At 43.6% G+C, this 71,562-nt stretch overlaps 4 protein-coding genes and 1 pseudogene across 5 annotated transcripts; all 5 read right to left on the bottom strand.

The window, feature by feature from the left end:
• Positions 1-31,329: 31,329 nt before the first annotated feature.
• LOC117837009 (uncharacterized) lies at positions 31,330-35,419 on the bottom strand. Its single transcript, XM_072291209.1, has one exon. It carries the CDS (start codon positions 33,529-33,531, stop codon positions 31,741-31,743), a length of 1,791 nt encoding a protein of 596 aa, XP_072147310.1. The 5' UTR covers positions 33,532-35,419; the 3' UTR covers positions 31,330-31,740.
• Positions 35,420-44,252: 8,833 nt separating this feature from the next.
• On the bottom strand, positions 44,253-45,320 carry LOC117836383 (uncharacterized). The gene is made up of 2 exons (XM_034715792.1): positions 45,027-45,320; positions 44,253-44,900 (listed from the first exon to the last, which is right to left on the bottom strand). Exons 1-2 carry the CDS (start codon positions 45,235-45,237, stop codon positions 44,473-44,475), a joined length of 639 nt encoding a protein of 212 aa, XP_034571683.1. The 5' UTR covers positions 45,238-45,320; the 3' UTR covers positions 44,253-44,472.
• A 1,309-nt stretch (positions 45,321-46,629) lies between these two features.
• On the bottom strand, positions 46,630-47,792 carry LOC117836429 (small heat shock protein, chloroplastic). Its single transcript, XM_034715852.2, has 2 exons — positions 47,488-47,792; positions 46,630-47,218 (listed from the first exon to the last, which is right to left on the bottom strand). The coding sequence occupies exons 1-2, from the start codon at positions 47,702-47,704 to the stop codon at positions 46,809-46,811; spliced, it is 627 nt and encodes a 208-aa protein (XP_034571743.1). The 5' UTR covers positions 47,705-47,792; the 3' UTR covers positions 46,630-46,808.
• Positions 47,793-54,880: 7,088 nt separating this feature from the next.
• LOC117835986 (alcohol dehydrogenase-like 4) lies at positions 54,881-62,916 on the bottom strand. 2 transcript variants are annotated; one of them, XM_034715330.2, is made up of 10 exons: positions 62,757-62,916; positions 62,501-62,637; positions 62,258-62,307; positions 61,207-61,550; positions 58,665-58,768; positions 58,497-58,572; positions 55,827-55,888; positions 55,593-55,688; positions 55,326-55,487; positions 54,881-55,212 (listed from the first exon to the last, which is right to left on the bottom strand). In XM_034715330.2, the coding sequence occupies exons 1-10, from the start codon at positions 62,848-62,850 to the stop codon at positions 55,096-55,098; spliced, it is 1,242 nt and encodes a 413-aa protein (XP_034571221.1). In that variant the 5' UTR covers positions 62,851-62,916; the 3' UTR covers positions 54,881-55,095. The 2 variants fall into 2 exon arrangements, with proteins under 2 accessions (XP_034571221.1, XP_034571222.1); XM_034715331.2 differs by having other exon boundaries at positions 58,665-58,747; positions 62,757-62,915.
• A 769-nt stretch (positions 62,917-63,685) lies between these two features.
• Positions 63,686-69,202, bottom strand: LOC117835519 (alcohol dehydrogenase-like 4; annotated as a pseudogene).
• Between the last annotated feature and the right edge of the window lie 2,360 nt (positions 69,203-71,562).

The following is a 71,562-nucleotide window of genomic DNA, read 5'->3' as shown; positions in this document are numbered from 1 at the left end:
GGCGGCATCTGCAGCGGACGGGAGCGGCGGCGGTTGCGGGAGGCGCGGGGGCGGATGGCTGGCGGCGTCGGTGGGGGCTAAGCCCGGCAAAGGTAGGGAGGCGGGCCGGGTGACCCGAGCGGCGGCGGCGGGATCTGGAGTGGACAGGAGCGGCGGCGGTTGCGGGAGGCGCGGGGTCGGACGCCTGGAGGCGTTGGTGGCCAAGGGTAGCTGGGGAAAAATGGTCCGCTTGCCCCAGAAGCAACTCTGGACCCACGTACTGGATAAGCTGGGCGCTAGTTCTATTCCAGATTATCAACTAAGCGGCTTACGTGACAAGCGGGAAATAAGCAAGGCGTTTGGGTGGGTTATTGCTTATTTCCACCAATAAGCGGGAAATAAGCGGATACAAACAAGGCCTATGTATCTAGTAGGCACATATCAAAAGTTATGTATATAGAAAAACCAAAACAAATAGTAATTTGGGATGAAGGAAGTAGAAGTAAGCTCGCATTATTTTTTACTAGCAAATATGCAACGGGAGAAATCTATGCCAATAAACATGACAAAAAAAAAATCCAAGTGATTAAAATTGCACAGCCAATGCAATGGCCTTCTCTATCTCCAAAGAAGGAAGGCCTTCTCTATCTCCAAAGAAGGAAGGCTAGAGCATGGCACGTGTTGGGGTTGGGCACAGGACCAGCTCGTAGCACGGTCCCAGCCCTCGTCCTCTAACAGGGTTGTGGTCGGCGCATGAAGCCCGACGCCTCCATTATGGATGAGCCTCATGTTTATCCTCCAACGGTGATGGAGTCGGCTCATAGCGCTCGCATGCTCCAATGAGGTCGACATGCCTCCATCATCCATCAGCGTTAAGTCACCTCTTTTGCCTCGAGGGCAACTGGGCAAGTGAGCCAACTTTTTCCTAATCCCTACCTAAAAAAAACTTTTCCCTAATCCCTAATCTAATCTAGTGAAGAATTGTTTGAAATTGAATTGGATTTTTGCCCAGATTGCTGCGATTACCATTGAATCTGGCTGGGTTATCGTGCATCATGTATTGGATTTTTCTTGTTTCGTCCATCCGGTGGCACTTGTTGGTCTTCTTCTCGTTCTTTTTCTTCGATTCGTAAGGTGTAGCCAAATTCGAGAATTTATGGTTGAAGTTCGTATCTGTGCATTTATTTAGCACTAACCCTCACTATTCTAGGATTTTGGGTGTTTCTGCTTGTTTCTTTTTTCAAAAATATGCTAGAAATACATGAGCAATCATGTAAATGGAGCTTATGTGATTATGTTGAAAAAAGACCATAATGTAGGGCCAAAGTAGGCAATATTGGAGATGATTTCAAATAAGAAATTGGACTACACCATGTCGAAGATCTCATCGGGGCAATTAAAATAAATATAAAGTTCATTTACTTTGGAGATCAGAGGAGAAAAAATAGCCTCAGAAGGATTTGTGGAATGACGATGTTATCGTATCACCTTTTTTTTTTCTTTTTGATGGTGTCGTCTTATCACCTGCTGTGGTGCGTACTTAGCACCGGCATGGCACAAATGCGCGGATGGGGGGCATTGCATTGTTTGTGTGTGTGTGTGTGTGTGGGGTGGGGGGGGGGGGGTTGCATTGCATTGCTGGCTGATTGTGCATAGCAAGCTCGGCCCAGGAGGTGGATGCAGCAGCCAGGCCGAAGAGCGGGGTTTTTCTGTTTTTTTTCATCAGAAAACGTCGGTTCACCGTTTTTTTTCCAACGATGTACGTGACACCGGGTTTTGACGGATCCATATTGGGATCGGAGAACAAACTACGAAAATCAGTGTGGGTTGATTAACGTACGAAAACCAATACGGGTTGATTAAAAAAATAGGGACTTTTATGCAAAACAACCCGATGGTTAGAATAAATTATCACACTTTAATATTATATATACTAGCAAATTTGCCCGGGACACAGGAGTGGCAAATTAAACAACCACAATGGTGACATGCGTGGTATAGCTAGAGGTCCAAACTTAGTATTGAATATGCCTATGCGTTGCAATACAGGAGTAAAATAAATCATGGCACAATTCCATCCTAATAAAATAGCAAAATCTCAAATGTAGTTTTGATACAAATTGACACGTGATATTATTTAAGATAATTTTGAAAGAGCTCGTCATTTGTCAATATATTGAAGATCTCTCTGGGTCAATTATTACGTGTATTTCACTTTTTCATAGTCCCGTGAAAAAATAAAAGAAAACAATGTTTCATACGCCATGCAGCAAGCAACTGACTGCGTTGATGCATGCATGCTGGACCATGTACGCATGGTGCATGGCCATGTCCCATGTCAAGCGGGCCTCGCATTGCTCATGTGCCGTTGAGCCCAGCAGTGGGACACGCTCACCGCACCGGCTGAACATTACCGAAGGAACCACCAGCAGCGACAGGTGGAGGACGTGGGCCCAGCGGCTGTAGCGCTGCTCGTTCCACTGCCCTTATTTTTTTTCCTCACCGCTCGTTCCTTTGCTCGCATGTGGCTCGTCTTGATCCGCGCTGATCTCGCCCCATCCTCCCGAGCTCCACTTCCTCCCCTACTTTCATCAAGAATTTGCTGCTGGCGCGCCGGACGTCAAGATCGTCTGCCGTCTTGGCCTGACAGTCGGCACTGCGAGGCTAAGTGCGCGCTCGGATCGACGGCAGTAGCTGCTTTAGGTTATGGCAGTGATTGCTAAAGCACGACCGTACGTACCAGGAGCCGTGGACTCGGCTTTATAGTTTATAGTCGAGCCGGTGATGAAGATCCTTGACGTGCACGTCGATAGCTCAATCGTGCGTCGACTTCTAAGTCCGGCTCGGTAAATCCTTATGCTAGCAGGTTGAGGCAGGGTAGAAAACGGGATTAGTAAGGTGCCGAGGGATAAAAAATAGAGAAGGCAGGTCCGTGAAGGATTAGTTCTATATTAGGATTGAGGGTTAATTATGAAAAAAGTGAGGGATCCTTTTGCAAAACAACCACAACAGTCGGAAGAAACTACTGCACTTTAATATTAGTTATAGATATAATATATATATATATTAATTAACTTTCCATCGTTTCATTTTCAACTCTGATTACAATTAATGAGTGGTTTTAGACTGTTCATAGGAATTTAAAATGGTAAGATTACCTTGTTCAATTTGCAATTATTTGACATTGGAAAATTTGATACCTCATTTGGTAGTATTTAATTAACAAGGGCATAAGAGTGAGTGTGTCGATGTCTATGGATAAAAGAGTTACATTTGGAACGGGAATATGAAGGTCTAGAGATAAAGAGTTGAAGGTGAACCTTTTGAAAATAATAACTTTAAATTGGTAGGGAGATGTTTTGGCTACCCAAAGTTTCTCATTACCTCCAATCTCTTTAAACTATCACTAGAAAATTGCAGTGGCTAATTGGATTGGTCTAATGGTTTAAAAAAGTAGCTTTGATAAAATTTTAAATAATAATTGCTATTTTTTGCTTGATCCAATAATTACTTAAAAAACAAAATATTATTGTACTGTAGCCCGGGATTTGTGTATTCTGACTCTTCAAAGGCTGATTATTGGAAACCCTAGTTTTGGTTGTTTTTCATCCTAGATTTTTGATGCGGTGGAAATTTCTACTTTTTGTAATAGAGCCTCATAACAGTATCGTCCACAGCATCGGAATCAATAGAAACATCCCCAAACCAAATAATTGATTCTAGTAATAAAGGTGGATTTGGGTTCTGTATATCAATTGCTAGAAATTTTGAATGTTTATTTTGTCTTGGCCTCGCAGGGCTAGAATAACAGAATCAGTAGCAAAAACAAAATGTTCAAATGTCAAACGAGACTGCAGTGACATGGACATGCTTGTAGTGTAGAGCGATAATACGTAAGCCTTCTACAAGACTACAACGTACTTCAAAACGTCTAGCAGCTAATCATGAAGTCGACTACTCGAGCGATCGCATTCCTCGACCTTGCATTTCACATCATAATGTTTAATTTGTATGGCCTGTTTGTGAAGGCGTGGACATTACGTATGAACTATCCAACATCTCCGGCAGTTGACCTCACACGTACTTGGGTGATCTCAAAAAGGTTGTCCAATAATCAAAGATCAACCAATGGATGCATATCTTTGACTTGAGCATCGAGGAGAATCAACCAAGAGAAATAAGATTCTGTTGATTATATTGGCTTGCACGAAATGGTCATCCTAAGCGTGCTAATGACCGCAAAACCATATCGTACTCATATAGTCATATGTGGGCGACACAGCACCGTGTGTTCACTTATAAAAGTAAGCTTGCAGTTGCAGTTCAGTCTACTATGTGTCAACTTGCTACTCTTTCATTTTCAGAATAATATGTGTATTTCTCTTTCAAGTATTAACTCGTCTCCGCACAAAAAGTACACTACTCATACTTTTAGAGGAAGTACACGCACAGTTATTTGGAAAATCTTCAATGACGACATATCTGATTTGCAACCTATTATTCACACTATAAGCAAAAGGAGACTTTGTCCTGTACTACAAAGTTCACACAAGCTTGAAAATCTCCACATCTGATTTTACTAGAAAATATACCCATGCTTGCAACGTGAGAAAAAAAAATCCTTGTACACCCCTAACCTAATAAGTATGAATCAAAACATTTGAATCCCGCACAACATCTATTTTCAGAGTTAGGGATTGAACCTTACATAGGAATCAGGGTACTAATTATGCAACTCCTTTATCTTGCTGATCCCATTTCCCGTTCTAGATGTCAACAGGGGTTTCCCCCTACTGGATATTAAATGTTAAAAAGAAAGAAAGAGTTTTACATTCAAACCAAATCAAGAAACAAAGAAAGAAATGAAGAAAATGAGCACAATTACAGAAGGTTCTGCAGCCATTTGACATGTGCTGTGTTTGGTTTGGCTTTGCTCTAAGAATAACCAGAGCAATTTTTTTTGAAGCGGCTTCGATTGGCTTGTAAAGAGGCCTGAATGGCTTTGAAGATGAAGTCATTCCGGGACATCAATATACACCAGCACATAATATTATAATCTCCATGAAGACAGGTACCCAGCATGTTCTATCTGAAAAAGAGCGTATTCTCAAAAGGTCCAGCGGAGAGCATGTTTGGATGTTTAGGACTTGCCAGCAATCCCGAGCAAATGGGCAACTGAGGAACAGATGTTCCATGGTCTCTTCACTTTTATGTACACAAAGCATGCAATTATATGATTGGAACTCCATATTTCTGCGCCTAAGAATAGGTAATTACCCTGTAAGGTGACGAGGGCAGAACCCGTTTAGGGCCCCTTTGGCAGCCCAATTCCCCGCCGGGTTCACGGCCATTTCTGCGCGCCGGTGGCCCACGCGGAAAGTTCCCATGGGCCAGTTCACCGGCGCATTTGGAAGCCTGCTATGTGGGGGAATCTAGCCCGTCTTGGCTCGATCTTCTGCGCGGAATGACTCCCGGCCTCCAAGCATCGGGCGCCCGTCCCCATCCTAGTCTCGCCCATCTCTCCCTCTGCCAAAAAGCCGCCGCCACCACCGCGCGTCTCCTCTGCCGCCGCCACCTCCTATCTCCTCCTCCTCCTCCTCCACCCCTGTCTCCTCCATCGCCGCCGACTCGTCTATCTCCCACGTCGAACACCGTCACCGACTCATCCGTCTCCCCCGTCGAACGCCGCCGCTGCAGTCGCCCGCTCCTCCGCCATCGCCCTCCCGCCTGCTCGGCGCTGACGACCTGCCGTTCCTCCGCACTCCCAGCAAAGTAGCAGCGAGACAAGCGAGGTCGCCGCCGCCGCAGAGCTCAAGTCAAAGCCTAGCTTGTCAACATGGTGGCTGCGGTTGCGCGACTGCTGCTTCCGAGGGTGGCCAGGACCGCGGCCACCACCACCACCACCACCACCACCACCGCTATAGCCCACGGCCCCCTCAATTCCTTCTCCAGACACTTTCAAACGCTCGTGCCGCTGCTCCTGCGGCGGCCGGCGGCGGCGGCTGGGTTCTTGCGGGGCCTCTCCGATGCGGCCTTAGGCACTGGATACCCGCATCCCCGCCACCATCATCACCGGCTTCCTCGGCTCCAGCAGTGCCGTCTCACCCTCCCACCCGCCCTTCCCTTCTCGTACAGTGCTTACGGATTGGTGTCGATGTCTAGTATAGTCTGTAGCTGCTGCCCGCTGCAAGTTCCTTCTATTCTGTTCTGTTCTGCTGCTGCTCTATTCTGCTGCCAAATTCCCCAGCGGCAATTTCCAAATAGCACAGGGGATTTCTTCCCTAGCAGGCAAATTCCCCAGTGGGATTCACATGTACTAGGAAATTTCCCTACGGGGCTTTCTTCCCTGGAGTTAATTTATTCCTGCTGCCAAACTAGCCCTTAATCTAGTTTGGATAACATGTGAGGTGGCTAGTATTTGGCCATGCTGCCGTGCACTGCGACTATGGAAAAGAGGAAGAGGCGGTGCCGATGAGGTGTGGCCAGTCACTTGGGCATGCCGCTATCTGAGGTGATTGTATCAAGGGGGACACCGAGTTGCTGAAATCTGTTGTGCTAGTCATAGACCATGAAGAATTCCGGCAGCCAGCCATCTCCTCCTCCCTCCTTTCCACCCTCCTCACCTTCTCCACAATTCTCCTCCCCTGTTGCGGACACCACCAGTGGTGGCACCATGATTACCACCGCATCCTCCATCGCCCATCGGTGTGTCCGATCACCAAACGCACACCGTGTGTCAGGCTCTTTGGCCACACTGCCACGGCAGCTGCAGGCCCATGCTACAGCTTTGGCACCACCTTCGCCAACCTCCATCCCCCAGCCCTGAATGAGTCCAAGGAGGTGCTGGACACTAGGCGGATGACGTCAGGGGTAGGCCTTTGCAATAATGGGTGGAGGGCAGCAGAACCTTGGGTTGACACAAGGATGAGGTAGGGTAGTTTTTTAGAAAACGGAGATGGACGAGTGTGACAGGACTACGGGTTGATTTGAGGAAAAGTGAAACTTTTTTTATAAATTAATGCGATAGATTAATTTAAGGAAAAGTGGAACTTCTTTTTACAAATTGACGCAGCAGACGGAAAAACATTCCTATGTTTAATATTAGGTTGATATTGTATAAGAAACCATTGTAATTCCATGAACTTCCTTATATACTGATTACTAATATGTGTCATAGGAAATTATTAACATAAACATGCACAATACACTGATACGTTCAATATGTTGCAAACACGCACCTCACCACGAGGTCTGCAAAAATCAAAGAACCATATTTTAGAAACTGAACTATTTATTTTCCATGAGCTCATTGAAAAACCAACTAACGCCTTCACGTATGGAAGGGATCCCATTAGGGATGGTGCAACTTGAGTTGAACTATAGTGTTGGAATGTCATGTGGAGAGAGGGGCCGACAGGTTGGGCTGGTATTGGGACTGTTTTGAGTAATGTAAACGAGAGAGAGACAATGAATGAGAGGAATGGATCGGTAGTTTCATTGATTCAATCTTTTGGTATATAGACACATAGAGGGGGTGCGACGTATGGACATGGTGGAAATCGCCACGTCCGTACGCTGGATGGTGATGTTGGTTCCTTGAACCGATACACCGATGGATGGATGGATGAGATCATCGAATATCATATTTTATAACACTCCCCTTGATCGAATCCAGCTTTGATCATCCTCCAATTTGAATGATTATTCTTTTAAGATATCTGTAAATGATGACGTGCTTGATCAATATCCAGTTTATTGCCAATGATATTAAGATCATCAACATAGACCGAGATAATGCAAAATTCTGTGGGGATTTTTTAATGAAGACGTACAGGCAATCATCATTTGTAGTGTATCCCTTCTGCAGGAGGAATTCACTTAATCGGTTTTACCACAACCTGCCCGATTGTTGTAAGCCTTAAACTGACTTCTGCTATTTGACGCAATACATGTTGTGATTAGCCTTAAGATTCGGTACATCGATTCCGTTGGGAACCTTCATGTATATATCAAAATCCAGTGACCCATAGAGGTATGCAGTCACTACGTCCATCATCTGCATAGATAGATGATTTTGTACTGCCAATGATATTAAATATCAGAAAGTTATTGCACTCATGACTGGAGAGTAGGTCTCGTTGAAATCAGCACCGGGTCTTTGCCTAAAACCCTATGCTACAAGCCTTGCTTTATATCTCACCACATGATTATTTTCTTTCCATTTTCGGATGAAAACCCACTTGTATCCCATAAGAAAGATACCATGAGGGGTAGGCATTACAACTAAGAATACTTCTCTTTTGTAAAGCGAGGCTAACTTCGCTGCAATTGCATCCTTCCATTTGTTCTAGTCCGAGTGCTTTTGGCACTCTACCATGGATTTAAGATCTAGATCAGGTTGAAGGCATTCAACAATTTTCTTGGAGAAATATAAGTTGACAATTGTAGCTTTTCTATCAAAAGTCTCCCCAGTCTTAGCATAGTTGATGGCAATTTCATCTACCCTTATAGACTCATCGTGACTTCCTGAAACGATATGTCTTAGGCCTTCCGATGTCCCAGTCTCATCAATGTGCACCACCGAGCTAGGCCACGGACCATCACAATCCACTTGATACGAAGTATCCATTTGGTGTCAGTCAACTGAAGGTTGACTTGCATTCACCATCTTTCTTTGATTGCTAGCCTTAGGATCTCGCTTGGTAGCCATACTTCTCCCTCTCTTATTGTTAAGTGGGAGATGAGTGGTTTTATTTGGTACCTCCACTCTTTCTGGCACATTCCGAGCGGGAATGAAAGATTTCGTGACACCTTTGTAATTGGTGAATGCATTTGGTAGTTGATTTGCAAGTTTTTGCAAATGTATGATCTTCTAAACCTGTAGTTCATTTTCTTTAGTACATGGATTAGAGGCTGGATTACCTTGAGGATTCCAATCAATTTCCTGGCATTCTTTTTGGTACTTGAAGCCTTCCCCTAATGCTAGGTAATGTTCCTCATCAAAGATAGAATCATTATACCGGGCAGTAAATAGATCTCCTGTTAGGGGTTCTAAATACTTAATGATTGACGGAGATTGAAATCCCACGTAGATGTAACAACCAGGTTGTTAAAGGCTTAAGAATGATTCATAAAGAGTTAATGGTGAAATTTGGATGAAAAGAAGGTATTATGGACAAAGTCAAATTTGAGTCAAATTTGACCAAAAATTCAAATTCAAGATTCAAATTTGGAGAAATTTCACAAAAATTTGAATTCAAGCCTTGAAGGTATTTAGAATTCAAAGGAATCAAGTTTGAAGACAAATTCAAGTCATAGACACCTCAAATGCATAGTCAAAAATAGATTGGCTTGGGCTACTATTCCGTGTCTGAAAATACTCAAGTCTGAAAACAGTGTTAATCCGTCAACTTTGAAATTAATTTCTGAAGGATTTTTCATTTGAGCTGGGAGATGTTTTGGAACACAAATGGACTCTGATATCCAATAAGGAAAGAAACTGAATTCAATTTTTTCTAAGCTGCACTATTTTATATTAACTATCGAAACTGAATGGCAGTAACCAATTCAGTTCCAAGGACAGTGAGGAACGGTCATCTTTAGCTTGAGATTTTGGAAGATTTTATATAAAAGAGTTGGGCTCTATGCAAAATGGAATCTCTGTCATATGGTTAACAAGTTCCTATAGTTGTTGGGCAAAATAAACTGAGTTTGAGCAATTGAATTGGAGCTCAAAGATTCAGCCATGAACTGTTAATCACTTGAAAAAACTGAATGGCAGTGGCTGTTTCAGTTCCAAGAATAGTGAGAAATGATCAACTTGGCTCATAAATTTTGGGATATTCTATATGTAGAAGTTGGTTGTTAGCATGCAAAATGGAATCACTAGTAAGTGGTTTAAAATTGGCAGTAGTCATTGGACAAGGAAAGGTAAATTTACATACTTGAAATTGAATTCAAAGTTGGGATAGAGGTTGTGTTAAAGTGTTCTGATGAAACTGAATGAGGTCCTCGTTTGAACACTGAACTGACCGAACTCCACTTGACTTTGGAGCTAAAATTCACAGTGATAGAGTGGTCCTTGGTCTTCGATGCAAATCAATCAAATGTAGATCCAAGGATCCTTTGTAAGTTTGCTTAAAGAAGCTAGTTAAGTTTGGATTGGGAAATCAGAGAAAAACTGGTTGGAAATCAGGAGAAAAAGGAAGAAGAAAGATGAAAGAGCAGAGCACGACCAGATGTGTGCTCGCCTGCTTGGTGGCGTACTTGCTGGGGTACGCCGCCGCTCTAGCTCGCTTGGCCGCCACGTCTCCGCCGCTTAACCCCATGACCCCTCCGCGTGCTCCCATGTCATCGGGTCACTGCTAGCACCGTTGCCGCCTGTCCTTGCTTTGCCACGCAACCAGAGAATGCTCTAGCATAACATGTGCAAGCAGCTGGTGGCACTGGCCACCGACGTCGCGCTCACCTATATGTGCCTAAGACTGCTGGCCCTATTTTTCTTTGTTTCTCAGTGCATCTTTGAGCATAGCTCACCGATAGCAGCACATCAGTTTCCCCAACTCATCGTTGCTCTGTGCCGCTAGCCAGTCTCTCTCTTTCACTTGCACGTCTTCCTTTGTCAAGCACGCCACTCTGGCCATGTACTTGAGCTTTGCTGCATCCCTACCTTTTCTTGCTGTCCATGGCCTCGCCACCACCTCGTAAGGAGCCCTAACACGAACAGCTTAGGCACACTGTTGGCACCATCGTCTATGCCCTGGCACAAGTTTTGAGCTGAGTCACAGCTCTACCTTGCTTCCTTTTGCCCGTGCAAGAACAGAGCCTCTAGTCGCCCATGAAATTCATGAGCTGAGGTCCATCGCCAGCCAGTCCACTCTGCTAGAACGACCGCCTTGAGCTCTTGAACCCATCCTGACAATCACCATCCAGCCCCAGTCACTACAGCCTCGGTTCACCACCGTCTTTTTCCTCAGTTCCGGCCACAACCAGTCTACTTCGCCAGAACAACCACCTTGAGCTCCTGAACCCATCCCAATAGTCACCGTCCAGCTCCAGCCAGCACAGTCTTGGTTCATCGCTGTCTTCTTCCTCAGTTCCGGCCGTCGCTTGGGTCTGGTAAGGGCGCCACTATGGAGAGTTTTGTGCTGGAGTTCTGGTCGTTGTCCAAGGGTTTGGGTAGTCCACGCGTGAGGTCGGGATGGTGTTAGCCTCGCTTGTTGGCTTGGGGCACGGTCAGGTTGGTCGGAACGCCTGCGCCGCCGTGTGCCATGCCTCGGTCATGGCCGCTGCTGTGGAGCCCCCTGCTCTAGCTATGGTGTGCTTCGAATTGAGAGCACGCTGTGGTACTTAGGTCATAGTAGAGCCTCCAGTGTTGCTTGTTGCTTGTTGCTGTAGGGTTGCCACCGACAAGGTTTGCGCCGCCAGCCAGTCTAGCACCGCCGTCTGTCTTGTGCAGTTTGCCGTCGTCGTCCAGCCAACCACCTCTAGAGTACCATCAGGGGGTGCGGAAGTGGTGCCGCGAGTCAAGCAGGGATGTCCCTGCCACCGGGAACCTCGCCGGCGACGAGCTGCCACGCTTGCCCTCAGCCGGTCCTCGATCAAGGCCGGGCTTGGGTCTGTTGACCTAGGGCCCAATTGTTAGTGTGTGTGTGTGTGGGGGGGGGGGTTAGGTTAGGGGCGCGTAGGAGATGTCTGGAAAGGGGATTTTCAGGATAATGTTGGTTTTTAGATTTAGAAAATAGATTTAAATTCCTATTTTCGTATTTAATTCATTATAATTTATAGAATTGTCCAAATTTAGTGAAACAAATTTTATTAGGTGTATTTTATTTTCCTTTATGCATTAAAAATTCTTAAATCCTAGGATAAAATAATTAAATTTAAGTGTTTATTAATACCTTTGATTAAGGTATTTAAATAAATACTTAATCTTTATAAAATGAATAAAATTCTAAATAATTATTTATTAGTTACAAATAATTGTTAATCCATAGGAATTAAGTTTTTCATATTAGAAATGAACTATAATCCTTTTCTAAATAAAGAAAATTCTTAAGTTAGGTTAGTTAAAGAAATTAAAATTGTGGGTTAATCTTTATGGGTAGATTAATGTTGGCTTGCAACTTTATCATGAAGATAAGTTGTATAGTATTTTGTTTCAAAAAATTTGCTTCTCTAACTAATGGATGCATCCTATCGTAGACCCAGAAACCCCAGAAGTGGATTTCTTGGAAATCTTTGAAGAGCCTCAGGAATTCGAAGAGGTTGTTGAATTGATCCCTTGTGTGGAAGGATTTTCCAAGGATACTAAATTTTTTAATCAAGGTAAGCCCCGGTGCATCTAAGCCTATCTACTTTTAGAAATTATTATTAATTATTATTCATGAGTCAAATTATTGGTTATTTTTCTTATGAATGCATTAAGTTTAGGAGTTGATTGCAACCCATTCTTGTGCATGATCCCACCTTGTTTATAGGACATCTTTGCCACCTACTCATTTAATTAGTAAACATCCTATGCTTAGCAATGCTTAGATACCCTTAAAGTAACTTTGTTACTCAACTTTTAAGGTAAATTTTGGTCATACATGTTAATCAAGGAAAATAGCTTGAAATTTTGGAAAGGTGGATAGAAGTTAGAGATGGTAGTTCTGTCTACTAAGTTAATTTGGTTAAGGCCCGTTCGTTGTCTTAACCTTTGATCAAGTGATTTTACCTGGTTGCATAGTGCCATTAGGAACCAGCAAGCCCGGTAGGTTAGTTGGCTCTTTGAGTGGAAATATCCTTACCCGTGCTTGGCATGCTGTGGAAGGACAGGAGCATAGCCTGAAACTCACATGGAGATCAGGCCAGACATGGGGTCCCATGTGGGGGTGCATCCCTGGGTTCGGGTAATTATATTTCCAGTCTTTGGGTATGACTAATTGAAAGGTCGTTATGTGCAACCCGATCAGTTGTGCATAGCTGGTGATTAGGTATCTCCTACAGTATGTAAGTCGGTTCGGATCGCCGCAATTCTCGGTTGTGAATGCACTTGATCATCACTTAAGCATCGTAGAATAATCAAGTTGAATATAACATTTTCCTGGAATTAATATGCTGTATGACTTAGTTCTATCTGGTTGCTTAAAATATTTTATTCACCTAGAATGGTTAGGTAAGAACTAATCTGAAATAAAATGATAAAACCAAGGTCCCAATAATAATAAGCTTTTTCGCAAAATGTGAGTCAGCTAGTACACCATAAAGCTATCATAAAGTATTTTAAAATCTACCTATATTGGTTAGTTGGGTTAGTCTTGCTGAGTACCCTAGTATTCAGGGGATCCCTTGTTGTTGTTTTCAGAAGCATAGTAGGGGACAACCGAAGAAGAAGTGCCGAAGAACTAGGATATTTATGGGTCTCATAATACCCTAGAATAAAATGTAGTTGTATAATTACTTGCCCTTGGACTAGTTTTATGTTCAAAACTCCTAGCAATGATCTAACTTGCACTATTAAGTTTATTTCAATCTACGGTTTGTGATAATTCGCAGCTTCTGTATGTATGTAAAGTAATATTTGTTGATGCTTTTCCTTCATGGAAGTGATTCTGATGTACGACTATGAAACACATCATGGATGTTTCGAGGCGTCCTAGGGACACTCCACGGACTACCGGGCTTACACTGTTTTAAGTGCGTTTTGTATATTTGTTGTTTCTACAACGATTAGGTGCACTTAAGCCTGTTTAAGTCGGACAGTTCCGCCATAGTAGATCCCTACTTTCCTATGTGGGCCCATAGCGCTATGCTGAGGTGGTGGGATCAGGATGTAGACAACACATCCGAACTTACGCAAATGGGAAATACTTGGAGGATATCCACATACTAACTGTATTGGGGAAGTATCATGATATGCAGTTGGTTGTAGTTGGACAAGGTCGGCAACGCGCAGTACTGTATGACCCCAACACGATGTGGGCAATTTGTAATTCATTAACGAAGGTCTTGCAATGAGCTTGATCCTTTTGACAATGATTCAGCCAAACCATTATGGGTATGGACATATGGAACATAGTGCTGAACTTGAATTCCCAATGCCATACAATAATAATTGAAAGCATAAGAGGTGAATTCTGCAGCATTATCCATACAGATTGATTGAATCCTATGTTCAGGAAAATTTGCCATCAACTTTATGAGTTGAGACATTATTTTGGCAAATGCATGGTTGCGTGTCAAAAATAGACACACGTGTGACCAAATCAATACCATGAAATACCTGAACAGTCTAGAAGTTGGCACAATCGGACCACAAATATCTCCTTGAATTCTTTCAAGGAATTTAAGTGGTTCAGCCTTGATTTTGAGAGGAGATGGCCTCAAAATCAATTTCCTAGTGGCACATACAATGCACACAAATCGGAGGATTTAGGAAGCTTTGCAATGAGTAAATTATGACCAATAGAATTACGGATAATTTTTCTCATCATCCATATTCCAGGGTGCCCAAGTCGATCATGGAAGGTGTGGAATGGATCAACATTCTGAGAAGTTATCATATGCAACATGTGTATTGGTATAATTAACGAATGCGAATAAATCCACAAGCGCTCAGATGTCATTGTAGCTTTCACCTCAGAGTATTCCAAGGGTATTGAATCCAAGAGAACATGTCTACTAACTCCTAGTTTAGTTGGTCCAAGGACACACCAAGATAGATGGCGAGGGTAGAGAGGATTTCTAAGGATAGCTCTATAGGTGAGTTAAAGGTCGATCTCTTGGTTAAAGAACTCGCTTGGGCACCAGCTTACCCTGGATTAGTCAGGCACCTTCGGCCAATGGCTCTACGCTATATCTGAGCGTGGAGGATTACAAAGGACCAATAGTGCTGTCACCACCTACAGTCTACCTCTTGCAACCCGTGGGATATAAGGCAAACGAAGGATAACCCTTAGCCTAGACACCACGTCTACGCCACTGATACTAGTACAGCCCAACTACGTCTGAGGTCCTGTAGCCGACTGCAGCACTCCGTATAAATACGGAGCAACAAACCCGCGAGTAAGAGAACTGATCTCACTCAACTATACAGACTGCTAGTATATACAATAAGCATACAGGTTTGTCGAGTAAGAGAACTGATCTCACTCAACTATACAGACTGCTAGTATATACAATAAGGATACACGAGAGCACTCAAGACTAAACTATGATAGCAAGGGTATATGACTAGCATACGAGCATATAAACCAAGCTTATAAACATAGCAAGGGAATAAAGACTACTCATGCAACCAAGTATAACACTATAGAAAGGAATCACAAATACTAGCTTACTATACTCCGAAGGAAGCCAATATCCGTAGAGGTACAAGCTTGGAGGAAAGGCTGCACCCAGGCACTCCTCCTAAACACCCCTCACTCTCTCCCTACTCTAAGCATTAGCTAGGCAGCGCTTCACCATGGAGCTCTTCTCTTGATAGGAGTGGAAGTGGAGTTCACCCAAGGTGGTGGTGTGTCCTCAAATGAGACCCCCCTTGCTATTTATAGGCACTTGGAAGAGTGGAGGTGCCTTGGGCGAGTGGAGATTCTCTAAGCATCTCAAGGGAATATTCTCCTCCAACTCCACTCCTTATGCCAGCTAGCACTGTCTGAGGCGGTAACTTTATGGCAAAGCAGTCATAACCGCCTTTGGGATGTCACGAGGAGTCGACACATGGAAGATGGGCGCGAGGGGCCACCGAAGTGGTTTGGCCAAACAGGGGGTTCGACCGACCCCTGGTTGGCTCCCCTCACGCCGCCTTTCATCCGGGACACTGCTAGGTGGGTCCCCAAGTGGGTACATGATGATTGGTGGTAAGTTTAGGCGGTTTAACCCCTGTTGTGGGCCCTCCAATCAGTGTGCTTGCTCCTGATTGGTTGAGAGTATGTTTTCCTTTAATGGACCTGCATACAAATATTCACCAGCACTTGTGGAATTCATTAGTAATAACTCCTATCACTACTCTTGATGATCATCTTTTATGTGTTTTTGCTGGACTTGATGGAATTCTTTTCGCATGTGTGTTTTCCATATCCATTTTGTTTAGTGAAGAGAAGAAATTCTTCTTGATTGTCCTCATGGGTTTCAACATGAATCCCATTTCGACGGATATCTCTAAAACTTAGTAGGGTACGAGTGGAATCGGGACAGGAGTGCATCCTTAATTGTAATTTGTGTACCCATGGGGAGTGTAATAGTGACTCATCCAGACCCAACTATTATTGCATCGCGTCCATCGATGGACAAAACTTTTCCATCTCTTTTCTTGAGAGTTTGAAAATATTTGAGCTCCCTAAGTATAGAGTTTGTGGTACAACTGTCCACAAGGCATAATTCTTCCTCTGTTGAGTTGACATCATGAGATATCTATAGTGAAACAAGAAATTCTAGTTAAGAATTCTTTATTCAACATATAGATGTACAGACAATTATTGAACATCACATATAAAGTATGACATTACAATACATAAGAGTTTGTATGACTCAAAGTACATGAGTTCGTACATCTCAATTAACTACCAATTATTACCACGGGAATTATTGAGGAGTTTTGTACAACTCATACAATGAGTTTTTGTATATCTCTACTTATTACATTATCGACACATGACAAATATAGAACATCAACAACCACTACAAGAAATGTGTTGATCTATGAAGAAAATTTTATAACACATTTGTTCTCATCATAGATCTATGACTTTTCTGGTTAAAATCATCATAAAGTTTCACATCTGAGCAACTTTAGTGACAAAGTTACAGAATGTCATGAAAGTTGCCACTATAGCCAAAATGAAATCATCACTTGCTATTACATGGTGGTTTTATGATGATATAAGCTCCGCGAAAAAGTCATAAACCAATGAGGGTCCTGCATGTAATTTTAAGCTGATAAATAGGGCTGTAAAAATAAAATGGAAAACGTGCTCCTCCCGTGGATCAAACCTGTTACTGATCGAATGGTAATTCATTATCGCAACGGGTCCCACATGTAAGTTTCAGGTGAGTTGGTGGTAGAAGTTTTGGTAAGTTATGTTAGTCTGAGATGAAAAAAGGGAAGGAAAGTAAAAAGGAAGACTGTCCATAGCAAATATCGAACCTATGACCTCTTGATTGTGCTGAGAAAGCGCCACCATTGAGACATGAACTATGTATGTTTTTTTGGATAGGATAAATTTTATATATCTTGCTTCTAATAAGTGTAGTCCACATGCCAGTTGCAGGCCCAAGCATCGGCTAGATATTTCTCATTTCTCGACATGGCGTACACTACTGCAAGAGACTCGCCAGCACCATGCTCCTGTTGGCTGTGGCAAAGACTAGAGCTACCGTCGATGCACAGATCTGCAATGACCCTCGGTGGGAATAGCACATCCTAGCAACGATGGGAGGAGGAGCAGCTACGGTCAAGTCAGTCCCCTATTTTGTGCCGCTATTTTCCCCTATCGTCCTAGGGAAGGAGATTTTTGAATTTGGGGATCTAGGTTGAAGATACTAGATTCCGATTTCATCGTACCCTTAGATTTGCATTCCAATTGGTGTTAGAAGTTGATAGACTATAGTTTATGAAGTGCAAAACTAAACATTGATTTCAAGTTACAATGACTTTGGTGATGCAGTTAGTTTGTAATTTGATAGGTTCTTGTATTTTACTAGCTTCTATTGGTGTTTGGAGTCATTGGTGGCAAGAGATCATGGTCTCCTGACTATGAAGTTATTGTTGTGGATCCTGAAAACAACTGCGGGCACGGGTATGCTCTACAAGTGAGGTGTGATTGGACATTTGACAATCCTGGGTGCTAGTATGCATCCTATTGCGAGGTAAATGATAACTTGTTTCAATTCTAATAAACCTTGCTTGTACTCTTGATGTTAGTGTTGTAAATGGTGAATTGTATGAACATAATTGGTGTTTGCAGCCTGAAGGGGTTAAATGCGCGGTGTTTAAATGGGTTGATCATGAATGGGATGCTAGGACTAAAGGTATTTTGGTCAAGCTGATGAAGATGAAGGAAAAAGCTAAAGAGGAAGCAAGGTCGTGCGAAAAAGAATGGAGAATTGCTAAGGAGGCCAATGACAAAATCTATGAGATTCACATGATGGACCAAGAATGCTTGCCGCGGCGCGGCCTAGGGTTCATGAGGGCGGCGGTGAGGAGCTCAGTGGACTATGGCGGCGGCGCTGTGAGTGTTTCAGATGGGAATGCAACGGCAATGTGACCTCCTATGCTTTTGAAGGGTGTGATGGCATAACTTACTGATGGAATTTGCGGGTCTCACGTTATTGCGGGCAACGCGCCGGGCAAAATCTGCAGATTTTTTCTGTTAGCACGGCATGCACGGGACGGAATCTGCGGGTTTTCCGTTGCACTTTTAATGGTGTGCCTTCGTGGCTCCGCCAGTCCTCATCCTCGGGGGCTGGGCGCCTAATTCTGGTCGGCATGCCTCTACGGCTCCGCCAGTCCTCATCCATGGGGGCTGGCGCCTACTTCCGGTCAGCGTGCCTCCGCTGCCCCGCCAGTCCTCATCCTCAGGGGCTGGGCGCCTATTCCTAGTCGGTGTGCCTCCGCAGCCCCGCAAGTCCTTGTCGTCGGGGGCTAGGCACCTATTTCTAGTTGGCGTGCCTTCATGGCTCCACCAGTCCTCGTACTCATGGGCTAGATGCCCTATTTCAAGTCGGTGTGCCTCCGTGGCCCTATAGGGGTATATTTTTACTCAGCTATAATCATATTCCCAAGAACGATTACTGGCAATATATGGTACAAATGCCTATGGCAACTCTAGGATAGCTGGTATCTCAGGATACTAGCTCTAAGGCTACAATGCACAAGAAAAACACAAAGTTACATGGAACATGTCCTCCCAACAGTGTACTCGAGAAGGTGGTGGGGTTCACGATACAGCCTCCTCACGAGGATTCTTCTAGCATCGTTACCTCATGACTTCATCGAAGAGACTGGCATCCTAGTTTTCCTCATGAGAATTCTTCTAGCATCAGGCTTCTGGGCGGGTGCTACTCCTATTAAAGACTGCAAGCTTCCAGCCTACAAGTGCTATTATTTGGGCCATGGTTCTTGTGATGAACGGTGGTCTATTTATAGCAAGACGGCTAGTATACTGCCAAAGTACTATAGTGGATCCGTGAGGGCGCACGACAAATGCCATGATGCCACGGACTATCCCAGACTCCCTTCTGGAACTGCTCGTCTATGTAAGGTCACTAACACTTGGGTTCGAGTCCCAAGTGGTCCAACGTGCCAGTGACCTAGGTCTCGTGGCAGTTTCCAAAGAGCTTCGTCTCTCGCTACCAAAAACAAAGGCGGGATTTGAAATTTTGAATTCCCCGCTCCTCCTCCAGGTCCTCCACCATTATATATAAATAAAAGAGGAGAGCCAAGCCTCCTACATCCCGCTTGGTAATTCCAAAATCAGTCCTCTCTCTTCTTCCCACCTAATAGCCCTAGTAGATCTACGGCGGCGCAGCAAGCGTGACCTCGGTAGTGCCGTCAAGGTGGACTGGTGGTGGGCGGCTATGAGTGGCGTGTGACAACCCTGGTAATTAAGAGACTAAATCATATAATCATCAAAGTGATTAAGGAATAAATTAGAGCTAACTCTAAATTGCTAAGAGTTCAGATCCAAAAACACCTCAAATTTCGCTAAGTTTTAAAACTCCTTTCTGTTGAGAATCACTTGTGAAGCAAATAAAAAAACAAATTTGATATAAGAACTTAATTTTTGGCTAATATAAAAGTGGTAGATCTTTTCCAATAAAGCAACCTTCATAATTTGCACTTCTTCTGATTTGGAGGAGAAGATGTTCAAAAACCGAGTAGAAGTTTAGTCAAATTTCAAGTCAAATTCAGAAATAGTTTTGACCGACATTCCACCAAAGATCCCACAATCATACCTCCAAATCCATCTAGCTTTAACCTTGTTGGCCTTCATAAAAGTTGTATCACATACCTTGAAACTCCAACTTATTATTGGACATATAAGTGCACAGTTCAAACTTGGTGAGAAAACACACGTTAAACACAACACCTTTGCACGACACGCATCACAAGCATCATTGTGCATATTTTAGCATCATGAACATGCTTTTGTGCATCATTGAACCTCATGAGCACCATTTGTGCACATTGGAGCGTTTTGACCATGCATTGTTTAAGTGCCCAGAAATTGATTGTTTAGTGTTAAAAAATCAAATTGTGAAGCAACCCCAATTTTAAAATATTTTTACCAAATTTTTCAGAAATGTTTACTTGTGCTCAAAAATTCATTTAAAGTTCAATTTTGGGTGTTTTGTTTTGTCAATTGCATGAAAACTAGAACAGCTCTTGTAGTGTTTCTTGTGGCATTGTATTCTTTGTGATTTTATCTTTCCAACGAGTATTTTTGGGTAATTTTTGGACAAGTGTAGAGGGGTCAATTGAGGGGAGAAAGTTGAGTTTGTTTATTTTTCTCAGGGCCCGCAAGTCAGTCACCTTCTTCCTCCTTCCTCCTCTGTACGCACGCCAGATGGCCGGCATGGACGCCGAAGATCACCGGTTGGGCAACTCCGGCCGTGCCAGCAGGGCTTCTCCTCACCGGTTGGTCGCTCGGACCTTGCCCATGTGCCTTCCCTTGCATCCCGCGCCTCTCCTCACCATGGATTGGGTAGTGCTCCCGAATGGCATGGGCACGAGGTGCCCGTGGAACTCCGGTGGCACCCCTCGCCACCAATGGATGAACAATGATGCTGTGGCATCCTTATCTTCATGCTTTACCTTATCTCCTCGTGCCTGGCCCTTTAAATCAGCCCCTCCCTAAGCCTCCTGCCTCCTCTTCCACACCCCAGTGCCTTCCAACATAAGCTTTTGCCCAAACCAAGCTCCACAACTCCTCTCTGCTCGCCAGTGAAATACTCCCAACTCCGGCCACCTCCCTCCAATAGCTTTCACCTAGAGCTACTCCACTCCCTTGGCTCCGCCCTCGACCACTCCTCACTGTGCGCTATCCACGGAGCCAGCGGGAATACAAGTTTTCCCCATCCTCCAGGAACTCCACCCACCGCCGTCTACCCCAACATGGACGCCCCTCTTCTGGCCTCCCTCGTCTTCAACCAAGTGCTCAAACGGATCTTAGGTGAGGCCCTAGTTCCTGTAGCACGCTCGCGCTTGTTTATCTTGTTAGCTGAGTTTCCACGCTTATTCCTATGCATGCCACCGGTGTGCGCCGGCCGCCCGTGGAGCCTCATGTACGTCACTCCTTTTCCCCTTTGCCGGCTTGCCGGAAGGCCCTTGGCCTTGGGGCATGGCACTACCGCCTTCCCCTCTGCAGCCGTGCCTTTTCCCCCTTCCCCTGCCGCTGGTCAAGTTTGGGCTGAGCCCCTACCTGTGTCTGTTCTGTTCCTGACTGGAGGTAGAAGAAGATAGGACGTGGTTGCGAGAGAAATAGAACTCCAGGGGGTCCGGCATAAAAGGGATGGTTTTATGTGTGAGGTGGGAATCTTCCCAGGGACCTGATCTCAAAACCGCAGGGGGTTGGTTGTGAAGAGAAGGGTGGATCTGTGAGAGAAGAAGTTTTCCAAGGGGTAGATGTCAAGTTGGCTCGGTTTTGTTTTATTTGATGGATTTAAATGGTTGCAAGCTTACAAAATACATAGAAACTTGTAAACAAATGCTAAAAATGTGATTCTTGTTTTGTTGGATTCCTTGTGTGTCTAGTTTATTTCAAAAATGATTTTTGTGCATGTTGCTATTTTATACTTTGTGCTATGATTTATTTTGTGTGAAAGCCATTAAATGCTTTATAAATCACATAGGGATCTAAAACTGTTGAAACCACTTTTGGTAGCTTCTTTGTAACATGCATATTTCAGATCTACAACTTGTTTATTATATATCTCCACCTTAAAAATTGATTTTAATGTGAATCCAACTCTCATGATTTTGTGTTTATTATCTCCTATCAGTACCTTTTATTTCATAGATATTTCTCAACAAATGATTTTAAATATCGCAATTTCGTGCTTGTTTGGCTTGTTGTGCAAAATAGTTTCTCTCATTGTGCTTGTGTGAGTTTGTATTGTGTTTAGCTAGATTTTTTCTATTAACAATTGATTTTGTACTTTTTCTTTTATTTTCCATGCATTTCATGAGCATTTGCACTCATAGCATCCTCTCTAATGCATGCACGCATTTCATTCTGTTAGAGAGCTTTTTGCCGGAGAACGTGACCTTGAACCCTTGAGCCGAGGCTGGCATAAAAGTTGAGTTTGGGCTCGAAGAAAACCAAGACAAGCCACTAAGCATGTTTGTCACCTACTTTTGAAATGAAGTTGTTACTATGCATCGCTATAGGTTATAATAACTGAATCTTGCAAATTGCTTAGTTCTGCTTAGTCATAAAATGATCACTTAGTAAAAGAAATATTGGTTAATCAACACTGTTTTTAATAAGATTCTTAAATGTTGCTGAACAAATGAACATGATGGGTAGATTTGGATACAAGAATTGAGCAGTGTGTAGGAGTTGCAACAACCAAAAGTTCACAAGTTAACATATGAAGCAAGTTAAGCTAAGAGCATTTTAAATAAACAAGTCAGTGAATGCAAAACAACTAGAACATGTTTAAGTTGGAACAAAACTTGTATTTCACAAAACTTCATTAAAAGGGTTGAAACACTCAAGTAATAAATAGGGTTCATTGAAGGTACAAAACTAATGAACATCCTTGTAAACCCTAAAAAGTTCTAAGTGTCATTCAGTAAAAGAGGAAACCCAAACTTGAATAAAATGCATTGAAATGGCTGAAACTTTGGAAATCCGTAGAAAAGCATAGATGATAATGCAAGATAAATCCTGTCAAACTCCTCATGTACATATCGGGCTAGGAAAAAAACATTTGCTTCTGTAAAATGTGGGTTTAACATTGCTTAAATAAATACATGTGGTTTAATAGACTTACTATGTGATAAATAGCTTTCATGCTCATAACACCTTGAAAAATTCACAGTAGCCTAAGCTAGTGTTGGAAACCCCTCTGTAGGATTTGTGGAACTAAGGTAGTGCTAGAACTTGGGTTAAAAATCATTCTTCATGATCTACAAATTAACAATGTTTGATTTTAATAAATTCTGTAGAAGTAAAATGCATCTCAAATCATATCTTAACAAATGCTCCCAAAACTTTGTTCATGTTTAAAGGCTAGTTTAAATTAATAATAACCATTGTAACTAGAAAGGGGTAAACTAGTAAATGCCTAATTGTGTTTGTTTAATAATTCAGAAACAGGATAACTTTTCAAAGGAATAACGAGCAGCACTAAGATGACCCCCACCTTTCTTTTGTGATTGCTAAGCTATTAAAATCTTATATGTGTACACAATCACCATCAAAGTAATGCATGAGTTTTAGTCACGTCACACCTTACTTTACAACAAAAGAAATGGTTACAATCTTGTCTAAGTGAATGTGGTCCAAAATACACCATATGCTTGTGCAATAATTAACAAGATGAAATCTATGCATAAAAGCATGTAACTGAGATCTTGCATATGCATCTCGTGTAGAAGCTAACCTTGTTGATGGAATGTACGAGCTCGGCCTGGAATGTGAAGACGGACGCCCTCCTGCTGAGCTGAACGTGGTCAAGGCAAATCAAGGCCCGAACCACAGTTCAGAAGAGCCCAAGGCTAAGTTAGGGCAAGAAGGCAAGCCCCGGAGTATAACCTTGGTTTCTAAAATTATGCACTACTTATGCTAGTTATGTTTGTGCATTAAGTTCATAGGAGTTGCTTGAAACCTTAGTTGCATAATCCTAGGTACCCATGTGCTGAATACTAGCATGATAAGTCATGTAGTTGCTATGCTAAATAGGGACATGGTAAAAGTTGAGTGATTTCTTATCACTCGCGAGTTATAGGAGTTGCCTGTTTATTTATGTTGAAACCATAAGGATGACGGGCGGGGCTAGCAATATGTTCTGAATGGGTGGATTGCCCCATCTATCTAGAAGAAAGTTGTTAAGGTCGAAATGTGTTTAGAGCTGCGGTCAAGTGTTTAAAAGTACTAATCTCATACCTAGTATGAGATAGGGAAGCCTAGTACCTGATTGAATCGGGGTGTGAGCAGATCATCCCACTTTCTCTGGAACCTGATTCCCCTGCGGCCGCATGTGGGTACAAGTGCAGTCACGGTACGGCGTCGTCCGGGACCGTGGGGTATTGTATCCAAGGGTAGTGGCCCTAACACGTGCCTATGGATTGATGGGGATGGTTGACAAGTGAAGTGTACCCGCCGTGGTACGCGAATGTCGTGGGGTTAGGTTCACCTTGCAAGGTTAAGAAACTTGATTCGAATCATCTGCCGCTCACAGTTTGAGACTGCTTGACCGTATTTCTGCACTGAGTAAGAAGTGGAACAAAAGATGATGAATAATACTGATGCTTGGTTAATTTGCTTGTTCACCATGCTTGCTTAGAATAGGTGCTTACCTAGAATGGTTAATCAACTAGAACTTGGTGCTAAAACTTGAAAGTAAGGACCTACTTTACAAGCTTTTGGCAAAACAAACCCCTCAGCCAAAAAGCCTTGCATGTCTAGGAGTCGGTGGAGTAGTTACCACTTGACAGGTAAGCCTTGTTGAGTATTAGTATACTCAGCCTTGCTTGTGGCTATATTTTTCAGGTTTTGTTGTTGAGTTGGCTACTAGCTTGACTTGGCCATCCCAACTCCATCTAGGATGGACGATTGAGTGGGACCCATACTCGGTCGACGAGGAACGTGGTGATTGATATCATGGTAGGCTTCACCATGGTATTATCCTATCAATGCTAGACTATCATTTATTTTCTGCTGCTTTTGAACTGTGAAATCTACTTTATACTTTTGAACTCTTAAGTTGTAATTACTGAAGTTAGGACCTGTAATAATCTAGCTGGATTGTTGTAATCTGTGGACTCATCCTCATGCGAGTATGCTTTGTTTCGATCCAAGACAAATGGTTTTATTGGGTGAAACCCGATGGACTACCAGGTTAATTTGATTAAAGTGTCGGTTCGCATGTGAGGCGAAGTTGAGCACACTTTAGCGAGGTTAATTTTGGTGGTTCTGCCACACGGCAGGCTTCCTCGACAACGGGCTTGAAGCTGCGAGATGGTTCGAGGCCGTCGCTCCGTTGGCTTCCCCGAGACTACCACCGGCGGCTACCGTGCTCAAGTACGTGCAAAGAAGACTGAGGAAGCAACGCATGCCTGGGCTACTCCATCGAGGCGGCATTCGGCACCTCCTTCTCTTCATGTTCGTCAGGTTAGTGGTCTCCTCCCCGTATTGCTAAATTCAATTATTAGATTGCTTCCCCATGCTCTTTGGCTTTCAACATTGTAGTTGCATGCTTTGGTGAATGTGGATTTGCTGTACTCTATTGCGAGAGTTGGTGAAAAATTACTGCTCCACTAGATCCCCTTTATCTTTCACCTTTTCCAATAATTATTTTTGTGCCAACTCAAATTATTTATGTGATCTGTAGAACTTAATAGATGAAATTATTAGATTGCTTCCTCATGCTCTTTGGCTTTCAATATTGTAGTTATATTGGGGAATGTGGATCTGCTGTACCCTATTGGTAGAGTTGGTGAAAAATTACTGCTCCAGCAGATCCCCTTTATCTTTCACCTTTTCCAATAATTATTTTTGTGCCAAGTCAAATTGTTTATGTGGTTTATAGAACTTAATAGATGAAATTGCTTCAGTTTGTGAATGATCTCAACCTTTGCCACATGTTCTTGTGCTTGTTTATTTGTCCGCTCTTAATTTATACTTAAACAAATGCATCAATTGAAGTTTGATCGTATCCTGTTTCAGCCGGCTAGAGGGTCAACATCTGTAGTTGCTCCTTTTCAGTCTAGCTCCAGGGTAACAAACTAAACACATGATGCTTATTGACGTTCCTTGTTTCCTTAGTTTAAATCAATTACAAGATCACAATCTGACTTCGGATCCACTGTTGTTAGTTGGAAGTTCTCAAATCAATGGTGCTTCTTGAAAAACAAGAACGTGATGTGGCAGCGGAGTACTCAAGAAGCTATACTAAATCCTTATGCGGCAGTGTTGATGAGGAGCAAGTTGATGCTGACAAACAGGATGAGGTAGAACTTCGACAACGGTTTGTTACTCACAAGCAAGAGTTAGCTATCTTGAAGAAGAAGACATAAGAATCAGAATCATCTCTTAAATTACAGTCAGCCGAGATTGAGAAATTGAAGAAGGTAGCATAAGATAGTGAAGCACTCCTTCGTCAGCTGCTAACCTATACAAGAGGTTAAGATCAATGCTCTACTTGGTCCCTTGAGATTATGACTTGGATGCAGTTTTGTTAATCTCTATTCTTTGTGAGACAGTTATCTTGTAATAGTTTGTGATATGTGATGAACAATGTGGTAGTGGTTGTCTCGATGGGGAATAATAATTTATTTTCTTGTATACATAAATATGTGTGTTCTGTTTATTATTTTGCCAACCGGATTGGAATTGAAATGAAATCAATTATTTGTTAGGCCTGATTGGTTAAATTTATGTTTGCTTTAATTGGGCTTAGCCTACATATAATTGGGCCAAAAGTCAATTTCATTCATAAATGAGGACTAAAAGGGACACAAATAATTTGCACAACTTTTGGGCTTGATCCAATAACAAATGGGCCTACCGGAATTAATTTTGGACTATTTGAACAACATTGGCCTATGGCAACAAATTTGGGCTCGACCCAACAACAAATGGGCCTACCGGAATCAATTTTGGGTTATCTGAACAATATTGGCCTGTGGGAATAATTTTGGGCTCGACACAACAACAAATGGGCAAAATTCATTTTATAATGAAGTAATTTGTCACAATTGTCATCCCACATCGGATACCACATCAGATTCTGTCCATCGTGGTAAAATAGTAGGATCCAATTTATGACATTTCTGTTTGACGATTTGTAGGCATCATAATCTTAGTAACGCAACAAAATAAGGAACACCACTAGTCGCGGTTTATGATGCTCGACTAATGTCGAAGGGTTTTCATCACTCCCGCATCATAAATCACAGTTTATGACGCAAAAAATGTGTTTATGACACTTTTTGGTTCGTCATAGGTCAGAAGATTTCTTGTAGTGAATTGACTCGAGATAATATGATTGATAGTAGATCAATCCTTCAAGTGCATTAGAACACTGAGATTACTCTAAATCTCCAAGTTGATCCTTCAAGAAGTACTCGATGAGCATGCCATCCATAGCATCTTCTTATGGAAGAGTGAGCATGTCAGCAGTTGCAACGGGGTTCTCTTGAGGAAGAGTAAGGTTGTTCTACGGTTCAGTAGGAACCTGCTGAGAACTTCCAATCTCTGGTGTAGCCTCAAAAAGATTGAAGTGATCTTCATATCTTGGCTTGTCAAACTTTGGCTTCTTGAGGGATTTTTGATACAGAAGAACTAGATGTCTTGGGCAACGACACTTTTTAGCAACATGATTGTCGCTACCACATCTGTTGCAAAGCTTGCAGCTATTGCCATGAGGTGGTGGTGCCTTTCCCTTTCCTTTTCCTCTCTTATGGAATTTGCGCCTATTGTTGAATTTGCGTTTACCAACCGAATTCCTAGAGAAGTTGTTCCCCTTGAATTCCTTCTTATTATCAGTATTATGAACATTGTAGTGCACCTCAGGACAAGGAGCAGAACCCGGAGGGTGCTGATAAACATTCTTTAAAAGAAGCTCAAGATGTTTTTCTATCTGAGATAATGTATGAATAAGCTGAGAATATTGCTGGAAATTGCTTGAGCAGTATTGCTGGTGCAATATTGTCGGCGTCAAGGGAACGGGGGTCCGAGTTAATGGTTCAGGGAGGCACTCGACTGGCACAACATTCGGAGGGGTGGGCCCCGAAATGGGCTCACTAGCCTCGGGATGCCCCACAGACTTCCCGGGGCTGTTGCCACTAAAGAGCCCTAGGAAGGTAGGGCCTTTGGGGAAATATACAGAGTTGGCTCTTCCTTCGCTACGAAGGAAACCCACATGACACATTAAAAAGGAGACCAAGAAAGCCTCCCACCTGCTATCTTATCCTGACATATGGATGCACACGCCCCAAGATGAAGACTATTGGCCACCAATATTAAAGAAGCAAGCATGCAACAACGCCTCTACAGTGGCCAAGATTCCCTTGGGATAGGGATGGTGCATGCATATGGGATGGCAACATGCATGCACCAGGGACAAAACAAGACCAAAAACAACTCCTCCACAGTAATACATGCATGGAACCCCAAGTTGTGGTCCTAGGGACAAGATGTATCATGAGCGGGTGGCAGTCATGTGCGCTCTCTCTCTCTCTCTCTCCACCCACTTGCTCTTTTCACCCAGCGTGAGAGCATGTGGTCCATGGTGAAGATTCCAAGATAAGGAGGATGCATGCATGCAATAAAGAAAGAGGTGGCCAGCACACTCCGAGGGGTGGCGGCATGTCGGCACCCATGCAGCATCCTATTAGCTGTGGGGGTAGGGCTTCTTTATTTCCCTCTGAGATGCTTGGTGTGGGATCCCTATTGGAGTATAAAGAGGAGACCGGGGTAGGGATAAGGGGGCTTCTTCCTCCCTCATATTCTAGAGCTCAAGAACAAGCTTTCCCAATGTATTCTCAAGTTCATGCTCTACAGCAAAAATATACAAACAAGTAGGACGTAGGGCTATTATCCTCCGGGAGGTTTGAACTTGGGTAAAAATCTCTCCATGCTCACCACCCGTGCTGTTCTAGGAGTTCAGCGCATTCAGCCCCTTGCCGAATCTCAAAAGGGGGTTCCCTCGGACCCCTGCTCCGGTGTTTACACTCCATCGAATATCCTGTCCTTTGGAAGCATAGTAGACAAAGTTTTCTCTATCTTTTCTACATCTGTTGGCTCTTTCTCGCAAAACTTGAACTTGGAGCAAATGCTATGAATAGCATGATTCTAGTCTGCAATAATTTTGAAGTGTTGCAGACGAAGGTGATTCCACTCATGATTGGCTTAAGGCCAAATGAGTTCCTTCTGCTGTTCATAACGCTCTTTAAGATCCTTCCATAAAGCAAGTGGGCATCTTTCCATTAGATACTCTTGTTTGAGATTTTTATGGATGTAGAGCCTTAGAAGAAAAAGAGCAGAAATTTTTTTCTTGTCTGGGGGAGCCCCATCAACAGACTCTTGTATAGCCTCAACAATCCTAAGAGAAGCCAAGTTAATTTCGATGTCCAAAGCCTAAGTTGGGTAGTTGTGCCCATCAAGAGCGAGTTCATTGAACTCTTTATTTACCATGTCCCTACAATTATGACCATTGATTATAATTAATCTATGGAGGTAAATTAAGAATCACAATGGTGATGTTGTAAGCTCAAATGCAAAATAAGAAATCATATATGATATGAGGGAAATGTATGTAGAAGACCATACATTAGAGTTAATATTTTGAGGATTAGTAAGCGCATTATAGATAATCTCCAAATTAATGGAGTAGATCTCCTAGTAGTGGGCAAGTAGCTTGCTGCCTAAAAGCATGGTATCTGGGCTGATATGTTCAAAAGAAACATACCCCGCAGCCAATGCCTAAGTCTCCACTACCCTATACTTGACTAATTATCAAAATCAAACACAAATAGCCTCATATATTCGCTTGGGGGAGCATGGATAGCCAATCATCTGAAAGATGTAGACCTATTACCGATGGGCAAGAAACTTGCTGCCTAAAAGCACAGTCTTAGGGCAACTAAATTCTATAAAAGAACTTAGTGCAACCGGTGCCTAGGTCTCCATCACCCTATGCTCCAATCCCAGGATAAAAACAATATGTAATTTTTTTTTCATGAGATCCAGTATAATTAAGTGCAACTTAATTAAAGGATGTGCTATGTTAAATGCAGTATTTGAAAGAAATTTGCAAATTAAAACAAAGCAAGTGAGTAGAGTATGTCTTAGAAAAATGCGAAGGCATAAATGCTAAAACATGTGCAGTAATTCATAAAACATAGTCTGAATTGCATAAAGAACAATATGTACATGTATGTACAATTACAGACAACATCAGGGATCTAAACAGTAAAGTACATAGACACATAACACTGGTGAACTGTTAAGATAGAATTACTGACTAATACAGGGACTGAAATGTAAAAGAATTGATGAAAGTAAATAAAAATGATAACTGTTGGTATGGGTCAAGACAATCCTGAAATCAGCCTGCACCAACTCGCGGGCTGCAGAGGCCCAGGTGGGTGAAGAAGCTAGCTGGTGGGCTGGCAGGCCAGACTAGGCTAGGCCGTCGAAATGGCCTGGCTCGATCCAACCCAAAGCCACTACCGCCGCCGCAGTATATAGGGGCGAGCGGTTAGGGTTCAACCCTAACCACTCCAGCGCCCAACCACGGCGACCGGTGCTGCCGCCTCACCGCCGTTCGGCCGCTCGCTGCAGATCCGGGAGTCTCTCAGGCCCCCTCGTCGGAGGAGGAAGGGGCGCGGCCACCCACGCCGTTGGGGAGGTGGCGGTGACCGGTGGGGATGAGTCCCAACCGGCGAGTAGCTGCAGCGGAGGCGTGGTAGTGGGCGGCGTTCGGGCCGGGTAAGGAGGCGGTCGGCTGCCAGCGACGCGCTACGATGGTGCCCGCGAGCCAGGTCCTGGCGGTGTTGGGGTAGGAGAACGGCGGTGCCGGCATCCAACGATAGGGGAAGGAGCCCGTGTAGGTGGTGGAGGTGGCTCCATCTCAATCTCCATGGGTTCTACCTTCGGTGACGCGATTTCCAGCACTGCAGCCGATGGTGACTCCAAGTCAAGAGGCGCGAAGCACTCCACCGGGTGCAGAATCACGACTGCGGTCCATCCATGGATGATGCAGAAGTGCACGTTCTGCACCTGGACGCGGCATGGTGGGTCGACGGCCGGCGGTGGCGCGCTCGGTCTAGCGTCGGCGCTCGGCCTCGCTCCGTTCACGCGGTAGTTGAAGGTGCGGCGTCCACCAACATTCATGCGCGCACCACGGCGGTGGCAGTGGAGGTGGCGAGCGGTGACGGGGCAAACCAAAGCAGCGGCCATGTCGTTCCAAGCGAGGAGGCCACGGCATGCTCCGACGGGCATCACACCCTGGCAGAAGGCTAGGGAACGGATCACCGAGCGACGGAGGAGGTACTGCAAGCGGCGAGCGCCAAGATGGCAAGGAAGGTGTATCACAGAAGCAACAATGGCATCGATGGTAGGCATCGTACCTTTAACCGCTGGAGGCTGGAGCCTCCTTGCTTTCCACTGTGATTTCCAACTTCCCCTTCTTCTCGATTGCTTTTCTCTTAGAGCAGTGCTGATAACGTGTTTTGAGTAATATAAACGAGGCAATGAATAAGAGGAATGGATCGATAGTTTCATTGATTCAAGCTTTTGGTATATATACATATAGAGGGGGTGTGACCTACGGACGTGGTGGCAACCGCCCGTCTGTACACCGGACGGTAATGTCAGTTCTATGAACCGATACACCGATGGATGGATGGATGGATGAGATCATCAAATCTCATGTTTTGTAACAGGGACTAGGTTAGGCCTAGGTGGAGGGATTGGGCTACTTAGATTTGAGCCCAGAATTGGAAAAAAGAATTATTTATCTTTTTTTGACATTTGATTCAAACTGAGTTTCTTATGGATTTCAAACTCGTTGAAGTTGTATCACCACCGATGGTTCAATAACAATTCACAAGTACAAAGCATATATTTGTTTTTGTTGAAGTATTGAAAATATTTTAAAATTCAGCATCGTTATGTTGTTATCTTCCATTTGAACGGAAACGGCTGGACTACTAGCATCGTCGTCGTCGTATTTGTCACGGTACTCGCGGTAAAGCAATCTGGCAAGGTTCTCCCTTGGTGTTAGCGCACTGTCCATGTTCTGGTCAGTTGAGTGTTGCTCCCAGAGTGTGACCAAATCATCACAGTTGTTGTCGTAACGGGTGCTCCGAACCGGGCCCGGCAGCATGTGGGGTTGGACCACGTAGAGGAAGAGCATGTAGTCGGAGAGCTCCTTGACCGCCTTGGCTAGGCGCTCTGCTTCCTCGACGCCATCGGCGGCTGGTTGGTGGCGGCGGCAGCAGAGGTACACGTCGGTGGCGACATGCCAGATCAGGATGCTTTGGTCGAAGTCGGTGTCGTTAACGCTCCAGCTGATCTCATCGTACAAGCTGCCGCCACCCCCAGGGTACCTTATCTTCTGGAGTGTCCACCTGCCCCGCGCGTTCCTCATGTCACCTAGCGGCCTTCGTGGTATCTCTTTCAACAGCAAGTCCCTGATACTGTCTGAAATCTTGATGGTGCTTGAATAATGGATCTTGTTCCACCACTTCTCCAGTCCCACTTTCTTGGCGATTCTGCTCCTTAGCTCGGTCCTATCACGAGTGCAGAAATCCAGCAGGTTATACTGCCCAACTGAGTCCAGCCACTTTCGACTGCTCGCTGCCTGGACAAGCCGGCGAAGGCACCGGACTACGCGATGAATCCGATCCCATTTCCGAGCATGGAAGAAGGCGCATGTCCAAGAAGACACTATCGCCCTGACCAAAGATGTGATCTCTAGCACGAAGGCCCCAAGAAGCAGAACATAAGTGACAATGACGTCGACCCTGCCGTAAGCATGGCTACTGTTTAATTCAAATAGCAAGAACGAGACGAGAGTAGCTGCCGGTGAGATAACACGGATGCAGGAGCCGTACCAAGTGTAGATGACTGCTGCTTTCGTGTACAGGATGTCATACATCAAAGACAGCTGCATCTCGATCAACTCGTACATGTACTTGCCACCGTTGAACTCTATGCCTGTGGTAATAGCCTCACGTTCTGTTCCGGATGTGATCAAATCGTCGGTGAAGAGACTCTTGCAAGCATTGAATATGTAATGAGCTCCCAGCAGAATCTCCTCTGAATCAAGTTCTCCTGCTGTTCTGACCCGTCCATCGTACGGCTGGCGACGGTTTCTGTCATCCGACACGTCAAGAGAGCTTCTGATGCTGTCTATATTAGCACACTTGAGAGCCCATGTCCTCTCCCCATACTTCAGTAGACCAGTACCAAACATCAATAGTGAGGGTAGGATCAAGGTCTTCTGGATAGCAACGGGTTGGTACAAGACATAAGCAGCTCCCATGACCTGGACTGCAAGATTTAGGAGGTGGCGAAGCCAGAGCTGATTGTCCTCGAAGGCATAGGCTGTGATTGTGTCCGGGCCACCAAGGTGCAGGAGGAGCAATGGCGCCCAGAATGCGATGAGCTGTTTCTCAGTTGATCTGGCACGGAGGGACAGGTGACCAAGAGTGTAAATAGCTGTGGAGTCGGCCATGAGGTATGCCAGCCAGAGGAGAATCCTCAACAAAGCGGAGCCTTTGCGTCGACGGATCCTTGCGAAACCAAGGAGGATAAGTTGCAGTGTAAAGCTAAGGAGCACCAGTATTTGGATCTCCCATTTCTTCCAGAGGTCAATCATCCCTCCACCCATTATCGTGCCTTGACTTAAAATGCAAAGATAAATGATTGGAGTACAAAGCGAATGTGAACTACTCAGTATATGTAAAAGTATGTGCAAGCAAGTAAATGTATATGTGTTCAAGACTTCAAGTTATAAAAAGCAAGATACCATGGTTCACTAGACTTGCTGGTCACCACTGCCAAACCAAACAATATTTTACAAGTTAAGTGGGTCCGGGAAGAATTGATTCACCTAGTCAAATATATGTAAATGTGAATTTGGTCCAATTTATGTTTTGACCAGTCTAGAATTTTTGTTTGTACTGTGAACTTCAGGAGTCTAACATATTCAAGGCCATTGTTCACGTCTTATTGCTCAACAGAAGGACTTTAATTTAGAGTACATTCCTGCTGGCTGCTGCAGCATTTCAATTATTCATCAGGATAACAATCAAGTCCTAGGTATGTATGACTGCTGCATTCCATTCTAAAATGGTGCAGCATCAGTATGAAAAACTCTAGTTCGGCACTGAAAATTTTATATATGAATTAACACATCTTTTGTTATGGAGGAGTCTACCAACAATTTATTTGAAGCCAGTGGCATTTCTCTTGCATCCTTTTTCTGCTTTTCAAGGGAAAAAAATGCAGTGGCCCTTTCTTTTACCCTTGTTTGATATTTCCTTGGGCTCCTATCCTGCACTGTTATATCTTCCCACAAACATATACTGATTCCAGTAAAGTTTCGGACAAGAACATTTGCTCACATAAAGCTATTTTTTGTTGTCTGAAATGTCCAGATTAGCTAACCGGAGGGAGTATATGGATAATCAGAGTATCCATTATTTTCTTTTTATAAAGCGCACATAGAACTCAAGATACATTGCTATGTATTGTTTTATATAAATATGAAATAATTGGATTTGTATCTGAAGAAGCTTTCTTATGATTCAATTTCATGGTTATATGTATTATAACTTGTGAGTTTTTAACCATCAAAGTATGGTTTGGAGATCGTACCTGGTTAAACGCCTTAGATTTTGAGCAGGAGGGAGTACACATGTTCCAGCTTAAACAGAACATATCGCAAAACTAATTGCGAAAAACTGATATCGTCGGATTATTTTTGAGTACGCACGTGAGAATGATCGGTAGACTTCCTTTTGCTTGAAAACTATGGTAAACTACTTTAGATAGTCACCATTTGCAATGGATCAACCGACCACCCGTCGGTTGGGACTTGGGACCTCCATCTCACTCCTCTTACGTTCTCGTTCGTATCCATTCGTAATTCGTTCTTGGTATCCGTTCCCTTACATTCATTACTGTACGTAGGAGATGGGTGGGCGTGGGCGGCTGGTCAAGCAAGCGAGTGCCAACCTCGAGCTCGCGCTGGTAGGGGAGCAGCCAGCCGGCCGACGCTCCTCCACCAGCATGTTCTATTCGTGGTGGGAATTCCATCTGTTTTGCTTTATACGGAAGATTCTTCTTCTTCCTCTGTTGTTCTTGTCGGCACGGGATAAGCACGAGTTGTTTGAGCGAGAAAGAAAATGTGGCCGGTCTAGATGGATCTACCCTTGTTTTACTCATGGAACCCTTCAGAATCTGAATCCTAGGTTGTTCTTTCGTTACATTACAAATGTGTGGGAAATTTGTAAGCCTAGCTGGATGAGATTATCGGGATGGACAAACGTAGAAGCTGTTGCAAATCAAAGGAGGTAATTTCGAAGGTAGCTAGTACATTACCCTGGGTGGATGCCGGCGACGGTGAGAAGAGTGGAAGACGAGTAGACGACGCACCGGTAGAGCCTGCCGCCGTAGCGGCCCGCCGGCCGCTCGGCAACCACCGTCGAGCTGGGACTGCTTAACTGGGATTTGGAGAAGACTCAGTGTTCTCACCACAAATTAAGAGACTTGTCTCTTTGTCAGATTGAGGATAGGGAAGACTTGTCTCTCGGCGACTTGACGGGAGTGGTTCTTATATTATAAGTCAACCAGGACGTTGCCAATTAAAGAAAAGGAGATATAAACTTGCTCCTGAATGTTATGCCTTTTATTTTCATGGCTGGTACAGTTTATTAGCACTTCATTTGATACGCAATACAAGTGGTTTTGCTTTGATAAAATCTACAAAGAATTATGTAGATTATTGACAACTCAGTTTTGCTGCCATATTAGATCTAAAAGTACTTTCACATATATTACTCTTTTCTTGACACAAAAATTCTATAACATTGCGGAATGCAAAAATTCTATAACACAGCTAATGTGTCTTCCCCGGTCACGAGTAAGCTTTGTGACATGGAGACGATCCCAAATCCGTATACAAAAATTATGAATTTCAGAATACAAGCTCAAATTCAAATTACATAGACATCGTGCAAAGCCTGTATGCAGGGTTGGCAGAAAAGCTTGAGGCATGTGAGCTGACTCGGCTCGTCCATAGTTCGGCTCGGTTCAACCTTTAAATGAACCAAGCCAACCTCAATTTCAACTCGTTTAATGAGGCAGCTCATGAATTGATAGATTGGCTCATTAGGCTCGATAAAGATGACAATACCAAATTTATTTTGTATTAATATAGTTTGATTACTATTATTTGATCAAAATAAACATATCGTTCAACTTGTAGGTCAAATTTGGTACTAATAATTTTGATTCTCTAAACATATATATTATCCCAATTTATTGACTTATGTAGTTTATTTCTATAATATCATCATGAGCTAACCTTTTAAATATTATCAGCATGCTTAAATTATCATATATTGGTTAATATCATCATTGATCATAACTTTAGTGTCGAACAATTCTTGGCTCATGAATAATTCTTGTCTCAAACTTTTTAACGAACCAAGCCAAACTCCATTTTTAACTTGTCAACCTTAATCAGTCGAGCCGAGCTAGCTCATTATCAAATGAGCTATAACGAGCCGAGCTAGCTCGTCGGCGACCCCTACCTATATAGATAATGGATTATCCATGCCCTCTTAATATTGAGCAGATGTGGATAATCTTAAAAGTATTCACATCGGCTCAATTTTTGAACCGGCACGGATAATCCATTATCCCCGCCAGCTCTCAACAATCGCACGGCTAGAGAGCTGGAACGAGTAACCCATTATGCGTACCCCGTATTTTCAACTCGGCAAAGATGATCTAAAAATGCCGAATCGTTTATGGTCGGCATAAATGAGCCGATATGTATGATGATTTATCTAGTAGTGTTATTTTGGCACAGAACTCTTTGTATTGGACTTCTGAATGATACATATTCTACTAATTAAGCAAGCAAGAACTGAATGTATTTTCTCCATCCCAAATTACTACTTGTTTTAGCTTTTCTAAGTACATAGCTTTTTGATATGCACCTAGATATATACTATATCTAAATACGTATTAAAAGTTATGTATCTAGAAAAGTCAAAGTAATTTAGGATGGAGGGAGTAGACCTTACCTAAACTATCCAATTAAATAACAAAACACAACTAATAGATGAGGAGATCCTGTACTCTCCAATATTACATCATAATCAGCTGCTGGTATATATAGATTTAGCCTCGATTTGTGTAAGAAAATGGCTATGCAATATGCATATGCCTGAACCATTCGTTCAGCCATCCGACTCAGCATGCTTGATGAGAATTTGTATTTGCTTGGATCCATAAGGGGGCGGGGCTTATTTGACTTTATGTCAAAGGGAAGTACAAAATCAGGCAGCTGCGTATGAGCGAGGGGAGCGAGCACTGTGCGCAGCTAATATCATTGCCACAAAGCCACTGCAATTTCTCCTCTCGCAAGGATATGCTATGTCCAATGTAATCTCTGCACCTAATAAGGATTATAAGGAGCGTATGTAGGTGGAAAAAGGACCATGAACGACACAACCTACTATACATATGTCGAAAATAGAGCACTACCTTTAGCAACACACGCTTCATCTGGTAGAGAAAAGTTACTGAATAAATTAATCACATGTTCTTGTAGTAAAAAAAAAGTTGAATTCTACCCAAAAGATCTGCCAATGTCCCAAACCTATGATTTCAGACTATATGCAAAATTATCGATTAAGTTATCGATTAAGACTATATTCAAGTGTTGAAAACAAAACGCTATCTAAATCAACGTCTACATTTTGCATTTTTTGTGGTAGTAATCCTGAACACCTTGAGGGTGATAGGAATAGGAGATCCTGATTCCAGAATGCAAGCGACTGCATGTGGAAACATGCCTTGCCATCCCAGTGAACAAAATTACGTCTCTGTCCTGTTACCTAAGCCCTGACATTAATCACGTGGCAACTGCTGCCAGCTGGAGATGCGAAATGCACAGTTTTGTACTCCAGCTTGGCAGTTGACTTTCTTTCTTTTTACATAACTCGATGCAATTATAGAGCAGGACGTGATTTATTAGCCAACCCATTGTCCATACGAGGCTTCCCATGGTCTCCAGCTAGTCTACATACGGAGTATATTGGGCCTCTGTCATTCATTGGTCACCACTCCATTAATCAAGGAAAGGTCACTGGCGCATAGCGAGGACGCCCCTATCCATACGCTGCATTCAGACCAAAGAATCATGGGATGGTATTTTTGCTCAAATACATCATTATATTAAAAAAGTATGTGGGCCTTGCCGAGGCTAACAAAATACATAATTCCAAGCGGCCATTTAACTCCGCAAACTACTGTGTTGATTACTTAGCGTATATCTGGCAGATGGAGTAGTTCAGTTTGATTCCAGATGGAGTTCTAAAAAGAATACTTGAAAAGTTTTTTATTTGAAAACTTATTTGAAGAATTTCTTTCAATACTTTTTTTGAAGCCGTCCTTAAAAGGTACAAGGAGGAGTCCTTATTAGAAAACTTATGAGAACAAGTTTTACACATAAAATTTCAAAAAGAAAAAGTTAACAAGAACGGAAAATCTAAGACGAGAGAGCCCTCTTGATTTGGAAGGGGAGCAAATAGTCAGAAGAAGAAAAATGCTAGAAAAGGAAAAAACAATGAGAAGTAACAAGTCGAATTTAAGGAAGTAACAAAATCGAGCTCTAACACCAGTGACGGCGACGATTTCAACTCCGGCAAGCTCCAGATTAGGTTAGGGTTTGGGGTTAGGTCTTTGGGGTTTGGGGTTGGGGAGGTGATTTGTGCCTTCGGGATCTGAAGGGATGGCGGGGGAGGCTGCCGGCCCGGTGGTGGAGGTCGGTTGCGGGTGGGACGGCGAGGCGGCGGGGGCGCCGCCCGCCGGGGTTGTGGCAGACAACCGGTGGGGAGTGGCCGTGGCGGGGAAGTTGGCGCCGAGTGGTTAGCACCTCGCGTCAGCAATGGTGTCTCCGACGGAGTTGATAGGGAGGCTCGGGCACCATTGATTCGCGTGGGCTGCGGTCGTGGGCGGCGGCGGTGGCGGCGCGGGCGCCGCCGGTCCGGACGACAGGTGGTGGCGGCGGGAGCACTGGATCAGCTGGTTCGCGTTGGTCGCGGTCGTGGGAGGTGGCGACGGTGGGCGCTGCCGGAGCTGGCCAGCGGGCCAGGAGGTGGGGCGTGGCGGGGGCTTGCGCGGGGATGCGCCCGTGGCCTAGACTGCAAGGCGACACGAGATGCGCTGCAAGGTTGTGTGGACCCACACGGGCACGACATTTATCTGGAGGGGTTCTCGATGTAGCGTTAACGGGAGAGCAATCTCCGTGTAGTTACCTCCTAACAAGAAAGGGTAACCACGGAAAATTTCCAACAACCGTCGTCGACTAGGACCCTGTTTGGGAGAGGGGTGCTAAAATTTAGTCTTCGACTAAATTTTAGCCCCCCCAAATGGAGTGCTAAATTTTAGCCTAAGAGGGTGTTTGGAAGTGGGACTAAAATTTAGCACATGTTCTGCCAAATGACCGTATTACCCTTCATTACCTGCCCCTCCCGCCAATTTGTCTCGGAGCTGCTGATAGTGCATGTGCCGGTTGCATGCGCATGCATGCTGAAGATTTGCATGCGCTTGGCCCACTGTTTGCCTGCGTTGCTTGGGCCAGTTTGCATGCGTGTGTGTGTGGTTTGCATGCACTGCTTTGGTTTGCTTGATTTTTTTTTCAACTATGGTTCAAATAGAGAAGCAAAATCCATATTTATTACAAAGTTAAATCACCATGAAAATACATAAAAATTATATTATATATACAACCCCGAGAGAAATAATTTACAACCTATTGTACAATGCATTTGCCAATTGATCACAAAAAACATTCATGTTTATGTCTTCGTCTCCTTGTGTGTTCGTCGCATCCCCTTCACAGTTTGAACCTCCGGTTGTTGGAATAAAATTTTCATCACGATCACACAATTCAAATTCCATATCGCCAATACCATTCTCCCTAATGAAGTTGTGAAGCCATGCAAGCAACAATAATTTTGCTTTGCTTCTGCATTGGAAAACTAGGTATACCCAATAATATCCGCCACTTCATTTTCAATACTCCAAAGGATCTCTCGATAACGTTTCTAAGAGACGAATGTGCATAATTAAATGTCTCCTTCATACCTTTGGGCATTGGTCCATTACGAAACTCCGGTAAGTGGTACTTTGTACCCCTATATGGAGCCAAGTACTCGGGATGGTTTGGATACCCCGACTCTACCAGGTAAAACTTGCCTACAATTTCAATACCAAATTGTTAGCTTAAAGAACTATATTTTAATTTAGAGAGTACCGTACATACACTACTTTACCTGCCGGAGGATGAAGAAAGGTGTCTTTGTATTTTTCCCAGGCATCACTTAACACTCTCATGTCATGGACCGATCCAGACCATCCGGTAATGACAAAAGTAAACCTCATGTCGAAGTCACAAATAGCTAGGACATTTTGAGATGTATATCCATATCTTCCTGTATGTTGAACCACCTTATCGCTTTGAACCACAACAGGTATATGTATCCCATCTAAAGCTCCAATACAATTGTTGAAGTATGGAGCAAACCGATGTTGTTGTAATCTTTGGTGCACAGACTTAAATTCTGGGTCCACTGGCTTAATATTAGCTTTTGCTAGTTTGAGAACACTGCACAAAACTCTATCGAACGTACGGCTTATCGTTTCCAATGACCTAACAAACCGGTCCTCAACTTGCCTAAGTGATTGTGGTGCACCGATAATCCATAGAAACATTCCTAGTGCCTCCAATGTTGACATATCTCTACTTCCCATCAACCCATAACTGTCTACCAGTGTATCATGTAGTTGATGAAACAAGTGAGCACTCATCCTAAACATGTTATAGCACGATGTCACATTTGAAAGTGTGTCATTGACCCACTCAACCCCCAGCACTGTTGGAACCCTTCTTGGACCTCTATTTAGGTAAGTTTCAGCGTACATACCAATTGTAAACAGGAAAAAGGCGACTTCGCGGTTCCTCTTACGAGTATTCACTATCAACTCAGTAGTTTCATCTTGAATACCACAATCTTCCATTCTGTAGTTGTCTTCATCATCACTTGAGTACTCAGTGGAGGAACTGGCATCCTAAGTAATGAAAAAATGTCACTGTTAGTCTTTATTATCAACTCAGTAGCCACCATCACACTTAATTCCAATGAAACATAACCAATCAGCCACCATCAGATTGGTTTTGAAATTAACTGAACCAATCAACCAGCATCTCACTTAATTCCAATTTAATTGAACCAATCAACACACCATCACACTGAATTTCAATTTAACAAAACCAAATAACAAACAACACAAGCCAACTTGAACCAGTCAACCAATATCACACTAAATTAAACATATTTCCTTCCAATTCAAACATGACAGTACTCAATTCAAACAAGACACAAGTCAATTGGAACAAGACAATACTCAATTCATCATAAGACATGCACTATACTAGCATCCTAACCTAGACAACCCTCATTTCATCTGTTGCTCACACCATCTCTGCAGGAATATGAATCTTGCTTCATCTGTTGGAATGTTCATGAAGAACTCTCTTCTTGTACCAACTTCAAAACAGGACAGGGAAGCAAAGAACTCCATACTGCTTGGAGATACTCCACATTGTAGAGCTAGCTGTTGACACTTCTTGATCTCTTCTCTTTCCTTAAACTCTTTGTCAACTTGTCTCTTCAACAACTTCTGTTGGTTTTGATCAGATTGTGACCATTTGGAGACAAAACTGTCAAGTGCTTGAACAATTGGACTTTTAGATTTTTTTCCCTGGGCTAGTTGCTGTTGATTTTGAGGAAGTACTGCTCAGCCTCTTCCTTGTACTGATGCTAACAGGGCTGTCAACATAAGCAGTTGTTGGTTCTTTTTCTTGTTCTTCTTGTTCTTCTTATTGCTCTTGTTCTTGTTCTTCTTCTTCTTCTTCTTCTTCTTCGAGTTCTTCTTGGTCTTCTAGAGGATTGAATGAAGTAGAACCATCTACAGCACACTCATGGAAGATCTCCTCAAGCTAGTCAATGTACTCTGGTGCACGATATTTCAGTTTTTTACATTCCCATTTTCCCCCCTGCAAATCAAGTTAATGTTACCTACCTGTGTGTCTTCTTCCCACCAGTTCAAGAACAGAAACTCACAATTATAAACTTACCTTGGTGTTTGCTTCCCACCATTCTTCTGATGCTACCACATTTCCATCTGAATCCCTGCCCAACCCACTGTTTATCCACAAAGACTTCCAGAAAACATACAATGTTTTCAACCCTCCAATCCTATTCCTTAACTGCCTCCTTTCATGCTTCAACCCAGTCTGAAGATAATATTTTTCTTCAATTATCTTGTATCCTCTAGCTGACATGATGCCCTTATGACAATTTCCTGCTCTAACTTGCTCAACACACAGATCACACAACAGATGTGTATTGGCTTCTGACCAAAAAGCCTTGTCACCTTTTATCTAGTTCATATACAAAAATGCCAAGATTTTGGACAATCAGGACAACACATTTGAAAATGTAAACATCCTAAAATATCTACAATCAGGACAATCAATAATAGTACTGAAACATAACCAAGCGAACCAACAAAATTCAGTCATATGCATTCATGGCTGTAATTCTACATTTTAGAGTGTTATACATTCATAATTACAATTCTACAGAAACATCCATATAAATTAAAGTCACATGACACACAAGAATGATTGGTTGCTTTTGAAGCCATCTCCCTACAGAAACATCCATACAGGAGCCAATCAATTCAAATCCTACTGAACAAAACATCCATACTCAAACATCCCTACTGCCAATCCAACACTACACAAAACATCCATAAAAGCAACATAATTGAGTCATATGGATTTAGGAATTGTTACCTTGCTGCCTGGAAAAATAATTTCAATGCCTTCAGCAACCTCTCCATCATTTGCACCCTCAAATTCATAGAAACCTTCTTCGTTTGCCGGCCATCTTCCTCGACGACGGCTTCCAGATGCACCAGCACAGGGAGGTGCAGTGAACAAGGACCTTGTTGGTCCACGGCAGCCGGTACCCCTGTCGGATCCACCACCGGCCCTGCCACCACGAACTGCGCCGCCCGCTTTCCTACCCACCGCGCTGCCACCTCTGCTTGCACCACGACCGCCTCCTCTGCTCCCACCAGCGCCGCCACCTCAGCTCCCATCAGCACCGCCTCCTCTGCTCCCCCCAGCGCCGCCCCCCTGCTACCAGGACCGCCACCACCTCTGCTCCCCCCCGCGCCTCTACCTCTGCTTCCACCGCCGCTGGAACCTCTGGTCGCCCCGGATCCACCACCGCCTGTGCTTCCTCCTGCGCCATTGCGGGCCATGCGCAGGCCAAGAAAACAGCCGATGCGGCCTGGAGCAACTCCGCGGAGGATGTCGGAGTACGAGGCGATGTCCGCATACTCCTCCGCCTGCGAGTTGAGATCCAACGCTTGGAGCCCGGCTGGAGGACCATGGCAGGACTCCGCCTGGGAGAAGAAGTCGATGGCGTTGCCGGCGAGCACCTCCTCCGGTTGGGATAAGTGGTCGTTGCCGTGGGCGTCCATGAGAAGATGTGCGGGAGAAGGTGGCGGCGCGGGTGCGGGAGATGGACGGCGGCGACGGTTGGAGGAAGATGCACGGCGGCGACGAGGAGTTTGCGGAGGTAGTCGCGGTGGAGGAGTGCGGGGAGGAGGTGGCGGCGCGGGGGCGGCTTGATCCGGATCTCGGACGGCGAGGGAGGGAGATGGATGGCGGCGAGGGTTGGAGGGAGATGGACAGCGGCGACGAGGAGTTTGCGAAGGGAGTCGCGGTGGAGGAGTGCGGGGACGAGGTGGCAGCGCGGGGGCGGCTTGATCCGAATCTCGGTCGGCGAGGGAGAGAGATGGACGGCGGCGAGGGAGGGAGGGAGATGGACGGCGGCGGCGAGGAGTTTGCGGAGGATTTCGCGGTGGAGGAGTGCGGGGAGGAGGTGGCAGCGCCGGAGCGCTCTGGATCTGGGGTGGCACGGTTGAGGAAGGGGAAAACGCGTGTGTGGGGGGGGGGGCGCGCGGGGGGGGGGGGGGGGGGGGGGGAGGGGTATCCGAGGAAAACGGGGTGCGGGATGTGTTTTAGTCCATTTTAGCTACCCTTCACTGGCTAAAGGATTTGAGGGGGCTAAAGTTTAGCCCACAAGATTTAGCTGGGGTGTTTGGGAAGCTTGGAGGCTAAAATGGACTAAAGTGGGGGTGCTAAACTTTAGCACCCCTCTACCAAACACCCCCTAGGTCCCCAGTGTGCAGTGCAGTCAATATTTCCCTGAAATGATCAAACGAACCAAATAAAAGGAAACGATCCTTGTAAAGAAATAAAGATAGGTTCTTCAATGATACACACAAGATACATCAACACAGCGGCAAGCTCACTACTTGGGACAAGTGATCCAAAGCTGATTGCTGTGGCTTGAGTCTCTCTCCGTCATTCCATGGGGAACTGAAAATGAGAGGCTTATTTGAACACGTACAGAAGGAAAGCAAGGGCGGCCGATACACTGCAAAGCCCTCAGCCAGCTAGACCCCCCTGTCCTTTGTTTGCCCGGTTTGGGTCCGATCTCGTTTCATCGGAACCTTTCCTCGTTCCACGGGGCGCGGGCTTCCCCAGCTCGACGCGTTTGACCTCGCGCTGCGGGTTCTTGGGCACGGTGACCTCCAGCATGCCGGCCTTGAGGTCGGCCGTCGCCCTGCTCCCGTCGTACTCCTTGGTCATGAGCAGTCGGATGTGAAACGCGCCCACGCCGTGCGCGTCCACGGCCGCCGCCTGCTGCTGGCTCGTGACCTTCCGCTTGATCTCCAGGACGTCCTCGCCGGTGGTCACCTCGATGTCGCTAGCCGACAGCCCCGGCACCTGGAGCCACAGCGTGACGCGGTCATCCTCCTCCTTGATGTCCCACCGCTCCTTCCCGTCCGGCGGTGGCACGGGGCACAGCAGAGCTGGAATAACACAAGACCTTGCGTGTCAGTAGGAACGCATTAATTATTGTAGTAGCATAATAATTAATTTACAAATAAATGTTTGCTAGTGACCCTGATCCAGCCAGTGAAATGGAGTGTACTCACCGGTGGGCGGGATGCTGAACGCCGGCGGCCGTTCTTTGTCCGGGAGCGCACAGGTCACCGTAAGTGGCCGCCGGCACTTGACGGCTGCGGAAGGTCGGAATGCCGCCACCGCTGGCCTCCATGAACCACGGGCTAGCACGAGAGGGGAGGCCGGCAGAACCGGTGACCGGCTCGCTGCGGCCGTATAAGATGATCCCATTATCGTCGACATCTAGCTACACCAGTGAGTAATGGAGAGGAAGGTCTAGTTGGAGGGAGTTTTATTTATACTGCTCATATATGGTAGTATCAAAGAAGCGTTTATATTTATAGACTGCTGATAGGGAGGGCAGAGAGTGAGAAACGCTCATCCATACTGGCTTGGGCACCTTTGCTTGGTCGGATTGGGAGGGAATAAAGGAGGCCGCCCGCTTTAAAATTTGGTACGAAAAGCTTGGATGCTTCAGTTCAGAGATCAGGTGGATGGATGCCTATCTTGCAGGGTGGTGGGACAAATGATTCTGGTATTTTCTTCGCTTCTTTTGCTTTGTCTCCCGTTTGCTTCAGAGTAGGGAGATCCTGATTCGTTCCATTCGTGGTGCTTCTCAATTCTCATCATGTTGAAACATCATGCTGTGCTTTTTCAGGTGCAAAACATCATCTTATTCACAAATTTTTGTTTGGCTCTCTAGCCAAAATCTTTTCATTGGCTCAGGAAGAGTTTGAGTTTTCTATTTCTATTAGTAGAGCAGGTCCAATACGTGTTTGCATATCAGTGCAAAAAGCATGGATATTCTAAAGTGAGACCCTTTTAATCTTATTATAACACTATCAAAAGAAATAAATTGTAGTACCTAAGAATCAACACAAATAAATGTCTTTATATATTTGCCCCAAAAAGATGAGGGGATAAATCTTAGAAGAAATACTCATTCGGTACAACATAATCATCTCATTGACCCTCTATGATGCTCAATACATGATGATACTGCACTATGACGGTTTTTCAGTTCAGAGAACTTTTACCAACCTGACCAAGGCTAGCCAACTGAATGCAAACAACCCGGGGAAGCTGGACTGGGGCCTCATCACTTGAGCCCACATTAAGAAACAAAATTGTATGAGACCCAATTAATTAGGTTTAGACCTCATTAGGCCTAGTATTAATCACCACGTCTCCAATCCAGACCATGATCTATAATGGTATAGTAAATTAATAATCAAGGCTCCAAGGATGATGAGGTCTCATGAAACTTCTGTTCCCCAATCAAAAGAAGTGACTTGATTAGGTTCGTCAAAAGACTTCCGACAAACAAAACGATGTAGAAATTATTTTTCCATGCATGCTGAAAGAATTAATTTCTGCTATCGGTAAATCTGAACATATCGCATCATCAAGACCACACTTCATCAACTTTTGTTGGGCGGAGAATAATTAAATGTCACCTTATGAACTTAAATAGTTATCGACTAATGTATGTTATTGAACATGACACACATGCACAAGTTAACCTTTTTCTAACTCTTGTTTAGCATCAGAGAGTGTAATACTACTCAGAAAGGAAGGGGGAAAAAAGCATAGTTTCGTTTAGTGTTGGTTACTCACAAACAATTAATAGATGTATTTGCGTAAAGAACAACAAATGCTCATTTTATTGATTGGGTATTTGGGAACACAAAGACCACACGAACGTATGGTTTGACGCGATCGAGTACATGAGCCGACCGCTGTAGATATACAGTAATTAATTCATGAGCCTGTTTGGCGGATCAAAAGCACTCCTCCATGCATGTTTCACGCTTCTACTTGACGTCGATGTTGATCTTCCTGCGCGCCTGCTCCTTGATCTTGGCGATGCTGACCCTCAGCTCGCCGGACTTGAGCTCGGCCTCCACTCCCTCCTTGTTGTACCCCGCCGGGAGGAGTAGCCGCGCGTAGATCACCTCGCCGTCCTGCGCCGCCTCCTTGCCTGCTTCTTCGCCGGTGGCCGCCGGGCCCCTTCTATTGCCCTGGGGCGCGGCGGCGCCGTTCCGCTGGCCCACGTCCCCGCCGGCGACATTGACCTTCTTCTTGATAACGAGCACGTCCTCGTCGATCACCACGGCGAGGTCCTCCTTGGACTGCCCGGGCACCTCGAACCACAGGTTCACCTTGCCGGGCTCCTCCTCCACCTGCCACCGTTCCTCACGCGGTGACACCGGGTGCACCAGAACTTTATACAACAAAAGCGCATCAGAATGAAATGGTTGATAAGCGGGCAGACATGAACATTTTTGGGTGTGCATATGGATATCAAGAAAATTATTTCAAAACGATGATGCAATTATTTTAAATAATGGATGTGTTTGCAGCTGATGCGTGGTATGTTTTACATGTGCGTACGTGTTATATAGCGTTGAACATAAATACACACAACTAATTAAAATACAATATAAGTATATTCACATGAACGAGAAAAATTTACATCGGCGGCTAGCTTACCAAATGCAGGGATATTAAACGGATGCAAATCCGTCTTTGGGTTGTGCTCCCCTTTTGGGTTGATTGCACAACACACGGAAAGGGGCCGGGACCTCCACTGGGAAGAGAGGGAAGCCACCGCTGCTGGTCTCCCGGACTGAAGCTGCTTGCCGGAGGAGACTGCCGGCCGCACTGCCGTCACATTCCTCAGAAGGGTGCAGGATGTGACCATCGACATTGCACTTCCTTGGTTGCAGTGTAACTCTAGCTCTCCACTGATGAGATCAGGAAGAAGACTGTAAGAACGTGTAGTGTGGTGAGGTGGAGAAGATTGAGGGGCTTTATAGATAGATAATAGAGAGAGAAAGAGACAGACAGAGCGAGAGGCTGACAAGGTTGCCTTTGCTTGGTCCATGCATCAGAGGAATAAAGTGGTTTCTGAGTTGCTTTCTCATGAAGGGATTTGCCATTGGTGCAAATGATGCCAATCTTGTAGTTGCAAGGCAGAGAAAAGAACAAGACTACGTGATGCATGCAATTCTTTTCTGCTTGTTATTATGTGGTCTAAACTGAAGGAACCACCAAATCTTATTGATGTACGAGAGCTAGGTCCAGCACGAAAAATAAGATTCCAAATGGGTTGATTCCTTGCTTCCTTGGGATATTGTGGCGAAAAAAACAATTGCAAGGTGTGTACACGCATGTGCAGAATTCAGTATGTTTAAGTTCCCTAAGTTAGAAAAGAAAAAATAGCATAAACCAACCATAGAGGTTGGATACATTGTGCTGGTTTGGTTTCCCAGTAGAACAAATTTATTTCTAGATTTCCTTGTAGAAACAAGTTGAAACTTCACATATCAATGTTCTCTAACAATAAAAATAACCCCCCTACATCTTCATTTAAGTTAATTACTCATTTGTGTCACCATGAAAATTACTGAAAAGTGAGCAACTATTGAAAATAACTTAAAGTAACCTGTAAATCGGCATCTAAATTATCTACTATGTCATTATAAAAAATATGCTAAAGTATTCCTATATATGTTTCTAAAATTACCCGTTACTAGCATATAAACACTACTAGAAAAAAAATAACATTAAGTACCTGTTGGAAGCCCTACCAGATTTGGAACCGGTATTGTGCACTGAGACTTAGGGCATTAGTACCGGTGCCCTTTAATAGTGGTTGGTGTCTCCAACCGGTACTAAAGGGGATAGTTAAGGATCAAAAGGATATTTTAAACTCCTATTGACGGTGAGTAAACGCCGGAGTGGGGTCCGAGGATACCTTTTTTGAGATTTGGTCAGGGGCTGAACACGTTGACCTCCTTGAACAGCACGGGTGGTGAGCACAGAGAGATTTTTACCCAGGTTCGAACCTCCCGGAAGATAATAGCACTACATCTTGCTTGTTCTGTATGTTTGTGCAGTTGTTTGAATGGGAATGTTACAAGGAGGAAGAAGCAGGCAAGCTACTTCCTAGGAGCCCCGGGCCTTCCCTTTTTCTATTCGAGTACCCTGCCTTACCCTGAGGGTCTACTTTTTGCCTAACAAGAGAAAAGATTACCGTTGCTAGTCTTACCCCCTAGCTTGGAGAGGTGTGTTTGGTATTGTCTTGTTCTTTGGTGCATACATCCTGCCACCATGTCCTAAAATATGTTGGCTTCACGGGGTGCTGCATATGGTTGGCCGATGGTCTTCGCCTTGGGATGTGTGCACCCATATGTCAGGATAAAGTAGCAGGGGAAACTTGCTTAGGGCCTGTTTGGTTCCTCTTGCTAAACTTTAGTTGCTAAAAGTTGCTAAACTTTAGCACAAGCTGTTTGGATACTCTTGCTAAAAGACATTTAATGAGCTGTAAAAAGACCTATCTACCCTTATTAAAGGTATGCAGGAGGGGGGAGACAAGCAATAAATGAGGGGTATAGGTTGTCCAGCCCACCTTTTAGCAAGTTTTAGCAACAAAAAACTTGCTAAAGTGCTAAACTTTAGCAACTCAACTTTAGCAAGTTTTAGCAAGGGTGTTTGGCAGTTTAGCAGCTAAAAGTTGCTAAAATTTAGCAACTAAAATTTAGCAAGGTGGAACCAAACACCCCCTTATTCTCTCATAGTCTGACAGCCAAGACTAATTAATGCAGTCTGTCTTGCTGACCACGAGAGCTCTACCTTCGTAGCGAAGGCAACCTACTTGCTCCCCCAGGTCCTTCCGTAGCGACGTCCCCCACAGTCTCCAAGCTCTCGGGACCCAGGAGTTAGGGGGCCCCTTCTGTGGCCCACCCCTCCGAATGACGTGGCGGTCGAGCGTCTCCACAAATAATCTACGTGGGGACCCCATTCTCTTGGCGCTGACACCTACATGCTTCAATCTTACCCATTTCAATGATTTTTCCATCTAGTAAGAAAAAGTATTTTGGATTTCAGGATGTGATTAAAAAAGAATAATTAAACAATAATTTTCTCATAATTTTAAAAAAAATTCAACATTTATTTTCTTTATAGGAAATTTAGTATAGGAAAAATAATTGTTTGTTTTCGAAATTAAATAATATTATTCTGTGTCTATGCATTCATGCCAATACATCTTGGTTTTTCTTGAGTGCAAAATATTTTAAAATGCACCTAGACGATGACCAAGTCCTTCTGAGAATTTTTCAGCTTTTTTGGAATTCATTCTCATTTTTCTTAAAGCTAAATCTATTTATTAGAAGGCTCCACAACCTTTTTCACAAGATCTAAATATTGTATTTGGACTCCATGTGTCCCAAACTTTTTTTTAGGAATTTTCCTGAAACTTTTGAGATTTTCAAAGTATTTTTCATGGCTTAAATGAAGTATCTAGATTTTCTGGATTTTTATTTACACGGGAAATTAATTCTAAAAAAAAGAAACCTTCTCTATCCTATCGGGCCGAGCCCGTGGGCCCGACCTGCTCCGGCCCACCAAGCCCATCGGGCGCCGCCGCCACCGAACCTCGACGTGCGCGGCTATAAAACGCGCCACCACTGCTACCCCGCGTCGCGCCGCACGCCCCTGCCGTCCTCACCCGTTGCTGCCTCGTGACCGTCCTCGCCCAGCGTCGCTGGCCGCGCCACCACACCACTCACCTGCGCGCTATCGCCTGAGCCACGCCGCCTGCCTCGCGCCGCCGCCGTCCAAGCGGGTGGGCAGAGCACCGCCGCCGCTCCAATTTGCCGCCACCGTCTCCCTCCGTCGCCCGTAAGTGCACCTACGTGACCGCCTCGACCTCCTCTTCCCTTTACGCCACTCGTCCGACACCCTAGGCCGCTGGAACGCCGGCAATTCGGCCGGACAGAGCCGTCGCATGCCATGAGGAAGAAGATCCTGTTTTGTAGATTAGATCCCGAGGGGTCTTGTAATTTCTATGGGGTTTCCATGAGTCTAGATCTTTTTTCACAAAACCCCCTAGAACCTTATAGATCTGGAGATCCAGCCCAAGCCATGAGCTTTTCTGGATAACCCTGAGGTTTGTCCAATTTGTGAGCACTGTTAGTTGTGTCTCGCAAATCTTTCAATCTAGCCCCTGTCATCTGTAGTTAATCGCACCTAGGTCCTTCCAATCTTGTTTAGCTCACAGAATCTATGTTTTAGCTCCGTTTTAATCCATTCAAGTTGCGTTAGGTTCATCATAACATAAATTATACGATAGTGGTGATATTTTCCATCGTGCATGTCTTTAAAAATAAATTAATATTAATTTGATTAATGCCTATTTGAATGTCGTTTCTTTATAAGAATTTAAGTAAGGTTTACATTGATTTTTCATAATACTAATACTATTTAATTGAGTTTTCTAAATAAAATCAAAATAGAGTGTGTCTCGGCTTTTCATAATCACACTTAATTTGATTAATGTTCAAATCAACTTTCCTAAATAAAAGTTGATTAGGTTTTTACACCAGCATATATAAATAAATATTAACTTGAATAATGCCAACGAAAATTTGTTTTCAATAATAATTTGACCGAATTGAATCATAAAGCATACGTTTAGATGTTTCACATAGTTTAGCTTTTTTAAAGTTAAGTGAGTAATTGGTGTGATTTATACATGAACATTTATAATAAAACTTGACTAGGTTTTTACCTCGGTCTTTGCAAATAAAGTATCATTTGCATTAATTCCAACTGAGAATATTTCCTTTCTGAAATATCCTTTACATATATTTTTCTAATTAAAATAAACCTAGCATATAGTCTTTCGTGCTCTCATAAATGAAAATCTTTCGAATGCCGTTCTTTGTCAGCTTTAGCTTTGTATCTGTTCTGAAGATCTAGTCTTCTGTAGAGCTCTAGATCTTTTCTGTTCTAATTCCAGCTCAGATCTAATTTCTTTCATTAATCTAACCAAGCCTTTTCTTTTCAAAGCATGATTTTTGTGCTTAGTGAGCTCAATAGTTTATCTTAGAGTTTCTGTTCTGCCTCATAGTCTGATCATGCTTGTCCCTATTTCTCTTACAATCCTACATCCGGTTCATAGCTGTCCTATATCCTAGTTGTCTCTTTGTGAGTCAGCTATGTTCTTTATAGACAAACCTTTCGCAACCACCTCTTTAGAGCTAATCTTGTTAGTTTGTTTCTCCGCCAACTAGTTCAATTTAGCTTTGACTAGTTTGTTGTCCCTGCAGCCTAGTTGTTCTCTCCGTAGACTAGTCTTTCCTAAACAATAGTTTACGCTTTTCTTCTACGCTCTAGAATAGTCTGTTTTTGTTGTTCTCGTTCGTTTTACCTTAACTTATGCGTTAGCAGTGTGTATTACCTATTGCTTGTTTTAACATCAAAGTTAAATGTGAACTTGACTAATTCTTATTCAATTAGTTTTCTAAATAAAAATTGATTAGGTTCCATCCCGATTTTCATAAACTAAGATTTAATTGGTTAATTCTTATTTATAACCAGCTTTTCTAAATAAAAGATATCTAGTGTTATACATAGGTTTTCATAAATAAAGTTAATATGCTTAATGATATTATAAATGCATTTTTAGTATTAATATGTTTAGTTGAACATGAAATACAAAGTTATTCGATTAGATGTCTTATACATGCTCTGTGTTTCTAAAGTTAAATTTGCATAACTTGTACTTGAATAATTACAAATAAAATATGATTAAGTTTATCACGTTTTCAATGATTAAATATAACTTGCTTAATTCCAAATAGGGTATTTCTCTGAAATAACCTATGTGCATATTTTATTTAATTAAAATGGATCAAGCATATAGTCTTTTTATTTCTTTTATAAATCAAACCTCTCGATAGTTTTGCCTTGTCGACCATAGTTCCATTCTCAGCGTTTCCTGAGCCCTATCCTTTCGTATGCTCTTTTAAAGCTTTTCTTTTGTTTTGGTGTATTGTTCTTAGTTGTACTTGTTTGTTTGCTTGTATGTTTGTGCTGGTGATTGCTTCGAGTAGAAGGATCGCTGAGCACGAGCTGAAGAGCAGTAAGAGTAACTTTTCTTTGGAGAAAGGCAAGTGTTCCTAACCATCCTTTATCTATGCTTATTTACAAGAATACCATGTACTAATTGGAATATGGAGAACCACCTAGGAAAACAGTGCTACCACAAGAACTATATGGCTCTGGTCTTGGCTAGTTAATTAAAGACTCTAGTTTGGGGTAATCCTACTGAAAGGACAAGAGGGGGGACTGAGTCGTTGTATAGCCCGATCCTCTTGGGAAGTGAGTGCTAAGACACTATGCCCATTAGGGAGGTTTATGTGCGCCAGACACCGAAATGTTAGCGGGTTACCACTTATTAGGGAATCTTTGTAAAGATCTCGTAGCGTCTCTATGCAGTCACACCTCGGTAGTGTGATAAGTTCCTACTTTTGCACAGCATGGTTTGGTCCAAAGTTCTTCTGAACTTTTACGCGACTTGTGGTGAAAGTGTACAACCTCTGCAAAGTGTAAAACTGTTATAACAGCCATGCTCATGGTTAAGAGTAGCCTGGACCCTCACATGATTAGTAAACTTAAAGATGGACTTAAATCGTTAATTTGGTTATTTCTTGTGACCTTACTGAGTACCAATATAAGTGTACTCACCCTTGCTTACTGCTTCTCAGAAGAGAAAGGTATCTGAAGTTTTTTGAAGATGATGTTAAGTTCTAGGCGTACGCAACCCCCAGTCGATTGCCCGTGAATTTTGGAGCCTCCGTTTCTAGGATTAAGCTGTATATCTCTAATAGACTCGTAAGTCATAATTTATATTCTTTTACGTGATACTGTTGTTGTTATTCACTTATGATGTCACTATATGTATGAAACTAGATCCCGACATATATATAGGTAGCACTTCGTTTTGTTTTAAAACCGGGTGTGACAAGTATACAATGAACAGACCCCATGTGAAAGTATCAGAACAGATGCTTCTAGGAATTGGTATAGCTGAAATTTCTCGCACCACCTCATCATCAGGGAGAAAAGAGTTATGTGGTCAGTAACCCTCTTCCTAATAGGGATACCTTGATTAGCTAGTGAGGTCAAGAATAGGTTTATGTGCATACAAATCCGTAACCCAGTTGTAAGATGGCAAGAAATTCTATCAGTACAGTAATTAGAAGAAAGATTGATAAAGAAGACATTTTCCTAGCATTTGCTTTCCAAATCAACTTCCATACAGGACATCAAATAATCTTGCTTGCTTCAGAGAAGATTCTAAGAAGAACCGAACAACTACTTAAGGAGAAGGTTAACAATCATTGGGTAGATGAGCCTCGTCGCTTGGTGCCAAGGCTGCTGGTCCGGTACGGTTCTAAATGGTTTTTCTTTTGGACTGTTGTGAACCTTGAATCTCGCCAATACAGCCTCCTGTGATTTTTGTTACTGAGATATCTTTTCTTTTCTCTCAGGTATTTTGTTATCAGCTTCGATGCTGCAAACAGTCAAATCTGAACCTTATCACTCTTCTTTCCCCGTGGCCAGAAAGAACACCAGCTGCGTGTGTTGCAGTAGCAAGCAATCGAAATGGAGAAAGAAACACGATAACCAGATGTCGAAACCACCTTGAGATGAACATTAGGAATGAAAGACAGTGATTCAACGTCATGAGTACCCTCCATGATCTGGCATATAAGAAGAAGGCATGTTGTATCATTCGTTGATGTTCAAAATCGTGTGTTTTCATGTTTTTTTTTCATTTCTTTGGTTATTTCCTTCTTTAACCGAATGTGACTTGAACATGACTCGTGTTTGCCCCCTATGTGGGGAGGCTTGACGGATCGAACCATGACGCCCTAGGTAGTCTTTGCCGATATTAGGATATGCATGCCATCACCTTGACAGAGTCCCTCTATATATGTCAAGTCCCTCTCGGGTAGGGTTTTCTTTGGTGCTCCCAAGTCTTTCGGAATAGTTTTGCATATCACGCTCATCATCGAGGGCATAAGTGTCGTGCTTGAATTCTTGTCAATAGATACTAATGCCAACATTAACGTCATTTTTGTTCTGGATAATACCTGTGTTTTTCTTCTTCATAGAAGTCCCATTCATTTTATAATACATACATATTGCACATGGGAATTATACAAGTGGACACTGGAAAACGTTTCCCTACTTTTATTATTATTCCACTCGAATCAACAGTAATCCTGAAGTCCACCTCCCTGATTAGAAATTAAGCAGGCACCTCAGCGACTTGCCTTCCTCCAGCAACTGGAAAGCCTTGTTGATGTCCGAGAAGGGCAACTTGTGCGTTATGAAGCCATCGAAGTTGATATTAACCTCCTGCCAAGCAACAGAAGACAAAAGATAAAATAATGGGGAAAAAAAGACGATGGTGCAAACTGCAAAGCATGATTTCACGGCAGAACGAAGATGAGATGCAGGGAGAGTGGTACCCCGTTGATGCACTTATCGACGAGGTCCGGCAGCTGGGACTTGCCCTTGAAGTCGCCGAAGGCGCAGCCGGTGATCCGGCGGCCGTCGAAGAGCTCCATCGGGTGCAACGGCATCATCTTGGGTGTCGCATGGATCCCCAGTACCACCGTCAGGCCCCAACCCTGCATATAATGTAGCCGCATCCATGACTTTCAAAGTTATAGAGCTAGATAGATAGGTATAGATACAGATACAGACAGATAGATCGATAGATAAGCTCGACATACATCATGTGTGGACAGGAAAGCCTCTCTCAGCACATCATTAATCCCGGTACACTCGAAACTGTAGTCGACGCCCCCATCCGTCATCTCCCTGATCACCTGCGCATCAATTCAGTCCTGCTTAACACAGCACACTGTATAAAGCTAACCAATGACAAGGTTTATTCGCAAAAAAGAAAAATGAAAAGCTTGATATACATTTTGTTGGAAAAAGAATAAAAAGGCGTACGAATGTACCTCATGGACCGGTTTGTCACAGGCCTTCGAGTCGATGAAATCCGTGACGCCCATCTCTTTCCCTGAAGACACATTCAAGTCAGCGTTAAGAATTAATGATTTTAAAAAATTCCATAGCACCTTCTTGTTTTTTCTTTTGCGAAAACACCTTCTTGTATATATGTTAAGTTCGTTGTTAGTCAATATCTAGTAGATCATCAGCAGCACCGAATATCTCTGTTGTAGTGTTTCCATCACAATTAGCAGCTTTTCCAAAGAAAAAGAACTGCAATTTTCACGGGTAGACTTCTATAGCTGCAAAGTTCTGCTTGTACCCACTGCATTTAATAATTTGACCTTCATCACGCAGATTTTCCGTTTCACAGTAGGGGTTACTAAAAACCTTAAACAGATGTTTCACACTGCAACTTAATTTATCTGTCCTTTGGGCCTTTGATATTGAAATGTACTAGAAGTTGACACAAATGAAGTTCAATGCATGCACTGGACATTTGCTGACCCCCAATAGCTATCATTGAATAATAATTAAAAAGCTCGGAAGCTTCCTCCTAATGAAGTAGCGAGCAATTCAATTTTGTCGTTGAAAAATAAAGCATAACAATTTGTACAATAATAATCAAGACATTGTACGCGATGTAGCCCAACTTCAAACGAAAAAAAGGTGGGTTCAGCCAGGCAAGGCTTCAATGAATTGAAAAATTACAATTACGTTCTGCTAATTGATAACACACATCAAGGTTCGAGCCCTTTTCTGTTAAAAATTTCCAAAAACTGCTATCTACAAAAGCAGTTACAAGGTAAAACAATTTGACAATTTTTTTTAGTTGAAAGTTGAAACAGATATTATTTGAGCATTTTCCTTTGGGCTCTTTTTGTGAGTTTCTTTTACCACAGGGGAGGCACGACAGCGGCCCCAGGCGGGGCTTCCACGGTGGCGGTCGTAGTATTGTTGGGCAGTGTGCGTGCAGGGGCTTGGGGATGGGATACTTGGGCGAAAGCCTTTGCTGACAATCTTGCTAGTGATGATGACGGCAACATCTTGGGCATCGTTCTCCCCATTGGGGGCGTCATGTTGTAGCCCATCCCTACCTGTACGGGGCTCTCCGGGTGAAAACCCTATCCAGATCCTAAACGAGCGACGGCGACGCCATTGGCGTTGTGCCCACCTTGGAGGCGTCGCTTCTAGAGATCCAACTCGGCTTGTGGCAACATGGGTGACGCTGATGGTCATGGAAGGCTACAATCGGAGGGCACGCTGCAGGATGGCGAGCTTGATGGGGGTTACCGACCTCACGTGGCGGCGATTGTAGTCGTGGTGGCAGCCAGGGGTCTCCGCATACTTGTCGGGTTGGCTACTGGCAGCGGACCACAGCGGCTAGCACTACTTGCGGCTGTTAGTGCGGCGTGAGCCTGCGTCGAAGGACGGCGCTTGCGTCACCGACAACGTTGGAAGACTAAGCTTGCAGTGGACTGCGGCGGGTTGCTAAAGGCTTGTTGGCATGATGGTGATGGCTGTGTGCGTAGTTGAGTGACGAGGCAAAGTCGACCTGCAACGGAGGCTTCGGTGTTTGATGGAGACCTTGGGGAGCAAGGCGGCATTGCTCACCATTCTGATGGCGACATAAAAAACGGATCTGTGACGTAGAGTGTTGTGGCGGACATGGTAAGACCCCCACATGCAGTGGCTTTCTTCGAGGCAACGAGAGGAGGTGGAGTCCAACAGCGAATGTGATGAGACCCCCGCGCGTTGTGTTATTGTGGTGGTGAACGTGAGGCAGCCTGCGAGATGTCCGGATCTGGTGGAATCACTCTGTCGGGTGGAGTGTGGTGTTGCAGCGGCACTACGGCGAAGGGTCCCGCATGGTGGTGGCTTTCTCTGTGCGGTGCAGTTTGTTTCCCCTAGGTTTCCTGACGACACGAAGTTGCGCCTGGAGGTTTCGACGACTTCTTGAGCATGAGACTGTTTCGTGGGTGCCGTGGTAAAGGCTTTGGTTCTGCTGCCGTGGCAAGTGGAGTGGTGAAGCCGCGTTGACGTTCCAATCCAACCAGTCGGGTGTGGTGGTTTTGAGTGGAGTGGTTACCTGCGTTGATGTCACAGTTCAACCGGGCGAGTCTTTTTGGTTTTTTATTATCTTTTTCTTTTTCTACCTATGACCTCCACAGGTTGTAATCTTGTATTTTTCTGCTATATCAATAAAACATGCACTATTTTGTGCTGTCGTTCTTTAAAAAAAATAATGGAAAAAGAAACGAGCACACGCTAGGTTGAACAAAAAATGTCATCGTGATTTTCCTCAACTTCAACAAAACAACTACCTCCAGTTCAACGTAAATTGACGTTAAGGGCAGAGGAAGGCTTTGCTGACAGGAGGTAGAAACTGAGAATAGAATTAATTGACAAGTTTGAAATTATGTGTTGCTTTCTTCTTAATTGGTACTATTGGCATACTCTGATTTTTCAGTTAGAAAATAACATCCATAACATGGAAAAGATATATGCATGCTGTTGGCAAGGTTTTTAATCTTTGCGTTTTGCATGAGAAAATTTCAGTTGGAATCTAATCCATCATTGTTTCATAACTTATATCAAGGATGTGAAAATGGCTAAAGTAGAGCGACAAATTGCCAAAAGAAAGAGAAAAGATATAGGGAAAAGACGTGGCTGCGCACCTTTGGTGAACTTTTCGGGGTTTATATCTACACCAATGATCCGAGCAGCCCCACGTAGCCTGGCACCCTCAGCAACCTAGAAAATAGTTAAACACATTTTATGGTAAGCTTAGATCGAGAGGTAAACCTCCTTTTAATTTGGAGGGAAAATGTTTAAGTTTTACTGACCGCGAGACCAACAGCACCAAGCCCAAGTACTGCCACTGTGGACCCCGTAGAAACGTTTGCAGTGTTCCATGCAGCCCCAACACCTGATGCCAAACAGAGGACAACTGAAACAGTTATTTGAATGATCAGTAATGGATAAAGTTTCTCTGAAGCGAGCTCATGGTAGTCTCGCGCACAATGTGGTGAGAACTGGTCAGTTCACATGAAAAATTCCTGTAGAATTATTCCTATTCATTATTTGTCACGAACCCACGAATGAGACCGCTGCAGTCTTTGTCGACCTACAGACATCTTCAGTAAATTACGAGCCTCCTTGGACATGGATGTGTGTTGGTACCACGACAACGATTTCATCCCGCAGGTAAATTGTTTTCATTATACAAGCCCAGTTCATATCGATTGCTACGTTGGTGAGGCACTCGTAGAAACTTCTAGAAAGTTAGAGACAGTGACAGGATGAACCGTCACAATCACAATTACTTCCAAATAAAGTGACCTGTAAGACTAGTCTAAGGTCTTCCTCTTTTGCGATTACAACCAGTCTAAGATCCAAAATTATATCCTGGGTATAAGAAAAATTCTAGGACTTTAGCTTAATTCAATAGAATGGGGAGTCAATTTTGAGTACACAAATCTTACACAACTGGATGCTGATTGATTAATGCGATCTTCCTCCGTCCCAAATTATAGATCACTACTAGAAAAAGCGGCATTAGTCCCAGTTGGTAGGGATCAAAGATCCCGAAAATCCATCCGGGACTAAATTTTCGAGATAAAAGAGGGGTTCTTTAGTCCTAGGTCATTCACACGGACTAAAAACTCCCTTAGTCCCGGTTGGTTAAACCAACCGGAATAAAATGGTTCAAAAGAATAAAACAAATTGGCCCACCCACGCCGGCCTTTCGCGGCCGCCCGCCCACCCGCGCTCGCCCGTCCGCCTGGACTCGTGCCGCCTCCTCCTTGCCTTCACCGCCCACGGCTCGCCCGCGCTCGAGGCCCGGCTGCCCACCTGGAAGAGAATGGGAGAGGAGGAGGAAAGAAAGAGAAGGAAGAGGATAAGATGCCTGGAAGAATGGAAGAGGAGGAGGAGAGAAAGATAACGAAAAGGGGGGGGCGTGGGAAGGGACCTCCGGAATAAGGGGGGTGTCGGTACGATATTTCTAACCGTTACAACCAGGACTAAAGGAGGGTTTTAATCCCGGTTGGTCTTTACAACCGGGACTAAACCCCTCTTGCCAGTGCCAATCGGGGCCTCATTTTTACTCGTGACTAAAGGCACTTTAGTCCCGGGTCAAAAGTCAACGGGAAAAAGCACCCGGAAGGCAGTAGTGGGTCGTTTTAGCTTTTTTAGATGCACATATGTTTGTATGCATCTAAATATAGTGTATGTTTAGATGCATACAAACATCTATGAATGAATTTAGAAAAATCAAAATAACCTATAATTTGGAATGGAGGGAGCAGTGGGTATAAAAGTGTGGTTGTAGAGTTAGCTTTGCTTCCAGACGTCAATAGATGTATCGATTTGTATTTTTGGACCAATTAAAATGTACTTTGTATACGCTTGGTTGTCAAAGTTTACAACTCTGGAGGCACGAGAATCTATGCTCTGAAACGAAGCGAAGGTACAATGATGCATGACTCTGAACGATGCCTTCCTATGACTCCAAAACACACAGAATGACACAGGTCCGGGCTGGGCACATGCCTGGGTTCAGCGACATCAGACAGAGCTGGCCTGGCACAGCGATCGTCAGGCTTAGGCTTAGGGGTGTTTGAGAGGTAGAGGTTAAACTTTAGTCATGTCACATCGGATGCTAATTAGGATGATTAAATATGAGCTAATTATAAAACTAATAGCAGAACCCTTAGACTAAATCGCGAGACGAATCTATTAAGCCTAATTAATCCATCATTAGCAAATGGTTACTGTAGCACCACATCGTCAAATCATGAACTAATTAGGCTTAATAGATTCGTCTCGTGATTTAGCCTAGAGGTTATGCAATTAGTTTTATAATTAACCAATATTTAATACTCCTAATTAGTGTCCAAACATCCGATGTCACATGAGCTAAATTTTAACCCTACGTGGCAAACACTTCTTACACTGCGCAGAGCGCGTCCCATACATGACTGACCATTCAGCCTCTCACGTCAAACACAAACCAAACAAAAAACATCTATAACATCTACTGTACGCGACAAAGTAAAGACCGGCCACACCGTGTCCACGTCGTCGCGTGTCAAAGCGCAATTTGCACGCATGGATGCGTACGTCAAATCAACCAATTAATTGTTTTCAAAGCTACTTCCTCCATTTCAAATTTCTTATTCTAATTTTATCCTAAATCAAATTTTTCTAGCTTCAATCAAATTTATATAATACACAAATATTTATAGCATCAAAAAATTTTAATCTTATCAGGTGTGCATTTATTTGATATTGTATATATATTAATCTATTTTTCTATTAATTTGTTCAAATTCAAATAATTTATACACAGAGAGAGTAAAACGTACAGGAAGCTGATTCCCTTACCTGTGGAGATGCCGCAGCTGAGGAGGCACATCTTCTCCAGCGGCGCCTTGGGGTGGACCTTGACGGCGCAGGCCGCGTCCAGCACGGTGTACTCGGCGAAGGTGGACGTGTTGAGGAAGTGGTAGACCGGCTGGCGCTCGCCGGACGACGCGTCCACCACGGCGAACCTTGTGCCGCCGTCGGAGGTCATGGTGCTCTTGAAAGGGTTCACGCGGTAGGTCCCACACAGGTTCGTCTTGTCGGACCCGCAGTAGACACATTCCCTGCACTCGCCAGTGAAGATGGGGATGACGTGGTCTCCAGGAACGAGGTCTTCCACTCCGTCGCCCACGCTCTCCACCACCCTGTGAGTTATGTCAAGCTAAGTGTCATCGTCAGGTATAATATATAACGTATAATTGCAAGACCGATTAGAAAAAGACAAGCCTGAGAATTATCTGAAAAACTTTTGGTAAATTCCATCTGATGACACTTGAGTTTGTGGTCCAGGACAAGATCGAGTCCCCATAGAACAAAAATTCCAGGACACATCTTTGTTAATTGTTTTTCAAAAAGTTAACAGAAATGTTTTTCTATATAGTATTAATAAGAAAAGCTGGATAAGGGAGCCTCCTGTGAACTGATAGGGTCAAAGTTTGCTCATTTATGTGTTCGAAGTTGCGGCTGCATGCAGGCGCTGACCACAATTTGACACAGATTTTCCTGTGCCCAGGAAGTCAACATTTCACGGCACTTTATTTCCAGAAAACCCCAACGGAGAATGGAAATTTTAAACAAATTAAGTCTAGAGGACTCATAAATTTATATATCACCCCCTGAAAGGTACATGCAAACTCTAAGACCAAGCGACAAGTATAAAGTCAACTTAGCGGTATTCAGAAGAGATACGTCATTAACTCCTTATAAAAAAAAGATATCTTCAATAAACACCCATAAGAAAATACCAAGGGTCCTCGCGAAAAAAAAAGAAAAGAAAAAGAAAATACCAAGGTCACTCGATCGGATTTCTAGGGCCAAAAAGAAAAAAATCAAAGAGTAGGATTATACTCACCCGGCTGCCTCGTGACCGAAGATGCGAGGAAACTTGCGATGCATCTCGGTCTATCACGTCCATGCAGCAATTATAAACAGCAGCGTCACATGTCAGGATACACAAACAGAGATTAGTCGTTGAATGATCTACAGTAAACTAATCAAGTCACCGGCAGACATCTGTGCACAAAACATGAATGATTAATTAGCAGGTGAACGCCCAATTACGGCCGTGGCTTCTACAAGGTGTGTATATGCGTACTTCTCCCTTCCAGGCGCTGAGGTCGGTGTGGCAGATGGAGGTGAAGAGCACCTTGACGCGCACCTCCAGCCGCCCCGGCGGCGCCACCTCCACCTCCTCCAGGGAGAGCGGCTCGCCAGGGCCCCACGCCACCGCCGCTGCGCGAGCACGGCAACCATGATTAGAGACAGCCGTGATTGCTTCATATCCGCCGATCCGGCGCAAAAGATAGGAGCAAGGAAGAGCAGAAAGGAGAAGCAGACGCAGGCAACAACACCTTTGCATTTGATGGGCTTCCCACGGGTGCCGGAGCCGCCGTTGGCCAAGCTGCCGTTGCCGTTGGCCGCCGCTGCTGCCATGGTGCCGTCCATCGGCTGGGTTCTTCTGACTCTTCTTTTGGGGACAGGGAATGGAGTTCTTAGCTCCAGTGTGGTAGAGGCTGGCGTGCTGGATTATTTATATAGCCAACGACAAAGGTGAGAGGAGGCGGCCGGGAGGAGAGAGCTGACCATGCAGATATTGTTCCAATTTTCTATTATGGTATTTTGGTATCTTGTGTGCCCAAAAAATAGATGTGGACCCGTTAATGTACCTATGAATATGGAAGCAAAACTAGCAAGTTAGTCGGATTCAGTGTAGGTGATATCCGACGTTGGTTTGTTACATGTGCGGAAGGGTGTTTGGTTTGGGGATGCTAAACTTGTCTCTAAACTATCAAACAGGATAACTAAAAGTTGCTAAATTTTAGTTCCTAAACTTTAGCCCTTTAATCCCCAAGAGATTACTAAAAGGGACTAAAGGATACCTTACCCCAAGAGATTACTAAAAGGGACTAAAGGAGACCTTGGATAGTGTGTGGCCCTCATTAATGCCCGCCCGCCCGTCGGCCACTGCTTCCGCTCCCGCCCGCCCGCCGCCGCTCCGCTCCTCCCCGCCCGCCCCGCCGTCGCCACCGCGCCTCACCCCGAAGACCAGCGGAAAGGCATGGCGGGAGCATTGGGTGACGGGGGTGGGAGAAAGGGCAGCAGGAGGTATTGATTAGGGGTAGTTTTGTCTTTGTTCAATAATTTTAATGACCTTTAGTTATTGGAACCAAACAGGGAGACTAAACTTTAGTTCTTTAGTTCGATGAATAAGTTAGTTCAATGAATAAGGGGGACTAAAGTTTAGTTTAATCCTAAAGGAACTAAACAGGACCTCAAGCACTACGATATACAGTTGTGACTTTAGTAAAAATGGTTAAGTGGTACATCAATTTGAAAAGATCATAAATCGATAGGTGTGCAGGGGAGGTCATAGGGCGCCTCTTCTCTCCAGATAAAGAAAATTGAGTCAACTATTCAAGCACATTTTCATGATCGATACAAGGTGAAACCACACAAGAACAAGGAGGTTTACATAAGCAATATTTGTGCGAAGATCCAACTGCCGAAGATGAATTTGATACTGATCTCTGTCGAACCTCTCCAACACAGCAGTGCAGAAAACATCCCAATGTAGCACCCACCCTCTTCTCTCAAACTTGCTGTGTCCTTCTTTGTGCTCTGACAGAAATATGCATAGGACACTCGTTGACAGTTGACACCATAACAAAAGGGAAATGAAGCAAACGCCATGTTGTACAAAACTGAATATGCGCATCAGTTACCTTGATTTCGAAAAAGAAAAGGTAGTTTGGCCAGATTGAAATAATACACAAGCTCGAATTATCTGTTGATTTCTTATTAGTTGATTGACAAGTCTGGTATCAGGGTTGATTTTTTTCGTTGGAAAAAAAAGAACATCAATCACAAAAAGATCAGTGCACATGGTGCTGGCAACTTTTCCAGATTCTCGTGTTTTCAGGAGAAAATCTTGGTTTGGTTGGCATCTAGTCTACCATGGAAATTCTATATTTCAAACATATTTCTGTACCGCATACCCCCTTATTTCTGCCTTCGTTTCTAGAAAGAAAGGAAATATATTGATTTTTTTCTGGTCATTCATGAAGTTTGATCATTTCCTATTTTCCCAGTTTTTTATTAAAATTTCTAAAGCGAATGCAGATACTTCATTTTTCCAGGTCATGCTATCCAGCTTGCGAGATCTCATATGTTTAATACGGATTGTGTTAAGAGGTATGTTAGGCACAAGTCATTAGTTCAGCTGTTCATATTCTGGAAAAAAATATATCTGGCTTTATCTAGCAGTTCTAAAAGTTGAAAATTTGTGGAGATTCTTTTCACTTGAACTGCAATTCACTGGCCAAAGATCCATTTTTGCAGGATACCAAATTATGCATGATGTCGACCTAGTGGCAATATCAGAGTTATCCTGTTCTGCTATACTAGTGGTATTATATGGAAAATGACATCCTGATTCCTTGAAATTGACAAGCTAGGTGTGTTCTCCGCGGATGCATCTGTCTACTTTATTGACATTATCAACAAGAGAAAGTTGTCTTTCTTTAGGGTTACCAATGTTTTCCTTCTTAGTAAGCAACTTTGGTGTTGTCTTTCTTCTCTATGTTATTTTACTTTGGGAAACACGGGACTATTTTCTTCCTTTTTTATAATTCCCTTAGAGCAACTCTAAGAGGCTGCTAATCTTACCCCCAATATCTTTTTTAGAAAAAAGAGAGAAAAAATGAACTCCAACAATCCACCTAAACCTTCCCTAATTTTTTAGCGACGCTAAAAAAATAGCCTGCCACCGCGTATATTTTAGCGTTGGCGTTCCTCCCCTAATCCTGATTCTCGCACACCCGCGCGTCCCTTCCGATGGGCTCAATATGATGACGTGGCCTGTGTTCGAAATATTAGGGGCTATTTATTAGTGATCTGCTGTGGACTGATATGTTTTTGGGGAAACTTTTTTGGAAGAACTCCCAATACATTGTTTTGGGGAAGAATTTTTTAGAATACTCTTGGAGTTGCTCTTATATTTCAGTGTCTGATATGAGAAAAAAATAGGATTCTGTTGAGAAGACAGAAGGAAAATAGACTGTTGTTTTACAACGTGTTGGGTGGAAGAGTAATAAGTTGGAACCAGTGGATTGTTCAACTTCCTTGTCGATTCACAGATCCAAGTTTTTCTTTGCAAAATTACGCTTGTTTTTATTCAAAATAAACAAACAATCATGGTGCGCATGCATTTGTTATTTTTGAAGGTATCTAACTTAACAACAGCGCTCTTGGGATTGACCAAAGTGTCAAATCATGCTCATGTGATGAAAAGATATTTTGTTTCGTAACTTGACTAGGATGTGGAAATGGCTAAAGGAGAGTAATAATAATAGGCAAAGGGGGACAAAAGGAAAAGTGACGTGGCTACAAACCCCTTTGGTGAACTTTCAGGGTTTATGTCAACACCGATGATTCGGGCTGCCCCTCTGGTATCCTGGCACCCTCGGCAACCTAGAAAGTAGTTGAACAATATTTGATTAGCAGTTTAGTGAAGTAAATTTTTTTGTATTTTGGGCAAAATAATTTAATTTTACAGACCGCAAGACCAACAGCACCAAGCCTGAATACTGCAACCGTTGAACCCTTGGAAACGTTTGCAGTGTTCCACGCTGCTTCCCACCCCTGATGCCAAAGAGAAAACAATGAAACGTGAGGTTATTATAAAATAATCATAGGGATAAATAAGGTTTTAATAAAAGAAAGAGAGTCGACAAACGAAAATAGAAGGAAAAATTCATGTACTCTCTCCCTCCCAGAAAAAGTAAAATTTCTATTTATGTATCTGGATAAATATTTGTTTAGATACATAGCTAAAAATGTATTCTGATTGAAACGGAGTGAGTACACGGCACCTTGCATCTCTGTCCACCTGCACACATCTTCAGTAAATTATGGCCCTAAGCAGCCACCCCTTGCACGACGACAACAATTTCATTTGACAAGCAAACTATCTTCATTTTCAAAGCGATTTGCATACTTGCGAGATAGTGACCGGATTGACCGTCATAATTAAACTTGCCCCCAAATAAAGTAACTTGTAGAACTGGGCACCCTAAGTGCTTCTTTTCTTTGGTCCGAGGTCCTGCAAAGTTCTGGTTACAACTTAATTAACCGTGACTCAAGTTCTGGTTACAACTTAACGCAACTAGTAGTGACTAATAAAAGCATGGCTATAGTTTTCTGAGATGTTTGGATCAATATCTATAAAGCAACGTGAGTACCTGAGTAGCATTAGCCTTAAGTAGGATCGGATTCGACTTCCCGTAGGAACGAATTAAACATAACTGGAATACAAAATTAAAAAAAAATGATAGTAGGAGCTTCTCTTCGGTCAAAAACATATCTATAAAGCAACTGCATGTATTCGTTGTCAAAGTTTGCAAGGACCCAAACACCTCGGTCCCATGAGCCATGACTGATATACAAGATGCATCGGTAGGTACGCCTGGGCTGAGAGCACATGCCTCTGTTCAGCAGCATCAGACAGAGCTGGTCCGAGGCAGCAACCCTGCCCATTGCCACTCAGGGTCTCAAATCAATCAGATCAAATAAATCATATGATGTTATAGATAACAGATAGGTCCAGACAGTATTCGCTGTCCAGTTGCATTCCAGTTTGCTCACATGTCAAAATAGTCCAGCTCAATTTGCATGTGCATGGATGTATCAATAAGGAAAAAAAAAACAAAACTAACAAGAGCATACCAAGCTGATTCCTTGATTAACTGTGGAGATGCCGCAGCTGAGGAGGTACATCTTCTCCAGCGGGGCCTTGGGGTTGATCCTGACGGCGCAGACCGCGTCGAGCACGGTGTACTCGGTGAAGGTGGAGGTGTTGAGGAAGTGGTAGACCGGCCGGCGCACGTCGGAGGACACATCCACCACGAAGAACCTCGTGCCGTTGTCGGAGACCATGGTGCTCTTGAAAGGTTCGCACGGTACATCCCGCACAGGTTCATCTTGTCGGACCCGCAGTAGACGCATTCCCTGCACTCCCTGGTGAAGATGGGGACGACGTGGTCTCCAGGAACGAGATCTTCCACTCCATCGCCCACGCTCTCGACCACCCTGTCAGTAAGTCGTATGTCATCGTCAGGTATAATAACGTACTATACTTGAAGATACCATTCTTTTTTTTTGGCTGCACAAGATATCCTTCTCAGTGCTTTTATGTTGATAGCATTACAGTGTCCAATCTTCCTTAGCGGCTAGGGCCACTACAAACATAGTGTTACTGTAGATGCAATACTTATATTTTGTAACGATTCTTTTTTATTTTTGTCCCTTTATACATAAAAATTTCACACTAAGTAAAATGTTTAGTTTATTAAAGGCAGAGCAGATCGATTAGAAAAGACTAGCCTGCTAGTAAGAATAAGAAACTTGAGGTCTGTATGGGGCATCCCAAAGCCCAAAGGCATGTGAGTAGAGATGGTCATCGGTGGCGTTTGCAAGATCCAAGACTGGTCGTTTGTCGTCTCCAACCGCCAATACGGCCAATTTATTGCCCACAAATTAGCAGCTGTATATAGATGCAGTCCCATGGTCGTTGGTCTAATCGCCATGCATGATGCATCGATCGATCCAGGCTTTGAATATTTGTTTAAAAAACCCACTACCTTGTCGCCGATAATATTTGTTGTTTTACTACATATTTGTTCACAAACAGGTGTGGCTATGACCATTTTAACACCAAATTTGCGTCCCAATGGTACTAAAAATTCACTGTAAAGCAAAAATCATCTGAAAAGACTGTTGGTAAATTCCATCTGATGACACTTGAGTTTGTAGTCCAGGACAAGATCGAGTCCCCAAAGAACAAAAAATTCCAGGAGACATCTTTGTTTTTTTTTTCAAAAAAATATGTAGAAATGTTTCTACAAAAATTTTAATAAGAAAACCGGAGCCTCCTGTGAACTGATAGGGTCAAAGTTTGCTCATTTATGTGTTTGAAGTTGCGGCTGCATGCAGGCGCTGACCACAATTTGACACAGATATTCCTGTGCCAAGGAAGTCAAAATTTCACGGCACTTTATTTCCAGAAAACCCCAACGGAGAATGGAAGTTTTCAACAAGTTATAAGTCTAGATGACTCATAAATTTATATTTCACCCCCCTGAAAGCTACATGCAAACTCTATGACCGCAAGCCACGAGTATAATGTCAACGTAGCGGTATTCAGAAGGGATACGCCATTAACTCTTTATAAAAAGATATATTCAATAAACACCCATAAGAAAATACCAAGGGCACTCGATCAAATTTCTAGGGCCTAAAAGCAAAAATCAAAGAGTGGATTATACGCACCCGGCTGTCTCGTGGCCGACGATGCAAGGAAACTTGCGATGCATTTTCTATCACGTCCATGCAGCAATTATAAACAGAACCGTCACATGGCAGAATACACATAAACAGAGATTAGTTGAATGATCAAGTAAACTAATCAAAACATGAATGATTAATTAACAGGTGAACGCCCAATTACGGCCGTGACTTGGGCGTGTGGATATATATAATAATTCTTCTACAAGGTTTGTACGCGTACCTCTCCCTTCCAGGCGCTGAGGTCGGTGTGGCAGATGGAGCTGAAGAGCACCTTGATGCGGACCTCCAGCCGCCCCGGCGGCGCCACCTCCACCTCCTTCAGCGAGAGCGGCTCGCCACGGTCCCACGCCACCGCCGCTGCGCGAGCACGGCAACCATTATCAGAGACAGCCATGTTTGCTTCACATCCGCCGATCCGGCGCAAAAGATGGAGCAAGGAGAATCGGAGAAGGAAGAGCAGAAAGGAGAAGCAGGATGCAGGCAACAACACACCTTTGCATTTGATGGGCTTTCCTCCTCTGCCGGCCACTAAGTCAGAAATGATAATGATTTCTGCTGGCACGTTGAAATTAGCGTGATGCAATTGGCACCCACCATCACAAAGGTGACCGGGACCACCGGGTTAGTGCCTGCCAGCACATATGGCTCTATGCTGGCGGGCGATCTAAGCGCCTGACAGCACAGATGGGATGCATTTTTGTGCTGGTGGGTGCGTTAGGTGGCTCGCCAGCACAAATGCCGCCTAGATAAAGCCGCGAATAGCTTCTTCTCCAGCTAACCTAACTTCATTAGGTTGTCATCTAGATCTAGATCTAGACCCAGAAGAGAGAGGAGGGAAGAGAGACAAAATAACTAGAGATGGATTATTTTTTAAATAAAATTCTATGGTCATATTATAACAATGCTACGTTTGTCATTTTAATGTAATATAGAATTGAGTTTGATTATATTTTTCCTACTTATAATTATTACATCCATAATTTTAATTAATGAGTTTGATTGAATTTAATTTATAATTGAGTTTGATTTTTTTCTTCTAGTTATTAATTATTACATCCATGGTTTAGTTGAGTTTCATTGAGGGTAATATAGAATTATTTTTTATTATATTTCTTCCTACTTATTAGTTACTACGTCCATAATTTAATTGAGTTTATAAAATTGTGGCCCACAACTCATTAAATTAGTTAATATAACTTAGAATTGTTGTCACAGGTTGTTAAAGATGGATCATAGAGCATGGATGTATGGCATACGGAAACATTCGCATACATTCATGTCAGAGGTATCAAAGTTTGTGGAGGCTGCGGAGAAGCACGCTCGCATTTGCAAGACAAAAAAAATACGTTGTCCGTGTTTTGACTATAGCAACAATATTATATGGGAGGATACTGATGTCATCAAGAGGCATTTGATAAAGCGAGGTTTTGTGGATGGATACAAAATTTGGTCCCACCATGGTGAGGCAAGAGATATTTTCAACAATACAGACACTGATTTCTAATGAAGTAGGTGATAATGATGCAAATGAAAATGATCATGTTATGATGGATAATAATTATGACTGTGGAGATCAAAATGGTAATCAAATAGATGCGCGTGTGGAACCACAGGCGGACGAGGAACGTGATGTTGATATAGAGGACATGTTCATTAAATCGGAAGTGTTGCTAGGGAGTGCTAAAGGGTTAGAAAATTTTGAGACACTCAAGAAGGCAGCAAATGACTGTATGTATGAGGGACGTGGGAATGAGTAGACAGTGTTGCGTTTCGTCCTCCATCTTCTAATCCTGAAGGATAAATTCGGCTGGTCAGACAATAGTTTCAATGATCGCCTTACTCTGCTGGGCAAGTTGCCCCCGAAGTCTAACTTTGTGCCAAGAAACATAGACGAAGCAAAGAAAATTATTAATCCATTGAAGATGCGTGTGCAAAGAATACAGGCGTGCATGAACCACTGCATATATTACCACGGTGAGTACGCAACATTGGAAAAGTGTCCAAATTGCAATGCTAATAATTACAAAAGTAATGCCGATTTCTATGAGGACCGTGCCGGTTCCTCCATCGGAAATAAGAGGAAGAAGGATGCAAAGAAAAGTGCTGGTGCTCAAGTGGAGGATGAGTCCTGTATAGGTACTGACACAACAACTTAGCGAAGAGTCCCTGCCTTAGTGATGTGGTACTTGCTGGTGGTGGACCATCTGAAGCATTTGTTCTCAAACCCAAAGACCGCTGAAATGATGACTTGACATGCTGATTGCCCAGTAAAGGCTGACGGAAAGCTTTGACATCCTTCCGATGCTCGCTAGTGGAGGACCTTCGATGCGAATCATCTAGAATTTTCAGATAAAAAAGAAATGTACAGTTCGTGTTGAGTACATACAACATGAATCCGTTTGGTGAAAGAAGCAGCACGCACAGCATATGGCCAGTGTTGATGACCATATACAACCTTCCCCATGGCTATGTCATAAGAGAAAGTTCCTTTTGCTAAATATTCTCATACAAGGTCCGAAGCAACCTAACATCGACATAGATGTGACAAGATGTTTTTTTTGAGCTATTGATGGAAGATATGCAGAAGTTTTGGGAAGATGGGGTTTCGATGTGGGATGAGTACACACACGAACACTTCACACTAAGGGCCATTATCTTTGTTACCATCAATGATTATCCCATCCTATTTCCCTTGATAGGTCAGGTAAAAGGTAAGACAGCATGTGTAGTTTGCTTGGATGGAACATCATATGTGTATCTTAAGGGATCTATGAAGACAGTGTTCATGCGGTACAAGCGCTTCTTATTGAAGAC

Source organism: Setaria viridis, chromosome 9, assembly GCF_005286985.2.
Source record: "Setaria viridis chromosome 9, Setaria_viridis_v4.0, whole genome shotgun sequence".
Taxonomy (NCBI): Eukaryota; Viridiplantae; Streptophyta; class Magnoliopsida; order Poales; family Poaceae; genus Setaria; species Setaria viridis.
This window is presented reverse-complemented; position numbering and strand designations above follow the sequence as displayed.

Excerpts from the sequence above, each read along its gene's own strand:
- LOC117836383 (XM_034715792.1), bottom strand. The coding sequence starts at position 45,237 with ATGTCGACGATAATGGGATCATCTTATACGGCCGCAGCGAGCCGGTCA. Across the intron at positions 44,901-45,026 it reads GTTCAGCATCCCGCCCACCG|CTCTGCTGTGCCCCGTGCCA; the intron begins GTGAGTACACTC and ends GTGTTATTCCAG.
- LOC117836429 (XM_034715852.2), bottom strand. The coding sequence starts at position 47,704 with ATGTCGATGGTCACATCCTGCACCCTTCTGAGGAATGTGACGGCAGTG. Across the intron at positions 47,219-47,487 it reads GTTTAATATCCCTGCATTTG|TTCTGGTGCACCCGGTGTCA; the intron begins GTAAGCTAGCCG and ends TGTTGTATAAAG.
- LOC117835986 (XM_034715330.2), bottom strand. The coding sequence starts at position 62,850 with ATGGACGGCACCATGGCAGCAGCGGCGGCCAACGGCAACGGCAGCTTG. Across the intron at positions 61,551-62,257 it reads TTCGGTCACGAGGCAGCCGG|GGTGGTGGAGAGCGTGGGCG; the intron begins GTGAGTATAATC and ends CATAACTCACAG. Across the intron at positions 55,889-58,496 it reads CCCCGAAAAGTTCACCAAAG|GGAAAGAGATGGGCGTCACG; the intron begins GTGCGCAGCCAC and ends ATGTGTCTTCAG.
- LOC117837009 (XM_072291209.1), bottom strand. The coding sequence starts at position 33,531 with ATGGGTGGAGGGATGATTGACCTCTGGAAGAAATGGGAGATCCAAATA.